The 72,089-nt window shown below is 44.2% G+C and overlaps 2 protein-coding genes, 2 long non-coding RNA genes and 1 pseudogene across 8 annotated transcripts; 2 read left to right on the top strand and 3 right to left on the bottom strand.

Annotated features, from left to right (window-relative positions):
* Positions 1–25,223: 25,223 nt before the first annotated feature.
* On the bottom strand, positions 25,224–28,294 carry LOC120689037 (putative F-box/LRR-repeat protein At5g02700). The gene is made up of 2 exons (XM_039971383.1): positions 27,472–28,294; positions 25,224–25,285 (listed from the first exon to the last, which is right to left on the bottom strand). Exons 1-2 carry the CDS (start codon positions 28,292–28,294, stop codon positions 25,224–25,226), a joined length of 885 nt encoding a protein of 294 aa, XP_039827317.1.
* A 7,108-nt stretch (positions 28,295–35,402) lies between these two features.
* Positions 35,403–37,811, top strand: LOC120692472. Its single transcript, XR_005682642.1, has 4 exons — positions 35,403–35,611; positions 36,144–36,441; positions 36,641–36,752; positions 36,838–37,811. It is a non-coding gene; the product is annotated as an uncharacterized LOC120692472 (long non-coding RNA).
* An 8,692-nt stretch (positions 37,812–46,503) lies between these two features.
* On the top strand, positions 46,504–50,997 carry LOC120689036 (the record flags this gene model as incomplete). The annotated part of the gene is made up of 3 exons (XM_039971382.1): positions 46,504–47,616; positions 49,014–50,446; positions 50,541–50,997. A coding segment is annotated over one exon (732 nt), but the record flags the coding sequence as incomplete, so codon positions are not given.
* A 5,027-nt stretch (positions 50,998–56,024) lies between these two features.
* On the bottom strand, positions 56,025–56,872 carry LOC120689035 (annotated as a pseudogene).
* A 34-nt stretch (positions 56,873–56,906) lies between these two features.
* LOC120692465 lies at positions 56,907–67,075 on the bottom strand. Of its 5 annotated transcripts, XR_005682639.1 has the most exons (8): positions 66,981–67,075; positions 66,687–66,751; positions 66,510–66,573; positions 66,170–66,397; positions 65,661–65,750; positions 65,445–65,520; positions 64,718–64,809; positions 56,907–57,184 (listed from the first exon to the last, which is right to left on the bottom strand). It is a non-coding gene; the product is annotated as an uncharacterized LOC120692465 (long non-coding RNA). The 5 variants fall into 5 exon arrangements; XR_005682637.1 differs by having other exon boundaries at positions 66,510–66,751; XR_005682636.1 differs by lacking the exon at positions 66,170–66,397.
* Between the last annotated feature and the right edge of the window lie 5,014 nt (positions 67,076–72,089).

Here is a 72,089-nt window from a genome sequence, read left to right as displayed (position 1 = left end):
CAGACTTGTGCCTCATTAAGTAGATATAGCCATATCTACTAAAGTCATCAGTGAAAGTAATGAAGTACTGAAAACCACCTCTGGCTATTGAGCTCATTGGTCCACATACATCGGTATGTACAAGTCCCAACAAGTCACTCGCCCTCTCACTATGACCAACGAAAGGCGCTTTGGTCATCTTTCCAAGCAAACAAGACTCACATGTGTCAAATGATTCAAAATCAAATGAGCTTAACAATCCATCTTTATGGAGTTGTTCAATGCGCTTCTCATTTATATGACCTAAGCGACAATGCCAAACAAAAGTGGGATTCAAATCATTTGGTCTAAGCCTCTTAGTATTAATGTTACAGACAGATTTATCCTCAAGATTAAGAACATATAATCCATTCACTAATGGACAATGAGCATAAAAAATACCATTGCAAAAAATAGAACAACGTTTGTTCTCTATTACAATCTTAAAATCACCAACTTCTTCCAAACATGAAGAAGAAATAATGTTCTTGCTCAAAGCAGGAATGCAATAACAATTATTTAATTCCAAAACTAATCCGGAGGGTAGAGACAAATGGTAAGTGCCGACCGCCAATACCGCAACCTTTGCGCCATTGCCGACACGAACGTCCAACTCGCCTCTTGCAAATCTTCTAGTCTCACTTAGACCCTGCAACGATTTGCAAGTGTGAATCATCGATCCAGTATCAAATACCCATGATTCACTAGAAGATAATGCAATATTTATTTCTATAACATTTATACCTGAAGTGGAAGTCTCACTTCCCTTCTTCTTCTTCTTTTCTTCCAAGTACTTCTTGCAGTTCGTAGACTAATGTCCCTTTTCATGACAGTGGAAGCATTCATCCTCAGAAGTAGGGCCAGATTTGGCCTTAGGTGCTGGCTTTAGCTTAGAGCCCGAGGACTCACCACTGGAACTCTTTTCCTTGCCTTTACCTTTGGGATTAGGAGGCGTCCAACGCTTCCTCTTTTTGTTCCCCTTCTGAATCATCATCACATGATTGGGATTCTTCTTAATGCTCTCCTCTGCTGTCTTTAGCATCCCATGCAACTCACTCAATGTTTTATCCAAGCCATTCATCTGAAAGTTCATGATAAAAGGCTCATAGCTCGCCGGGAGCGACTGGAGAATAACATCAGTAGCCATGTCTTGGTGAAGTTCAGAACCAAGTCTGTCCAAAGTCTCAATGTAACCAATCATTTTGATCACATGAGGACTGACTGCGCTACCTTCTTGCAGCTTGCACGCAAACAAGGACTTTGAGATATTGAACCTCTCAGTCCTGGCTTGGTTCTGAAACATCCCACGCAGCCCCTCGATCATGGTACGAGCATCCGCATGCTCATACTGCTTCTGCAGATCAGGGGACATGGTGGCGAGCATCAGACAGCTGACATCAAGTGAGTCATTGCAGTGCTTCTCATAAGCTCTGCGATCAGCAGCAGTTGCATTGTCAGGGAGATCATCAGGATATGGCTGCTCAAGAACATACTCCTTTTTCTCTTGCCTGAGAACAATTCTCAGGTTGCGGTACCAATCAATAAAGTTTGTTCCATTCAACTTTTCTTTCTCAAGAACAGAACGCAAATTGAAAGCAGAATTGTTACTGGCAGACATGATCTACAATATTAAAGTAAAGCAAGATTTCAGCACTAAGTTTATGTAAAGACTTTCATTAACTGATTTAACAAAAGACAACCTACTATATCAATGTCATCTTCCCTCTAATGACATATAGTGGTTCAAGATCCATAATCACTAAAATTCTAGTGAGCTTTAGCATCACGGCTAGAAAAGTAGTGATATAGGTAAGTAACAAATTACTAATCACATCTCTATGCGACTCTTATTTGTTGGGTGGCATCCAATGCCCCGGCCCCAACCCTATGCCTTAAAGCCCAAAACTGTTTTGATAGCTTTGCTGAGTAAACCAATACTATGCTTGTGAATGTCCGACATCCACCCTATACAAAAGTGATAGCTGAGGGTACTCTACTTTGGTAAACCTACCACACAACGATCAAAATTTATAGGTGCAGCTATTGGTAAAAGGCATAAAAAACTCAACCTTTTCTGGGGGAAGCTATTCTATCATGATTAAAGCATCCACCATATGTAAAAGCATGAAAGAATAGTATGACAGGAAAATAAACATCACAGGCATATAATCATATTATATTGTGAATAGTATGGCCTCTTGCATCACAATGGGCTCCATCGCCATGGCTCCAAGGTGACCTCCATTGCCATCCGTCCTGTCTTGTGGTGATCATCATCGCCATCATGATTGAAGCCTCCATGAAAAGATACTAAGCTACTACATCTAATAGCTAGTGAAATAATTACATGAGGATTCAAACATCACAAGTCGACACGCAGGTCGTTATACAATAATGGTGCAACCTCAACCCGGTTGTGTTAACTTGCGACACGCAGGCCGCACAAATCATCACATACATCATCACATGACATTGAGGCCATACCATTCACATCACACCCTGCAAAAACAAGTTAGGCGTATGACGTGTTCTACCAAAGTAGCGCTTAGGAAGCCGCTACAGCGAGAAAGCAACGGCGGTCCAAGATACTTGCGAGTAGAAGATCATAGATCGTTACCACTAGACGCGCAGCGCAGCGGAAGAAGTCGCGCGTCGATGTAGAGAAGGTAGTCGATCACGTCCCATGAACCGAGCTCCTCGTACTTGATCCCAGCAGCCGATCAGCGCAGCAGTCGCAGCAGCGCCTCCACGGAGTCCACACGTACGGGGATGAAACGCCGGGCGTCGGTGTGCTAGCACCGCACGCACGACAAGGGCGGCGGCCGAGAGAGAGAGAGGGAGGGGCGGCAGCTAGGAGGTGGTGCGGCTCACCGGGGTATCGCCCCCCTAGCCCCTCCCTCGTATATATAGGGCGTACTAATGGGCTTCTATCTCATAGGCCCATTAGTAACCCTAATTCCTCTTGGATCAATATCCTCTTGGGCCTTTAAACCGTATTGTGATGATGGGCTCTTGGGCATATCACCAACAAGCCACACTGTTAGGTTCGCACCAAGAAATAACCTCTGCCATATCTTCCCTAGCTTAGCAACATCACTTGATGACAACGGCCTCTTTGCAAAGATCCTTCTCCTCTTGCTATCGCGTTCCTCTCTCCACCATGCTTCCCTTGTCTACAAGGGATGACACCATCTCATCTCTGACCCTAGCTTCCACCGACGTTTCCACAAAAAGCCACAAGAAGCCTCCTCTCTTAGGGGTTTTCTCCACATTCTATTTGCTCTGGCAACATATATTATGCTCCTACACAACTGATTCGCAGGACCGTCCTCCCATCATGGCACACCTCACTCACACTTTGCCTTGGTATCAGTAGCAAAATACTCGGCTGCCACCACAGATGTGTGTTCTCGCCAGCAACTAGGCTGGGTTCCACTTCCTCGCATCTCCTTCATGAGTCCCACCTCCAGAAGATCGTCATTTATGAGTCCATCGAGGATCTCATCAAACATCTCCGGAGGAACGACCCTTGGAGCGTCATCTCCGGCCGGCTCCACAATCGGCTCCACTGTAGTAGCTTCCCCCGAAGAAACTACTCGGTAGCCCTCAGCGTTTGTAAGGATCACCGGTGTGTCCGACCCTAGAGGGGGAGGGGGTGAATAGGATCGCTAATTCGTTTTCTAACCTAGGACTCAATCTACTTGCATAAGATAAACCTAACACGTCCTACACATGCTAGTTATGACTAAGATTTATCTATGCTACTCTCTACTTACCCCAAAAGACTTGCAACCTATAGCCAATTCTAATCAAACTAACTAGGAAAGTAAAGGCACGCAAGATAGAGTAAATGCGGAAACATAATACGGTAAGTAAAGAGGTAAGGGAGAGAATATGCAAACTCCCGTGAACACACCAAGACACACGATTTAACGTGGTTCGGTTAGGACACCAAGTCCCTTCCTACGTCCACGGCCACTTGTCCACCAAGAACAAGTGTGAGGCCGAGTCTCTTCGCTTGATCACCGTCTTGCATTCGCCACCAAGGCTTCCGGCAAGCAAAGGCTAAGTGACGCCAAGTCACCAAGACAAAGACCACCGCCACCATCTCTCTCGAAGCGTCACCAATGGCAACGTCTTCACTATCGGAGCTTCTCACCAAGAGGGGTCTCCTTCCCCGCATAAAATGTCATTGCCTCTCCACACCAAGTCGGAGGGTCACATGACGAGTACACGGTTGCTTGCCGCAGCAAGACTTTCCTCAAGGTTGATCTCGCAAGATCAAGTCCTCCCAAGCACTAAGCTTCTTAAGCTCACACTTGCACTAAGCTATTCTAAGCTTGAATGTGGCACTAAGCTCAATATGGTGGATGGAGTTGATGTTGATCTTCAATAGAACTTCCAGAGTCTCCAACCTCTTCAAATGACCCGGCCTTGGGGGTATATATAGTCACATACCCCAAAAGAGCCGTTGGAGGAAAGCTGACAGAAAAGGTACGTAACGCCGGTTAAACCGACGCTCCTCCAATAGCCATCATCGGTTCAACCGGTGAATGTAAACTGCCCACTGAAAAACTATCCGTTACTTGTACGGGCAATCAACCGATGTATCATCGGTTTAACCGGTGAATGTAACTGTCCCCTGATTCCCGAAAAACCAACTCTCTGGACAATTACACCGACGTTCACTTTTCCTTCATCACCGGTTCAACCGGTGTCCCTCTGTGTCTGACTTCACTTCAGTCATTGCACCGACGTATGTCTTTTCTTTATCGTCGGTTTAACCGACGCAAAACCCTAGCCTCAGCTTCTGGGTCCATTGCACTGGTGAGTGCAATTTGCTCATCATCGGTCTAACCGGTGATAGCAAATTGTCTCTGTCTTGTTTGTTTTGACTTGATTTCTTCACGGTTTCTTCAATTCTTATCCTTCGGGCCTAGCTTCGCCTTCCTTCTATTTGTCATCACTTGAACCTAAAAGCCTGAGGATATCATCTAAACAATCGCATTAGTCCAAGTGTTGTGTTGTCTATATCAATCACCAAAACATTATATTGAAAAGTGGCATAAGAGGTCATTTTCCCTACAGCGTTAGCATCCACGGTATGCACCTCCGCCGTGCCCTTGGTTGCAGGAAGCAGAGAATGGACCGGGACTTCGGCATCTTCAGCAGAGCCCGATCCAACCACTCCTACGACTGGATCGGGAGAAGGCTCCTTCACTAGCGTGGACCCTTCGTGAGGGACCGAAACCGGCGACCAGAGGGGGGGTGAATGGGAGCCGATCAAAATTTCTTTCGAAATCGATCTGTCGGCTTATATCCCAGAAATCACCGCAAACCCTCAACCTAAGGTATGTGAGAATAGCTATGGACTAGCTATCTCACAGCAACACACCCTAGGAAACTTCGCGGAAGCAAAACGAGACAAATCGCAGAACTGTCTGCCTGGACCAGTCTGACCGGTACAACGGACCGGTCTGACCGGTCGTGGCCTGAATAGGTCTAGACCGGTCTGACCGGTCTTCCCGTCCGGTCTGACCGGTGTCACCCAGAAAAAACCCGTGAACAAGACATCAAAAGAAGAATCTCGAGCAAACGAAGTCCAAATCCAGCGAAACTTGGAGGACACCTCCGCAACTAACCTGCGAACATATCCCCAAGAGATCTTTCCCAAAAGATCAATGAAACTTGAGAATTTGAGGGAAGATCAAGAAGGATTGGGGTTTTCTCAAGAACTCAAAAACTTCAATTCGTAGGAACTCGTGATTCCAGAGGGTTTGGCACGAGGCTAGGGGCACGGGAATCACTACAAAGAACTCTATGAACCGTCGCGATCATGTGCATCAAAAACGAAATGAAAATCCATCACAAAAGAGCACAAGAGGGACGGGATTGGATTGATTCAAAAGCCCAGAGGGCACAAGGAGGATGGGGCCTCCTTTCCCAAGGAAATCCAATACAAAGTCTCACAAATCCATAATCAAATCCTACTCTAAAGAGAAGAACGGAGAGAGAGAGACAGGGGCGGCGGCCTGGGAGGAGCAGAACAATCCACGGACGGAATACAAAAGCCACACAAACCTAATACAAGTGAAGGAGTATTTATACCCGCGGAGACCGGTCAGACCGGTTCCATGGACCGGTCAGACCGGTTGGTCTGCAGCATCCCCCTGTACACGATCTCATCTGACGGCTGAGGTTCTTTCTTCGGAACGAAGTCTTCTCCATGATGCCGCCATCTTGATGAAGATCTGGTCTATGGTTTTGGAAGGTCCGTGAAACCTGGGTAGATGGCCGGTTTTGAGAAAACCGCCAAAACTCCACGCACGGGAAGATTCCCGCCTCCACGCCGTGGCCCTAGACGCCGTTCCCGCCTCAGCCTCCTGACGGCCCTAGACGCCGCCCGACGCCCGTCACCTCCTCGCCCGCAGTGAGGCCCTAGACGCCGTCGATGCCCGTCGCCTTCGCCAGTCCCGAGACCGACGCCCGTGCCTCCACGACTTGGCGTCTTCAACCGCCGTCCGCCTGCTTGGTTTTGTGGCGCAAACCAAGAAACCCGCCTTCCGTCGCTGCTTGCGCCCTCGATCCAGGAGTGGACGCCACAGCTACCGCCCGGCCTGAGCTCTGGCCCCGGCTGCCCTTCACCGCCGTCCACCGCACGGTCCATCGGCCACAGCACCTCCACGGCAGCTCTCCATCGACACTTGACGCCCGTGTACCTGCAATCCAAAGACCAAGCACACGATCACACCGCACAGTTGACAATTCAATCATCACAGGCAGGATAGAGTACTCAACATTCCTCACTTCATCCCTCGCCTCCTCCTGACCCACCACCTCCTTACCGGTCGGATCAGGAGGAACGATAGTCGAGGTCCCTAAAAATCAACAACTGGTACAGATGACGACGCTATGGCTAGCTTATCCACTCGACCACTCGCTGAAGCAGTCGACGCGGAAGGTCTCACCCTATGCGCTGACAAGTTCAAATCGGCAACACCTCTACAAAAGCTAGGGGAACAGAAAAATCAAGTCAGAAACATATTCAAGACTTACCAAGTTAGCCACTTACATCTTTACCCTTTTCACAACAAGCTTCTTCGGCGCTTTCAACCCCATCACGAGAGCCCAGAGGTAATGACGGGGGTGACTGGGCTAGTAGCGGTAGCATCAGCCGAAGTCAGGACAGTAGACCAGTCCGAAGTACTCGAACTAATCTTCATTGCCAAACTCCTGCCCAGCGGCCGTACCAAACGACCCTAAGCCAGCAGAAGATCTGCACCACGGAAAATCAAGTCAAAAGCCATTGTGACAAAGAAACAACAGAGAGAGCATGACACGAAGCCTTCCTCCGGTCGTCATTCTTTCTCTTCTGACCCTTCCCTACAGCTGAGAGCTCACCAGAGGATGTCAGGCAGCTTTCTTTCTAAACAGCAGAAGGCTTAGGCACGCAGCCAGGGGGTAAGCATGAAAATCATTCCGCCCAGTCGGTCCCACAGAGCCTGGGGGCGGAGGATCACTCTTATACACCTTCACATCAGCCTACGAGGAACAAACCCAAGAATAACATGTCAACAAGCAGAAATAATAATCAACTCTACAAAAAGCAGTTGGACAAGAAAGAAACTTTACCTCTGCAGGAGGGTTAGATGCTTTGAAGACCGTGGGCACGTATGGAACCTTGAGCTGATCCGGAAAAATACTGCTGATCACCCTAAGCCCGACTTCACGGTCAATCGGCTCTGCAGATAACCGATCAACATCTTCAGTGCCTTGGTAATCGAAAGCAAAATGGACGCGCCTCTGTAACGGCTCAATCTGGCGCTGAGTGTAATTCCAAACAACCGAAGCAGCCGTCACACCCATCCTCCATAAGCGGATGGTGCGCTCCAAGGGTTCATCAACTTGTGCAGGCCGCCCAGTAATGGATCCAATATACCAGCCGAGTAACCACTAGGCCGGCTCAGTGCTAAATTGGAGAAGACCACTCGAAGGATTCCTAATATAAAACCAGTCGTGTGGCCAATGGGAGCTCAAAGCAATCCTAGGGAAATCTAAGTACTTCCTGACTACTTTTTCCTACAGCTCTAGGTGCGCACACCCCACCCTACCCATCCTCTGATAAAAGGGGAGTGGTACTAGTTTGTAAAGGGAACAAAAGAACTGAAAATGAGGTTCAATGCCAAGGAAAGCCTCACATAAGTGAACAAACAAGGAAATATGTAGCACTGACTGCGGAGTAAGATGATGAAGTTGGATCTTATAATAATAGAGAAGACCTTCCAGAAAACTACTCACAGGCATTGAGAGCCCCAGCTCAAGGAAAGAGGAAAATAAAACAATCTCAGAATCCCTGGGGGCGGGAAAATCCTCACCCTCGGCGCTTCGTCAAGGGCAGTCCCCTTCTGACCGCAACAAGAACCGGTGTTCCAAGATTTCCAAATCTTTGGAAGAATACTTACTCCGCAGCCACGGAGCATTTTCTGTTGATTCGCCCTCGCATTCTCCCTTCCCCTTCCTGCCGGAGTTCGTGGGCTTCTCCATCTCGACCTTCTCGAGTCTTTGGCGCTTGGGGGCTACAGATTCAGAAGTGGGCTCGCAATTTCGCAAGAAAGATTGGGAAGCAGGAGGGCGGCGGCGGAAAAATAGCAACAAAGGCTAAGGTAAAAACCAAGAGCCGCCAGATTGGGATTTATAAAACCCGATAGTGGCAATACCATAAATACTGGGAACGGCGAAAGGGTGGACCCCTATTTGGACGCAAATTAGGTCACGAATTTTCAGAGTCCCAACCCTAAACCGTTACCTAAAAACATCCCGATGCCCGGGAACCGTCTTTCCAAAATTTGGAACAGGGTAAACGGGCCCGGGGGATAAAAATCGTCAAAATTAAATTCAAAACAATTTATTCGGGATTACATTCTGAACAAAAGAGTGGAAACCCATATTAGGGTATACAACATTTTGACCCTGATAAACAGGATAAGTCCTACGAAATACATCGGTTACTAGCCGTTACAAAGCTTTAAAGCTTGTTATTCCCATACTGGGAATAAGAGTACTCATATCCAGGATGGAAAAATATCAAACGCAAGGAGGAAAATTACAGTAAGAGCCTAGCAAGTCCTCTTCTTGCATCCTGACAAGGAATCTTCCCATCCCCCCTGGACATGTTGCAAGAAGATTTAGTCCCTTTACCGGACATGCCATTTCTTGGGAACCTCCTCTTTGGAATACCCAAGAATATGACACAACCAGATCACTGAACTCCTTGAAGTTTCTTCCACCCTTGTCCCTATAGGTACAAGATGCCCAAGACAACAGTGTTTGAAGCTGCAAGAGTAGAAATCTGGATAAAGGAAACTATCCTTATTGCTCGCAAGTCTTCTTCTAGCACCAGTTGCTGCGGAAAAACCACTCGTATCGGGTGGACGGGAGCTACTCAAAGTGGTGCACCAATGAAGAGCCATGCTCTCCACTGGAGAATGATAGTTCGAGAGCCCAATCAACCTATTTATAGAGGCTGCAAGACTAACAGAACCCAGCTCATGACACTAACGACAAAAGGGTCACAAGCACACATGAGTAGATTATCCTTAACAGTAAAAGACATGTGACTCAACATGAGCATTAAAAAACAACCGCAGACTTACTTTGAGGAGGAGTTTTCAGGTCTGGTTGATGTGGCGTATCTATCTGAGTCACTTTTTCAGGGAAGCTTTCCCAAAATAAGAAATCACCGAGGTACCGGATTCGACCTACTTGTTTATGCCATCAAAGTGAGGCAAATGCCACGGATTGAGATATTTAATTCCAAATCATGGATTTGGAGTCAAGTCTCGGGGGCTGCGGGGTACATGTCATAAATGATTTACTTTTATAAATCCTCTAAAGGATAAGATTTAAGATTAAAACTTGACCATCAGCCTGATTCTTCGATTCAAACTAAGGCTCGGGGGCTACTCCATGTGGAGTGCAACTACTTGTCACACCCATATTTATAGACTTTTGAAGATCTTGAGACCACTCGGCAAAGAGCACCTCGCAGCATTAGTACAACTCTCAAGGCACTTGAAGGAAGTGACCCACGCGAAGCTCAAGAAGCACTTGGTGGATCAGAAGTACTCGAAGACCTGCGACTACTTGGTTATGAAGAGCTCGGGGGCTTATCCGACCCGGGGCCATAGGGTATCTCATGTGGCACGGTCCTGTGCGAGATATAGGGTAGAAGATATCATGTATAACATGAAACTACCCGAGCGTACCTTTTACTAGTAGAATTAGATAGAATCTATTCGGAAACTACTCGGGATAAGCTCTACGAGATAAGCCGACCTAGAACCTTCCTTGTAACCCTGCCCCACCCCCCCCGGCCTATATAATGGCGGGCAGGGACTCCTTCATTCATATCGACATAATCCTCGCACATATCGTTACCTCCGAAGCAATACAAGCCACATAGGACGTAGGGTAATACACGATATCTGCGGCCCGAACCTGTCTAAAACTTGTATTGCTTGTACCATCATCTCCTTGATCTCGGCGACTCCCTACGATCATCTCTCCGCCTAAGGGTATCCCCATCCCATCCCCATCCGCCGGTGCTGCCATCCCCATCTGTCGGCGCTGCCACATCTGCCCGGCGCCCCGACCCAGACTGCCCGGCGCCCGCCCGCTCGCCGCTCCAACAGTCCAACACCAGCTTCTCAGGGTGACAGATGAAGAGAAGGCGCGCTGCATCCTCAAATTCCCCAACCACTCTTCTTCCACTCACATGAGATTGCTCTGATGGAAGCTCTTTCTTCTGATCTCTCACGGTTGGACTTCAACCCTGGTTGTTTATTTGAATCAAAGGTACGATCTAGACTTCGATCTTCGGTGACTTCGCCATTTCCTGATGACGGCACGAACTTCTAGCTGGTTGCATCTTTTAGTCGTTCTAAGTTCCACCTGAATCCTGAGTTTGTCGCACATCTTTTGCAATCGGTGATTGGTGGTACTGCCAAGCATTTTGCGGTGGTTGAGCTTGATCATTGGGTTTTCAAGTTTTCAGTTAAATCTCATCAAGTTGGTTTAATGATCTATGGCCTGAAGTCTTTTGCTTCGCCGGATTTCAAAATCCTTTTTAATCTCTGGAACCCTCGTGGGCTTTAATGTGCTATAGAAGCTGTAACAGCTGACCACTCTCCAGACCAGAAGTGGGTTCATGTGCAATCTAAAAGTTCTAAAAGGCTTCAGCAGAATTTAGTGAATTCTTCTCAGCTTAAGAAAGTCCCTCTTTCTGGAGCTAATTTGGTGCCTGTTGCAAATGTTTTCAAAACATTAAAGAACAAGTTTGGGCCTCTGCAAGGTTTTCCTCCCAAGGAATCAATGTTTTCAAGATTAAATTTCGAGAGTGTTCCTGATGATCAGTTAATTTCATCGACTGAGACTCAGTTCAATTCAAATTCGAATTCTCCAGTTCATCCAAGGCCGTCGGTATTCTCCAGGTTGAGCTTTAATGACAATCATAAGTTTGATTGGTTTAACTTTGGCAAAAGTGCACCCGGCACTGTACACAAGAAAAGGAATTTATTTGGGCCCTCCCCCGAGACTAGGCAGGCAACGGCTCAGAAGGGAAAGGAAAAGGAAATGGATTTGAATTTAAACTTGGGAGGTATATCTTCCAAGCCTAGCCGGAATTCAATGGGCCTGGCCCAAGATCAATGTTTTAGATGCCTCTCCAAGACCCATAAAAGGGCTGAATGCAAGTGGCCCATCAAGTGTCACGCCTGCTTGGAATTTAGCCATGTTAAAGCCCATTGTTCTACGGCGCCTTGGTTCTTGTGCTCTTCAAAGCCAGCCCCCTTCACTGCGATTGATGGAGATAAATGGCATCTCTACCCTCCATCGTCCTGGTTTAAGTCTCCACCTGGTCCCAGTGGCAGTGACCCTGTGTACTTTGATTCATTTGGGGATTTCGCATCTCGCTCACTGGGCATCAATGTTATTAATGAGTCTACCACCGTCACTTGGAATTCCACCTCCTCCCTCATATCACCAGCTTGCCAAGTGATCCGAGAAAATGCTTTGCATCCAATCTACAACCTTGACTTGCATCATCGCTCTTCCCCACTAGAACAATCTAGCAACATCCCTAACCTTTCACCAGATTCCATCCACTCTGAAAATCCCGCTTTCAATACAGTTCCTACTTCGACCGACGGGGCTGATCATTCCGACGAAAACTACAGTAAGCTTGACATGGCCTACCGCTTTGTTGATCCAAGGCCCTTCATGCCAAGAGGGGCACAACGGGTCATGGTTCCTGGAAGGAAGCACATGAGAAGAGTACTCATTGGGAGGCCGCATAGCAAGAACAACGACCAGGCGATTGTCACTATCGACCCTCTCCCTCAGGCGCAGGTATCTTTCCAGAACATCAGGGGGGTCATTGCAGATTTTCTTGCTGATCAAGCCAGGGTTGGCTACAATACAATTCAGCCATGCCCTTATGGACAGGCATATGTGCGCTTTAATTTCTTCCATGATAGAGATTTTTTGATTCTGAACAGTCCACATCAGTTTGGGGATATTAGGATCTCTTTCACTGAACATAATAAGGGATCGAATAATAGAAGGTTGGAAATGAACTATGAAGTCTGGTTAATGCTCTTGGGCCATAATGTCGATTATTGGTCTTAGGCTCATGTTGAAAAAGTTCTTGATGATTGTGGACATGTCATTGCCTGGGAAGAGGACCAAAATCACTTGTCTAGAATTCTGGTTAAAGCTCGAGTTGTTGATCTTGCTGAAATTCCCTGGTTTGCCGTGTATTCAGAGGGACTTGATTTTAATGGGGAATCTTGGTCTGTTCAAATAGAAATTCTGTCATCTAAATTGCTTGGTGCTGGTCCACAAGAGGAGGATAATCCACTTGATGATGATAACTTTAATCCCAATGAGTTCCAGTTCTTTGGCTTTGGTCAGCCAGGTCAGGGTCCCCCTAACAATCCACCTGTTAACCCTCAGGTTGGCCCTAATGTTGAGGGATGGGGTCTTTGGCCAGAAAATCAGAATGCTGATGCAGGTAATCAGAATGCTGGTGAAGATAATCAGCAAGGAGAAAATCTTGCTCACAATCCTGATGGGGCTTTCATGGAACTGAATAACGAAAACAATGGCAATGCTGATAATAACTTAGTTGATTGGCTGGATTTTGATCTTAACTTGCCGGCAGTAGATGATCTTGGTGTCATTGATGATGCTATCCCAGACAATGATGTCCCTATGCCAGATGCATAAGCCGAACCAGTCCAGGTCATTAATATGGAATCTGATGAATCTGAAGGTATGCCTGTTATACCTGACTTGAATGAGCAAGTACATGTAGAGGTTTTTATTCCACAGATTGAGGAGGCACCAATGGATATTCCAGTTGAGGCATTGGTTGGGGAGCCTCCATTTGACATTGATCACTTGGAAGATCCCAATAATTAGCATCCTATAGTCAATCAGGAGATGCATTTGGGCAGGGTAGAAGTTTTCCAACCTCCAGTTGATTTGAGTATGGGCTTTGTCAGCTCTTCTTCAGAATATTGCAGCAACAAGATACTGTTCAATGAGGGTCCTCAGCCTCAATACTTTGTACCTGGTCTTACTTCTACTGCAGTAGAGGTTCCTGATATTTGGGGGCCATTTTTCATGGGCATGCTTATGAATCCTACCAACTTTGAATGGGCTAAAAAGTTCCTCAATTCAAAGGCTATCCAGATGTTCAATAACTCACTGCATAGTAAGATTCATATTTCTATTCCTTCTTCATGCCCTGCTCCATCTGTTTCATCTTGTATGGTTAAGAATATCTCACTTGACCATTATGATGATTTGGTGGAACATCTTGACATGGACCCTAATTGTATAGATACAGCTCCAGAAAAGATAGGAACAGAAGCTGAAGATTTGAAATTGAAAGAGCATACCACTGATCTTCCACATAGTGGCACCTGGTCCTCATCTATCATGGATCAGGCTGGTAAGCTCATCTTATCTGATAACAGCCCAGATCTAAGAAGAAGCTTAAGAGTTAAAGAAAAAAAATAAGGGTTTCATGATGTCAACTTGCTCTGATAAATCTTGTTTTGCATGCAACATTAACCCTCCAACCATTTCCCCATCAGTTATCAAGAACTTGGGGACTCAATTCTGCAAGATTGATGCTGGGGTGCTGACAGAAGACAAGCTTCTGAAGAAAAAGAATAGCTCTTTGGGTGGAGGGAAGAAGGTGATTTCAAAAGAGAACCCAAAAGAGAAGGAAGGCCCAGCTGATGGCAAGCCCACCAGCAATAAGAAGGCCAAGAAATGAAGCCCTTCACCTGGCATCATTAGCCCTTTTTTGATTTATCCATCTGGAACGATTATGTGGCTTAGTACTTTGATTGGGAAGATGTTAGTTGGGAAAAGGATGTTTGTGAACAGTCATTTTGCTTGCCCTGCTTTTGTGGTCCGAAGGGCTTAAATCTATCTAGTTCTTTAATTTGCTGGGTTGTCAGTTCTTTTCTTCCAATTGTTTCCAATGATTTGTAAAGACTGGAATATTTTGTGCTAGAATGTTAGGGGGATCAACTCTGATAAAAAGTGGAACGCAATCAGAGATAAGGTTGTCGAATCCAACTGTGATATCATCTGTCTACAGGAAACCAAAAGGGAGCATTGTGATTTAAAATTTATCAAACAATTTTGTCCTGTTAGCTTTGACAAGTTTGAATTTCTCCCCTCCATGGGAGCATCAGGAGGTATCATTACTATCTGGAAGTCCAAACTCTTTGAGGGTAACTTGGCATTTAGCAATCCCTTCTCCTTGTCAGTAGAATTCAGATCAAAGCACAACAATGAAGAGTGGATTCTGACAAATGTGTATGCACCATGTACACCAGATGGAAAGAGGATATTCACAGATTGGATGAAGCAAATTCAGATGCCAGAAGATCAAAATTGGATCATTTTGGGTGATTTCAATCTCATGAGAGATCCTAGCAATAGGAACAAACCCAGAGCTGATCTTAATGAAATTTTCATGTTTAATGAGGCCATCAGTTCTCTTGGTCTGGTTGAAATTAATTTGGATGATAGACTTTATACTTGGTCGAATAAGCAGGTATGCCCCCTCATGGAAAATTAGATTGGTGCTTTACTTTTCAGGCATGGACACTTAGTTATCCCAAGACATCAATTAAATCTCTTGTTCATGAGACTTCAGACCATCTGCCATTATTTATCTCTGTTGGTACTAGCATCCCAAGGAGCAACGTCTTTAGGTTTGAAAATTACTGGATGGAGCATGAACATTTTTGGGAAATTGTGCAACATGGATGGTCTGTACCTACATTCCAAACAGATAAAGCCAAAGTTATTACTGCCAAATTTAAGAACCTGAGAAGAGTGCTAAGAGCTTGGCAGTCCAATATTTCCAGCCTCAAGTCTAACATAGATAATGTCAAACTGGTGCTGCATATGTTACTGCTCCTGCAGGAAATGAGGGACCTTTCAGTGCAAGAATGGAATTTTTTGTGCATTCTTGAAGATAAGCTTATAAGTCTTCTCAAACAACAAAGAATCTACTAGAAACAGAGAGCTACTATCAGATGGGTCAAGGAAGGAGATGCAGGTACTAAGTTCATTCATGCTAATGCAACAATTAAACACAGAGCCAATCTAATCAACTCTCTCCAAGATGATGATGGGAATGTGGTTCTCAATCACAATGACAAAGCCAGAATCTTATGGGAAGCATTTAAGGAAGATTGGGTAGAGTGGAATTCCAAGACATGGAGTTTGATCTTCAGGAATTATTACAACAACATGAACACCTAGATGTCCTTGAAACTCCTTTCACTAGAGAAGAAATTGACCAGGTGGTGTGTAGTCTACCTTCAGACAAGTCTCCTGGTCCTGATGGGTTCAACACGGACTTCATGAAAAGATGCTGGCCAATTATTAAAGAGGATTTCTATGAGCTATGCTTGGCATTTCAGAGGGGTGAGATATGTTTGGACAGCATCAATGGATCATATATCACACTAATTCCTAAGATGGAGAATCCCATGGGGCATTCGGATTTCAGGCCTATTTCCCTTCTCAATACTTCTCTAAAGCTGATAACCAAAATCTTGGCTAACAAACTTCAGGCAGTGATTCAGGAAGTCATTCACAGGAACCAATATGGCTTTATCAAGACAAGAACCATTCAAGATTGTCTAGCTTGGGCACTAGAATATCTCCACCTTTGTCACACATCGAAGAAGAAGATTATTATTCTAAAGCTAGACTTTGAAAAGGCTTTTGACAAAATAGAGCATAAGGCAATCATTGAAATCATGAGGCATAAAGGATTTGGTAACATCTGGCTCCAATGGATAAACAGTATATTCATCTCTGGAACTTCAAGCATCCTTCTTAATGGCGTGCCCGGGAAGACCATTCACTGTAGAAGGGGTGTTAGACAGGGAGACCCACTCTCTCCACTTTTATTTGTGCTTGCCTCCAATCTCCTTCAGTCTGTGATAAATGATGCAACTAGGGCGGGACATCTCAAACTTCCAATTCCCCTGAGCTACTCTAATGATTTTCCTATCCTACAATATGCGGATGACACTCTCATTTTTATGGAAGGGGGTATTAATCAGATTTTAGCCCAAAAAAATCTTCTGCATAAGTTCTCATGCTCTACAGGCCTGAAAATTGACTTCGCTAAATCCATGATTGTCGCTACTAACATGGAGCAAGGAGATGCAGATCAGATATCCACAGCCTTGGGATGCAGTGTGGGTACATTACCCTTTACATATTTGGGCCTGCCACTTCATAATCTAAGCCAGGTGTCCAGGAATTTTGGCCCATTGTCTCTAAATGTGAAAAGAGACTTATATGTACTTCCCAGTTCCTCTCTTTAGCGGGTAGATTCGAACTGGTCAACTCTGTGTTCTCTGCTCTCCCTACATTTTACATGTGCACATTCAAGCTGCATAAAACGATCATTGAGCAGATTGACAAATATAGAAAACATTGCCTTTGGAGAGGATCGGACATTAATGCTAAAAATCCTTCGAAGGCGGCATGGGAAATGGTTTGTACATCAAAACAACAAGGAGGGCTGGGAATTCTGAAGATAGAAACACAGAACATAGCATTACTGCTTAAAAGTCTGCATAAGTCCGCAGTCACGCCGTGCCGCCGGAGCTCCATCCACCCCGCACCTCCACCTCGCCTCCCCCGCGAGGCTCGCCGCCGGTCACCTTCGCCTCGCAGCGCCGCGCCGCTCGAGCTCCGCGGGGAGGATGGGGTCCTCCTTGTCGTCTTCAGCAGCCGCGGTGCCCTCCTCCTCCCTTCCTCCGCCTGTTCGCCATGAGAAGCCGTCGCCGCACGCCTGCTGCGCTCCACCGCCGCCCAAGCCCCGCCGCACGCGCGCCGCTGCTGCCTGGTCGCGGCCCGGCCTCCGCGTGCCGCGGCTCCGCCCTGCCGCGCGCCACGGAATGGAGCACGGGCACCACGGGGGCTTGCCGGCGGCGCAGGGACTCGCCGGCGGCGAGGAGGCCCGGCCGCCGGATCTGGGCCCGCAATCGAGAGAGGGAAGGGAGCGGGGGATGGGGGATGGGGGCACGAAAGAGGAGAAGGGAGGAGAGAGAGGGGGGAAGGGCCACGGGTGTAGGGGAGAAGGGTGGGTGGGGATAAAAAAATAAACAGTGTATGACATGTGGGTCCTGTGTACTGGTGGTTGATATAGAGGATGGAAATAGAGTATGAACGGGTGCGAAGAACTGGGTATGGAGGAAAGAATCTTAATGACCAGACAGGAAATCTTAATGACCAGACAGGAATATTCTTTTTAGAGGATAGATTTAGAGGACGACGAGTGCAGACAGCCTGAGGCGGTCCTCGCCGCGAAGCTTCCTAGGGCTGAGGAGCCCGTATCATCTGCGTCTGGTTATTATCAAGTAAGCCAGTTACGAAACCTTCGCACGAGCCTACTTCCAATTTTGTTTATGAATGATATAGTTAAACAGTATGTTACCTGTTTGCTAGTCATATGTTTGCCACTTAGACTAATAGTTCAAATATTTGGTGAGAGCACTTATGCCTTTTGATGTGCGTAATAAGCAAGGTTCTAAATAGCTGGCTATAGCCACCGCTATAGCCTGCTATAGCCTTTTGGAGAGGAGAAATCTAGGACATCCGTCTCTTAGCTTTAAAAGGCTAAATCCGCTAATAGCGGGCTATATCCTGCTATAGCTACTAAATTAAGTATTATTTAGCCTGCTAAATCATATAATTAGTCATTATTTCTTGTTAATTTAGTATTGAACTTTGTCATTTGTAAAATTTAGTATTTTAGTCAATGATGTAACAAGGGTATGAAGACAAAGATGTACTTCAGTTCATAAAGTTTTCTGGATTTCATGTTTATATGCAAAATTACTCAGAGATTTATGTATGATGTTGAAGTAGAAATGCATAATTGTGACAAGCTTCTAAAAGATTAGAGAATATACATGAACTATGGTCACCATGCTTCTTGGTGAAATTTGGAATACTCTAAAAATTAGATATTTATATGGTTAGATAAGTATGAAGAAAATTTTAGAGTTAGACATTTGTAAAGAAGTGGGCAGAAGATGGACATATGGATAAACCATATGAGCCATGGTGTCCTATAAATAGGGGTACTGCCCTCCCCTCTTGTCATACCATGGCATAAGAGGTCTCAAGTAGGAGATGACAAGGTTGTCATGTAGTGTAGTGGTGTCATGGTACAGTAGCCACATAAAGAGTACAAGTGTGTTGTACTAAGTTATGGTGAATAAAGAGTTGAGTTTTCATATAGTGTTGTTCTTTCATATTAGTGTTTAGGTGAAGATCTTCTTGGCGTAATGTGAGTATAGGATCCACGGAAGAAGCGGTATCAAACTACATAGATACAATTTCTTGTAAGTCAGTGTCAAGGTTATGGGCACCGATTTCTCAACACATGGTATTAGCAAAAATACTAAATGGATTAGCTAGGCTATAGCCTGCTAGCCTTTCTTAGCCCCTACAAACACCAGAGGCTAAATGCCTTAGCCCGCTATTTTAAACACTAGTAATAAGTTTGTGATTGCGCCATAGGTAACATAGTTTATGCGAACAATATATGCATCGGCGAATTGTTATAATCTTGTTTGATTGAATCTAAGTTAATGGATAAACAATGCAATCTTGGCTGCCAAAAATTTTGATCAACGTGAAACAAGCACTTATGTGCATGATGGATATTACAAAATGCAATGACTGCTCCTTACCATTTACCATGTAGCATATATATATATATATATATATATATATATATATATATATATATATATATATATATAGCAATAATAAGATTAGCACTGTTTGGTGAGTGGAAGCAAGAAGAGGCAACAGTTCTTTTTTTATGTTATTCTGTTGTTACAGTAAAAATGGATCCATTTCAATGCTTAAGATTGTGCTCATATGCTTTCTTAAGTAAAAGTTACTCTGTCCCATTGTCCTTTCATATCAATCTTCCACAGTGGACAACCGATTGTTTGGAGAACATTGGCTGCATCTTATTCGACAAATTGCATAATGAACAATTACCCAATAGCCTTCCCATTCTTTCCAATATCATACATAATATTTTGTATCCCACTGTTATGTTCATGCTAATTTACCATGTTTAATAGAATGTGCATGATTTGATCCACATCATGCAATCAGATGTAACTAAATACAGGGGATGAGATCGAGGTATTAATGAGGAATTGTTCCCATGACAAGCCAAACAGCGTCAAGGTAATCCTCAATTTTAAGGAATGATTCAACTTTAGTGCTTTTGTGAACACCCTTAAAAACGAATACATCTTTTACCTTGGCATGAGATCGTGACTCGTCTTTGGGTTTAAGCATATTAGTCATAATTAAAATACTTGGTAAAAGCACTGAAGCCTTTTGATAGGCATACAAAGTTGGTGATTGTACTGCGCATAACATGTTTTATGCGTACAGTATATATATATGCATCACTTGTGAATTTTAATATTACCCTTACACAAGCTATAATTATTATGCTTACTAGATAGGACAAAATATGATGCCTGCTTGTTTCCATTTGTCACATATAGCATATACCAATAATAAGACCATCACAGTTGAAGCATGAAGAAGATGCACAAGTTCTTTTTAGAAGATGTTCTATTGTGATGAGACACACCAGTAGATGTGTTCATTCCAGTGCTTCATTTTGCTCATATGTTTTCTGAAGTAAATGCTACTCTGTTCCAGTCCCCTACCATGTTGAACTTTCACAGCAAACATATGACTATTTGGGGATACCTGGCCCCATCTTATTCAGTGTATTGCAGAAGAACAACGACCCGATATATGCTTCCCGTTTTTCTAGGAATCCTGATAATAGATTTTAATTATGTATGCTACTTGTGTTTGTACTAATTTATCATGCTTAAAAGAATATGCACGGTTTGATCCACTTGATGCACCACATGACCCTAAACCCAGAGGAAGAGTTACTATTCAGGAACTATTTCAATGCTAAGTTCCACAGCCTTAATGTGATTTTCAGTTTTAAGCAAGGATTCAATTTTAATGCTTTCATTAACATCCTCTAAAGTGAACAAATCTTTCACCTCAGCAGTTTATATTTGTTGTCTTTTTGGTTTTAAGGTTCCTGATATCACATACTACTTGGAGAACAATGATAGCTTTGCTGAGTGGTGCAGCATTCTCAAGATTGTGTACAACAGGATTGGTCCCCATAAAGAACTTATGAAATTCCTGATAAAAGAAGTATGAGTTTCGTTTTCTATTTAAGCCTGATACAGTGGTTGTTCTAATTCCGAAAGTGAAAAAACCCAGAGAAATTGAAGGATCTAAGGCCCATCAGTTTGTGCAATGTGGTGTACAAAATAACTTCGAAAGTAATTGCCAATCGCCTGAAATATATTCTTCCAGAAGTTATATCTCTGAATCAAAGTGCTTTCGTCTCAGGGAGGCTCATTACGGACAATGTTTTGCTTGCCTATGAATTAACTCGCTTCATGCAGAACAAGAGAAGTGGCGCTGACAGTTATGCTGCGCTGAAGCTTGATATGAGGAGGAACTGAACCTGCCACCCACCCCCTCTCCCGCCTCCCCACACCTCCATTGAGCACGTGCATCCCCATGTTGTGGGCCTCACCCCCCGCGCCCTTAGAAAGCGTGTCAAGCTTTTCAATCTAAAGAAAAAGCTCATAATTTTCAAATCAGGTGTCCAAATCAAATTCCGATTGACCACTGTGATCCTCATATGAGATCTTCAAAACAAGACCACACGCGTATATATTTAGAAAATTTTCTGTATGGAACATTTTTTACCTAAAGAAAGAACAATTTATTATGAAAAGCTGGAATATTATTCCAGGTTAAAGAAAAGTTATTCCAATATCTAAAAATTTTGTTCTAGAAAAAATTCGTCCAAATATGTTCAAATGTCGTCTTATTTCAAAGATCTCACCATGAGAAATATAATGACACAATCAAAATTTAATTTGGATACATAATTAAAAAATTATATTTTCTTTTTTATCATGTTAGGCTTTTTGCTACTGGACTTATAGGGCCATATACAACAGCAAACAACACACATGCATGCAAGGGACAAATGGGCCACGGTCGCCGGCGGGAGCCCAGGCGTGCTTTTTATGTGGGTGGAAGGGGTGGTTTGGCAGGTGGCTCTGCCACCTGGGTGGCACGGAAGAAAACTGGCCCCGACCTGCATAGATCCGCCGCCGCCAGCCCAGATCTGGAGGACTCGTTGTCACTGCGACCTCTGCTGCCAACTCCGTCATTGTAGTATTGCGCAACCCACTGCCATTGTCTTCGTCATTGGGCGGTCCCCGTGATGCTGCACTGAGCCCTGGACGGCTGGACAAGCCACGTGTCACCGCCATGTGCATGCAGTGACTGCCGTGGGCCACCATCACTGTGCTCCGGCCGCGCCCGTCGGGGTGGGGGCGTGCTGTAGCACCCTCGCGCGTAGCATCCGCTGCCAAATGGTGCTGCAAACGGCCCTAGTCGAAGCTGTTGGTGCTCCGCACATCCGGCAGGAGATAGACGGGTCAGAGGTTGGTGGCGGATGTGGCGATGCCACCCCCAAAGCAGAGGGAGAGTGAATGGTCGAGGGAGAGGGTAAGAGGGAGAGCAATAGCGGGCGGATGGGGGAGGGGGGAGAGCGACTGCGTGCGGACGTGGGATGGGGCATGATTAAACTCTGATCTGGTGGCCCTCCAATCTTATATGGCGGAGGTAGACAGATCCGCTTGGGCCGGATGGACCTAAAGGCCAGATGGGCTACGGCTCGAGTTTAGAAAGGCCCACGGCGAAACTGCATCTCAAATATATGCTTTGGAGAACTAAACTTTTGACTAAATCTCAAATTTTCCTATAGTTTAGGGGATGTACATTATTATGGCATAATATTCTGTAAAATTCAGATAACTTATTTCCATATTATTTTGAATATCACAAACTTATTTTGCAATGTTATGGTAATAGAGGTTTCTTTTACAGAAATAAGATTCAATTTTTTATTATATAATTTTGAGCTTACATTTATTTAGTGCACTATTCAGTGGACTCTTAGAAAACACGTCAACAAAAATACTAGGTTATAGATTGCCAAGAATAAAATAAAAAGCTTATCAGCTGATATGACATAATACATGCGTACAAAAGTTTAATGTTATTTTCTTTCAAAATTACCCAACTGCCCTAATTCTAAAAAAATACAATTTCCCATAACTTTGAGGCCTGCCAATTGCTCTAAATTGGACTCATTCCAAATTTTCGCTATGGTCTAGCAATCTATTATGCTATTACTAGGAATATTGTAAATTAAGTTATAAAGCATTTTTTTAGCGTGCAAATTAATTTTGGCAATGGTTTAGGTATCTATTTTGCTTTTCTTCTTAATATCATAGAATTATTCACAATGCATTTTAAATGTTCTATAAAATCCCACTAAAATATCTTTGCTATATATTATTATCTGTCTCACAACAAGCGTCTAGGTAAAATCAGGGGCCCGTACGAAACTGGGTCACGGGCGTGTTTCAATATTTTTCTAATCGGCTTTTTTCATTGTAGAAAAAACATCCAATTTGTTATCACTGACTTTGCAAATCACAATTAGTTACACAGGTACAATTAAGTGGACATCCTAGAAAACATGACAACAAGAATATTAAATTTATTGCCAAATTTCATGCTTCAAGGTCGAATACTCCTCACCCGGTAATTATATTATGCTTTCGGCTACTTATACTTTTGGCTCCTTAATAAATAGTCTTATCCCTTCTTCATCCACAACAATATATAGTCAAAAGTATGTTGCCGTTGATTCTAGAAAAACACAATTTTGCCATAACTTTGAGGTGTGGCAATTTCTCCGAATTGGGCTCATTCCCAATTTTCACTATGGTTTAGAAATCCATTTTACTATTGTTCTATATATCATAAAATTATTTACAGTGCATTTTTACTGTGTTCGCAAATAATTTTTGCTACGGTTTATGAATCTATTTTGCTATTGTATGTTCTGAATATTATAATCTTATTTCCGGTGCATTTTAAGTGTTCAACAAAATCTCACTAAAATGTCTAGGCCATATATATATATATTCTTATCTAACCGATAATAATTAGGCCACCATTACAATTTCTAACCAAGGGTTCAACTACGACAAAATAAATGGCCAAAACATGGTCCTAAGCGGCAACACCGCGTGGTATTTCTAGTTGAGAACTAAATCAATACTTAGATAGACTACCATTTAAGGTTTTTTTTCAAAATTACCCTCAACCGTTCATACTACCTTAACATGCTAGCAGCCATACTAGTATTACTGGATTGGCCAAATATTTTGGAAAGAAGAGAGTACAAGGCATTATCTGTGAAAAAGCGTTACTGGATTGACCAATTTTGGCCCTGTTTAGATCATTTTGCATTTTGCATTTTTGTAAGAGAATCGTCAACATTTGAAGTATTAAATGTAGACTAATTAGAAAACTAATTACATATCTCGTCTGTAAACTACGAGACGAATCTAATGAGCCTAATTAATCCATCATTAGAGTATGTTTACTGTAGCAATTTAGTGTCTGCTCACGTCCTAATTAGGCTCATTAAATTCGTCTCGCGATTTACAATCCATTTATGTAATGCGATTTATTTTTCGATTACATTTAGTACACTAAGCAAGCGATTTACAAAAATTTTGCATTTTGCGTTTTGGGATCCAAACAGGGCCTTTGTGACAGTTTGACGGCAAACCATGGTTCAGAACCACAGTGGAGCTGGAGCCTATGACGTGAGGACAAAATTACCAACCCTGCCAAAGGCACGTACTACCTCCGTCCCAAAATATAAGCATTTGTTGATTTCTGCTGATTATGTTCGACCATTCGTCTTGTTCAAAAAATTTGTAAAAAAATATTATTTATTTGGTTATGACATGTTTTATCATCATATATATTTGAAGTATATCTTAATTATTTTTATTTTTTAAATTTTTTTTGAATAAGACAAATGGTGAAACATGATCAGTAGAAGTCAACAAATACTTATATTTTGGGACGGAGGTAGTAGATATCAGCTAGATTCTGCTTGACCAAACAGATAATTCTGAGGATCATAGGCACAGAGAGATTCCCTATGACTTATGAGACTTGAATATAGTTCACTTTCTGCCAATCGTTGTCGATAACCATTCACAAGCTCATCCGCATGTACTCCGGGGGTACTGAAGCTCAAGTAAATAACGAGAATCTAAGAATGAATGCGGACCTGGGCGAGGTCCATATCAAGAAGGCAATAATATATGGATTACTCAATCTTCAGAGGAGAAAATTTTCATGGTCAGGGATGGAGAAAAGCATGTTTTTTAAATGTAAATGGAGAAAAGCAAGTTCAAATAGGTCCCACACAATAAAACATTCAGCAAAGACTGAGATGCCCACACAAATACGTTTATGAAACAAAAATGCGAAGGGTTCCGCTTCATGTTGCAATATCTAAACTATACTTATGATGGATCATCCTGGTATGAGGCTTCAACATGCAAAAGACGGCAGTGCAGTTTTCTCAACATAAATTTCCCAAGTAGGGCATACCATATCTACCACCAGTAGTCACTATCTGAATCCACGTTCTCGTCGTCCTCGTCGGGACCATACGACGCTGTAGAAAAAAATAAAACACAATAAATATCAGAGCCAGTCAGATATAAGTAGATGGCTAAGAATTACTTGGTAACTGGACCGTGCATGCACAATTGGATTTCTTCTAGGCAAACCTAGAATGGTGTGCTTTATAATTTAATGTGAACATAATTGGGTGTTAAGTTTCATTTGAACCATTCTTCTGATCGGAGGGCATGGCCATTTCTAAAATGAAGTCAGCAAAGTACGCATCTCATGTATTACTATCATAATAATAATGTATATGTGAAGAAGATCATCCTTCACATGGATCTTCTCATTAATAATATAAACAGTTGGGAGCCCGTTTTTACGGCATCGTTCACTTTGTAAGCCGCACGAGAAAATGGTCTAACCTCCATCCCAAATTCTGTCCAATGAGTCCAAGAAGTTTAAGGCCCACTGGGTTCAAATGCAGTGAAAAAGAAAACAGAAAAGGGGCCTAACTTCCTGACATTATCTTGCCAATCCAAAGCTAATTAAGCATGCACTACTGCAGCTCTCACCCCCAGCAGATGAGCAGAACATTGCAAAATCAATAAGGTTTCTGTTTATTTGTGCCATTTTCACTCATATATGCCGATAAGAGAGCAGCATTATTGACCTGTTATGGTCAGCCTATATGTTGCTTTCTGCCATTTTAACATCTCATAGGATGTAAAAGTTGTGCTGAAAGTGATATAAATGTAGTACAGCAGTACCTGGATGGGATGTAACATAATTTGTCCTAGGCCATGCCTTGTTTTGTTTCCAAACTAATACGAATTTCGAAATGTACTCTGTTTAAATATTAAATATATATGGACTCATGCAAACTATGGATTGATTAGATTGAGGAGTGATAAATAACTTACTTTCAGGAGGATCGAACTTTTCGATGCTAATTTGCTCGCGAGGCACTCCGTAGGTCTTCAGAATCTTTATAATTTTCTTCAGAATCTTTATAATTTTTTTAACCATCTTTTTTTCCGTGTGCCATTTTATTTTGAATGTCCTGAGTTGCTTTGGTAAAGAGAAATGTTCTGTTGGTGTGTACTTCTCATCAGCTATAACCACATTCTTTTCTATCTGAGATAACAAAATATTTGACCGTAATCAAAAAACAATAATGGGTGAGTTCAGCAGGATGCAGGAACAAGATTGCCATAGTTGGACAGTGTGTATCTACCACTCGACAGAGGTCCTCAATCTGGATGGTGAGCTTCTCCAGGTTTGGTGAGTTCCGAAGAAAGTAATATAGAGCACCAGAGTCAGGTTTCATACACCATTCATTGAGCACCAATGTTTTGAGCTTGCTGAATATAGTGCAGAACTTGAAATCCCTTCTGAAGATAAACTAAATGGAGCACAACAGCATAAGTGTAGTTGAAATTGGACGATAATAATGAATCATTGAGAAGAAGCTTTGTAGAGGCGACTAAAAGACAGAACTAATCATGAGAATGCTGAGGGACATTTCGTGAAACCCGTGTACTAAAATTTTACTGTAGAACAAATAGAATTTTTAAGCTACAAGGAATCTCTAACACTTTCGACCTTATGATGATATATATCAGAAGTTCAACATTCCAGGCAATAGTATAAATAATTAAATAATATAACATATGCAATATTAGTGAATTCCATCGTTAATACACAAAAAAATTATTTAAAACAAATATTTAAGGCGGCACAAAAATCCAAATTTCTCTGTGGTAAGCTATCAGCCATTTTGTTTATTTATTGTGATTTGTAAGAAAGTATTTCACAGTGGTGGACGGTGGTGGTGTTCCAGATAGCATTAAAGAAGTGATTCAGTGCTAATAGCAGATAACTGGAACCAGTCAGTCAATAATCTAGGTATGTTCTAATATAAGTCAAACTTTTTTAAGTTTGATCAGATTTTTAGAGAAGATTAACATTTATGATATCGATGAAGTAAACTATAAAAATATATTTAATGAAATATCTAACGATACTCATTCGGATATCATAAATAACTTTTGGTTTTTCATGTAAGCTTTAAAACTTGGGAATTTTAAAGCATAAGAAGATATATAGATCGAGGACGGATGCATACCACGGTAGGATCACTTGCCAGCTCCAACTCGGAAGCGCCTGAAATTCCTTCAAGAACCACGCTGCTGCTTCCATCGCAGCTGCTGCCATAACAACCCTTACACTTACCGTAACCACAATCCCCATTGCTACTTTTACGCTGACAGATATCGTGGCACATATGCAGATCGTCCAGGAACCTGACACTTGCTGCCTCCAGCAGCGGCATCTTCTCAAGAACAGGAGCCCTGCCAGAATTCACAGACAGCTGCAACGAGATGACCCGAGGAGTCGAGATCCGGGTGCGGTTCTCGCCATGGAAATCGCATCCACGGACGGTGAGACGCCTCAGCGACGGGGACAGGATCCTGTCGACTTCGACCTTGCAGCGCATGAGCTCCAGGGACTCCAGCGCCGGGCACCGCGAGAAGTCCAGGGAGCGGAACGTGAGCTTGGCGTAAGCGAGCTCCACCGTGCTGAGCACGCTCGAGGCGAAGAGCACGTCGGCGATCCGGAGGCGCTGCTTCCAGGAGTGGACGGAGAGCCTGAGCGCCCGGGCCTGGCAGAAGGAGAGGGCGTGGCGGATCCATGGCGCGGCGAAGCGGGACAGCTCGGCATTGCGCCTATCCCTCACGCTGTAGGGCTCGTCGTCGCCGCTGTGCTCGTCGTACTCGCCGCCGGAGATCTCGCCGCAGCGGATCTCGAACTCGTCCAGTGGCGCGCCGCCGCGGAGGAGAAGGAAGGTGTTGACGAAGCTGTTGAGCGACCACGGCGTCCAGTCGGCCCGCCGCCTTCTCCGGGCGGCGAGGCGCAGGGCGCGCGTGGACCTCCAGAGGTGGCGCCAGCGCCGGGCGAGCACGGAGGTCCGGACCGCGTCGTCGGACGGCAGGAAGGAGACGATGTGGTTCAGGACGTCGTCCGGGAGCGCGCTGAGGCGGTCCACGCCGTCCATCGCGGGGATCCGCGTTGTCTCCGCCGCCATTTTAGTAGCAGTCGTTGGAGATCGAGCGGACAGACGGTCGGGTGTCAGGGTGAGGTTGTGAAGAACGGCGGCGGAAGTTGGATTGGTGTGTTGAGGCCTTGAGGGCAAGGCGTGTATATATCAGGTCGTGGAGAAAAATAAGGAAGTGTGAGCTGCAGGATCGGGGAGTTGCCTTTTCTCGTGGAGAAAATCAAGGAACGACGGCTGTTTATTTTGTGCGTCCAGGTGGAAATCAAGGATCGCTCGCGCGGGAAACTGCCGGGGACGAGGCCGTCTCCCTCCGCGCGCGCCTCGCCCACGCCGCCACGCTGAAGGAGGAGCACCTAGGTCGGTGATCCGATCCGCTCGCCTAGATCGATCGACGACGAGAGCAATCTGCTCAGGACGGTGTTCGTGGGGAACCTGCCGCTGCGGACCAAACGCCAGGTGAGTTCGCGGCGTTCGGAGAGATCGAGTCCGTCTCCGTGCCACTGGTTGACGTCAGTACAATGCCATGGCCATCGAATTCCTTGTTATAGTATAGATTTGATTTGAGGTGGAAACATCCCAATGTCTTGTGATTGTTCTTCCTGCAGACCAAGCTTACGGGGAAAGGGGCCGTTTTATTTACAGGGGAAGGTCAATGAATTGTTTGACAAGTGAGTGCCATTTCCTTGTGAATTGTTCTTCCTTATCTAATTAGTTAACTTAGTTATGTACTGCGACAAAACAATGATTAAAAAAAGCACATGACCTTCACAATTGGTTTCCTTATTAAAGACATATTTGCTTATTCTTTCCAGTGTGCATGCCTATATTGTCTTCAAGATGAGCAGTCTGCACGCACTGCTTTGTCCCATAACATGGCACTGGTGGAAACATTGATTATTTCATAACTGGTACTAGATTAAAAATTTCTGTGTTGTGATTGGTAAGTCTGTGTTCTTTCTCAATCTTGTAACCTTTTAGTTTGGTGGCAATCACATCCGTGTTGATATGGCATGCCCCCCCTCGTAAAAAGCTTCGAGGAGAAGGGCCTCTTTATGCCATGCCCCCCTGTATAAAATTTGTTAGGTTATTTCTTGTGTCTCCTGTTCAAAGTGGCAGATGAATTCTTTGTTTCCCCATGCCACCAACTACAAAGCTGGAGATCTTGACATTTTTTTACTTAACTATATCTGGTGCTTAATGTATATAGTCCCAACCTCTGTAGAAAACAATGTGTATAGGTGTTGATTTATATTTACATGAGTCGAGCAATTCAGCCATTGCAACGCCAATTCAACAACAAAGTTAAGTGTATCTAATCTTTCGTTGTTTCCATGGGAATCAGTTGTTAAGCGTATCTAATCTTTCGTTGTTTAAATTATTTTCATACTTCGCAAGCATTTTCTTGTTCAAGAGGAATATAGATTTGACTCCTACAGGCTACAGTTGCATGTGATCCAGATTCAATTCGCACTGTAAGTGAAACTAAGTTGATTTATGGACTACTTGTATGGGTTTTGTTTTTTCGTCTTAGTATGATCTGATGCCATCTTTTCTTTATTAGATGGAGATAACCAATGTTATGAGTTTTTTTTTCTGTCATAGAAGTTAAATGATAACTGGAATCCGTCTCCCAATGAGAGATGGTTTTTTAGAGAACATTGAAATGGCAGAAGCATCACTGGTGAGACATTCTACACTGGTGAGAGATGGTTTTTTAGAGAACATTGAAGTGGCAGAAGCATCACTGGTGAGATGGTTGTTTACCTCAAAGTAGCCAACCTGGAAACCAGTCCCATTCATGAATTCTGCTAATCCGGTCATGTCACTGGTGAGACATTCTACACTATGTGTTGCTACAGAGTTATGCATTGCTATGTCAAATTTTCCATAGTATATCTGAATGCATTTATACTTGTCCTCGCTGGCCTTTTATATCGTCTTCAGTGATGCACATATACATCTATACTACAAATTTTGGATTTCATTGACTGACATATTTTTTAATCAAACCCTTACTATCTCAGAGAAAAATTATTTGTGAACTTTTTAGATTGTACATTCTGTTGTCAACCATGATTCTGGAGTTGCTAATACATGTTCAATGCTGTATATGACTTTAGAAATTTCTTCAGTTGGGGACTAGACAGTTTATTGCAGTTTGTTTGATTGATCACTGATCAGGCATCAAAAGCTGTTAAAAAGACATAATTTTGTTGGAAAGCTGGGTCCTTATTATAGATGTGTCAAACGTCAATCTGCTGTAGAGAGATATATCTCTGGTCTTACTATTCAGAGATGTTTTGCAGGTTGCATTTTTTGCATTTTTGGCCACCTTTGCTCGTGCATGCCGCCGCCCGTCGACGAGCCGACCAGTACGTGAGCGCCTGCTTTCCAATACATGTAGATGCAATACCAGTACGTATGCTTGCTAAGTGATGGCAAAACACTTAAGTTTGCTGAATTTGCATTCCACCTATCACTGGTCTCACAACTAACAATTGTAGGCAAAGTAGAGCATTCCACCTATCGCTGAATTTCCATTCCAACTATCTAATTTGATTTCTCCTATTTTTCAAAGAAAAATTAAATTAATGTCTCCTGATCCGTCGGGGGCAGCGCCCTCCTCCACGGCGAGCCCATCTAGTCCGCCGCCGTACCGCGTCAAGCAGCAGCAGATCGAGCATACCTCGCCATCCGCCATGGAAGCCATCGCCGATGACCCCGTCCCGCGCTGCTGTGGTGACAGTCGCGGTCTCCCCGCGTTCTTCCCTGTGCTGCCATGGTGGCAGCAGGGACTCCCGCGTGGTGCTTTGCCCGTCGTCGATTCGCTCCTTGGCGGAACCTCTGCTTCACCCCGTCGACCTCATCGCTCGGATCCCGCATCGTGCAGCCCACCCCAGCGGGATTCATCACCGGCGGGTTGCATGGCGGCGCCACCGGCTCCGCTCTCCTCTCCATCGCCACCCGCCCTGGCGGGATCCGCCGTTGGCCGCCGCCGCCTCTGGGCGGGATCCGCCACCGCTCCACGGATCCAGGCGGGGATCCACCTGATCTGGTAGGATCCGCGGCCGGCTGGGGGATCCGCTTGTGGTAGCCCTCCACCACCGCCGGTCCGAGCTCGCCGCTCGATCCGGTGGGATCCGCTGCTTCGCCCCCCCCCCCCTCCCGTCCACGCCGCCGCCGGATTGCTCCCTCGCCCCTCTATTTTTTTTCTCGCTTGTGCTCTGCTGCGGGCTGCGGGTAGACAGGACAGAGAGATAAGGGTGAGGGCATCCCTTCCTACTACAGGCACCCCAGAGGTGCTACCAGAGAAGCTGCTGCACTGTTTTTCTTTTGCTCGATCACTGATCGAGATTGCGTCGCCCACCGCTCGTCGACCTCGTGCCTCTACTTCGACGTCGGCATCGACTTCACTGGCCTCTTCTTCCTCTCCGACCCTGCAGCATGGCGAGATGGCTGGCACCCAAGGGGGCGCTCGTTTGTGCCGCCGCCTCGTCCGCACGTCGACCTTCGCCGGCTCGTCATCGCCTTCACCGATCGGGACGCCTTCTCCGACTTCGTCCACCGTCATCTTGCCTCACCCTACTCAGTCTGATCAGCCGATGTGCGTGATCCTCCCGGCTCCCTGATGTCCGTCCTCGTCGAGCGCGCCCTTCACCGAGCACGGAGGGCTGTTGCTGCGTCGCCTCTTCGGGCAGCAGTGGCGTCACCCCGTGGTCTTCTCCATCGTTGCTTCCTCACCGCCGTCGACCACGTCCCCAACCTCATCGTCGACTCGTCGCTGCGAACCCCGCGCATGGTCTTCGTCAAGCTGTACGATTTCTTCGCCGTCTCTTTCGAGCGCCGCCGCCGCATCATCCGGATCATTCGGCCTTGTGCTGGAAAATCTGGGTTCCCCTCGCTTCGTCTAGCACAACCACATCGCCAGCGTTGGCATCTCGTCCCCGACTACTTCGTCTACTCCAGCAACAGCAGGCGTTGGCATCTTCTACCTCGCCTTTTTCTGCGCCTGCGACCGCCATGGAGGCCTTCTTTGCTGGTCCCCCTCGGCGACGGCGTCTGGTTGTGCATCCTCCCTTGCACGTTCGGTATTGGCAACACCGATGCGTGTCATCGTCCCCGAGGCGTTTCCGGGCTTGGCAAACCCGGGAATGTCTCGCCCGTCGGCTCCTGACTGCATCGACCCTCTCTTCGACTGCCTCGACGCGTCGCCGTCTTCGTCTTCGGCGTCTTCTCGCCTTCATCATGGCGCCTCCTCGTGCGCCCGCGGCTTCATGTGCGGCTCCTTACCCTCGGCAACCTTGACAACTCCACATCGACCACGGCTACCCTACGCACGGCATCTTCGACCACGGCTACTCGTCCTCATGCTCGGCTACCTCGACATCGGCACAAAGGGCTACCATCCGCATGAGTTACTTGCCGGTTTTCTCTCCAGTCGCAGCGTCCGCACCACACCGACGTTATGACTACGGGGGGATGTTAGTCTGTTGGCTACTGCTTTCGGCTTTTTCTCCAGTCTCACCGTTTGTGGTGCTCCCGCTGTGACTGCGGGGAGTATTAGAGTATATTTGGTAGTTATAGATATATGTATCGTAGATTGCCATATGTATCCCGGAGAGCCTTGCCCCCCAAGTCTTGTACTCTCATATATACCGGCCGAGGCCTCAATGCAATCCAATCCACAACATTACATGCATCTATTCTTTCTACAGTGACAATGCTGAATCTCTAGATCTTGTTTAATCTGTCAGATTTTCATTCCACTTTGTTGAATAAAAAATCCACTAATAATCATGTTGGTGACTCTGATAATAGGTGTAGCAATTGTTCGGACAAGGTGAAACTATAGAGAGTGCAATAACTATTTTTCTCCTTATATTTTTTTCCTCTACTATCTCTGTTGTCCTTCTCAAATTTGGATTAGGCCTTCTACCTTGTAATTAAATCCATGCTATGAGTTTGTGGTGTCTGCATTCATCTTATCATCTTATCATTTGCAACTGATGGATTTTCAAAAAACATTTGCAGGCTTGGTAACCTGCTGCCAATTCAGTTAATTTGAGAAACTGACAATAAGTACATTCAGGCCAATTATCAAAACGTAATATTTTTTCAGAACCTTTTCAGGCAGCCTGTGCAGATCTGAGAAGCAGCAAGTTATTCATGAAGTTGCTAGATGCAGTTCTGAAGACTGGGAACCGCAAGAACTAATCGAGGCGAAGCCATGGCCTTCAAACTTGACTCTCTTCTAAAGCTTGCAGACATCAAGTCGACAGACGGCAAAACAGCAGGTTAGTACAGGAAAAATACAATACTGTGAGTTGTTACACAATAGCAGGTTTTTTTCTAAGAATATCATTTCAGAAATCATTAATGCAAACAACTTTCATAAAATTTATTGCTAATTCGGCAACTTTTTACCCTTATTTTGTCAGGTAAGCCATCATCCTCCAATTGGTGTTGCTCATTGTGAGAACGAGCATTTTACTTATGACATCACGTCTAAGTTGAAGATCAAATTCTTGGGAAATTCAATGGAAGTTTACCCAGTTGGAAGGTGAGTTGTTAGAATTGCATTTGTTTCTTGGAGATCTGTATGTCTTGAAACGCGTTAATAATCAGCAAACTTTTGAAGATTGTGTTGGAACCAGTTACTGAAATCACCAAATCTAACGCCTGTTATATACTTTGTATCATAGGACTAGGGTGACACTTAAAGAATCTGGCATTCCACCGCCAACAAAGGTTAACAACCTGATACTTGGCCGCACTTGGGTTGATTCACCTGGAGAGATGGTCTTGACAAACCTGACAACTGGAGACAAAGTTCTGCTATATTTCCAGCCATGTGGTTGGTTTGGGTATGATATTGACCATCAATTTCTTGTTGCATTTGTAGTTGAGTGACTCTTGATGTTGCCAATTATTTAATTTTAGTATTATAGTACACCCCGTTTCATTTACCATTGATTGTGAGGGTGGGGGGCAGTTCATTCAATTCTGTTTTGCCGAGGGATTGTCTCAATATGCTGACATACTTTACATTCCAGGGCTGGTCGATATGAGGTGGATGGGTGTGTGTACAGTGCAGAGGAAGAACCCAAAATAATGATTACAGAGAAATGGAATAAAATGTTTGGGTCCAGGCATCAAGTGTGCAAAGGAAGGGTAAAATGTTGTTTTACCATTGTCCGGGAACTGGCTCATGGAGATGACAGAGCAACAGAGCAAGAAGAAAGAAAATTTAAACAAAAAGAGGCCAAAGGTAATACAATACACATGAGTTGCATAAAACTACCGCAAAAGATCTATACATAGCGAAGCACCATTATATTTGGTAAATCTATCTTGTGAGCAGAAATACTTGGGGGTTCTTTTGTGTACCAGTATTGGCCTTTGACCTCCTGATAATGAAATGCTATAAGCAAGGTGGTCCACTTGGTTTATTTTTTGAATGCATTTTTCTTAATGTAGCTATTTGAAAAAAAATTGATTACAGAAAGATAACAAGTATGCTGAGTATGTAGGACCAATAGATACTTCAATGCTTGAACATTAAAATTCTTTAGCCATCTATTTCTCAGGTAAAATTTGCATTTGTGTGCTGCTATTTGATTCATTGCTTATTTCTTGTGCCCAGCTTCATCATGTTCACTTCAGTTCAAGAGAGTATTCTCTCTTTTTTTAATAATCCTCCTCTTTCTTGTAGTACTGAACAACATAAATGAGTTTTGCTGAAATGAGTTCTGTTCTCCCAGTAGAAAGCTGGGACAACAATAAGCTATAATATGAATCAAAATTAATAAAGACTTTCATTATAGTCAAACACTATTCCTGGCTTCTCCGAAATGCTAATCCCCACAATCCAATCTTCAATGTGGGTACTGGATGCATACCTCAATATATAATTTAAAACATTAAGGTTTGGATGCAATAAACTATTGCTTAGCTATCTTGCATCTGTATGCACTGTTGTGCCATCAAGTCTTGATATTGTTACATGCATGCATAAGGCCATGATCATTCCATTCATATTCTGAAGCTTACTTGTTTTTAATCATTTCTAAGCTGACCTTAAACTATGTTATTGGTGGTCCACAGATTGTTGTTTGGCAGTATCTCCACATTCCAGATGGCCCAGATGTACTGACCACAAAAACGGCACTGGTCTGGGTTGTCTTGGTGCAATACATTCCAAGGTTGCTTCGAATATTCCCTGTGACCACGGATTTGAAAAGAACAGCTGGTGTTTTTATTGGAACTGCTTGGGCTGGTGCTGCTTATTATCTTCTATGGTTTATGCTGGCTGGTCGTGTAAGCTATGCTTTGTTATGTTATGTGCTATCAAGTATAATTTCCATTTTTTGCTCATTGGAACATGTAATGGTAATGAAGTTTTTCTCTGGCTACATTATCAGTGAGATCTTACCCCAGATTTTTCTTATATTCTGAATAACTGATTATATTTTAAATTTTGGTAAAAAATTGTGTTACATACTCCAGTAGAAACCGTTTGACTCCTCAGCTATGATGTTAGTTTTTAAGATGTAAAATGAGATCTGTGTTCATATATTTTAGACATCAACATCTTCATATAATTGATTTTTAACTATTGTTTGAAAATCTTTTGTAGAAGAAATACTCACTGTTAACACTGTCCATCAAAGACTTTTTTCCCCATAAATTTATGTCTGCAATCATGTTCCACATGAATAATGCTGGACCTTTATACATGTTATCTGCTGTCATCATTCGTTCATTGAAACTGCCTCTTCTAATTTTCTGTAGCTTTTTACATATTCCCCATGACTTGTACTGTAGTTTTTATATGTATTATTTACTACAGAATGTAGGTGCTTTGTGGTACTTTTTAACCATACAACGTGAAGATAGCTGCTGGCATCAGTATTGTGATCCCGATGGTGGATGCCATAGCAGCTACTTGCATTGCAATAATAATCGGCCTGATGACTACGATAAATGGCTTAGTAGTACCCAAGTATTCAACCTGTGCAATGGTACCCAACCTGATCCTTTCAACTTTGGCATTACCAGCAAGCACTACTTGTCTCTGGAATAGTTGGTCCAGGAAATTTCATCTCAAAATTGTGTTATCCCTTCTGATAGGGATTGCAAAATCTAAGGTACTTCATTGCTGTTATTTACGAGATTTCTCACAATGCAGAATTTAAATTTGTTTGGATAATTCTGAAGCTGAACAATGCCCAGAAAATGAGCCCAGCTTGCTCGAAATACAAACTCCTTTTAGATCTGGTATTAGGAGCTGTTCTATTTTAGAGCCTATCTTTTCCTGCTATCTTAATTTCCATTTCCATTGAACAGCACCCTTGGTCAAGGGCTTTCAACAAGCATATACCCTGGAGAAGTGCTATTCTCTATTTTTATATGTGTGCTCGTACTAATCCTCTCCACTCTTCTCATTGGTAACATGCAGGTAGAGTGATTTTTTAGTTTATGTATTCTGCTTTCCAGCCTTTTTTTCTTAGCTTGACAGTTGACACTGATTAAATATTTTCCAGTCTTATCTGCAATCAGTTTCTATACGTCTCGAAGAGATGCGCCACCATTTACTTCCACCGGATATCAGACAAAGAGTGAGGCATTATGAACGATATAGGTGTTTGGAGACCAGAGGAGTATTGAAGAAAGTTTGGTTCAAACACCTTTCGAAAGATCTTAGGAGGGATATCAAACGACATCTCTGTTTGGATCATGTCGTTGGATAGTTTATATTACTATTGGTTAGAAGATAAAGTTGTCTTTTGAAAGTTTTAATTTTAATCTCTATTAAAGTTATGTGATGGATAAGGCACTGGTTGGTTGGACGAGCCCCACATGGTAACCGCACCCATCCCGTCGATCTCGGACGCATTAGATCTTCTTTATGCTTTGTTCGGTTTAGAGGGGATTGAAAGAGTTTGAAGAGGGTTGGAATGTATTAAATCCCCAACAAATCAAAACCCCTACTCAATCCTCTCCAATCCCTTCCAATCCATTGTGGAGGGGATTAACTGAACAAACCCATATAAGTAATTACTTTAATTTGTGAAATTCCAGCAATAGCGTAATTACTTTAGTTTGTGAAATTCCGGCGAATGGCTTTAGAATGCCAGCGGCTAGGCTAGAATTTCGATGTTCTAATTACTTTACTTTATGAATAGTGCTTGATCTATGATCGATGCATGGGTCGTTGGATTAATCATATCCATCGCCTGAAATTATGATGACTATTTTCATGTACCAGCCGATCGAAAAACAGCATCATCATTCATCCTTGTTTATTCGACCTGCAGGGGACTCGCAACAGTGTAGATTTCCACAATTGGGGACAGCGGCAAGCAACTCCTATGGTGCCACCACCAAACAACAATGTCATCAAGTCAGCAGAAGAACGCGTCTCCCATAAAATGAACGCACTAGACCATGTCTTGGAGAAGCGTGGAAAGATGATAAATGAAGTACTTGAAAATGTCAAGCGACCGAACATGATACGTGCCAGGTCGGTACATATATACTGCTTCACTCTGAATTTTGTTCTCTCCTCGATCTGTTGCCTCCACTAAATATAATATAAGTATTTTTAGAATTGACCAACTAATAAGTTTACTGAAATTAAAGACAAAAAGAAACTACGATGTCAAATTATTATTATTGGCGTAATAAAAAATGTTGTTGTTGATATGACACTTCTATATAAACTTGGTCCAATCTAATATAGTTTGACGATTAAAAATAAAACTAGAAATTCTTATAATTTTTGGACAAATAAAACGGACTAGCTAGCTAGCGTTATACATACTGATGGATTATATATGGATGCATATGAATATATAATGCTTGGTTATAATCCTTAATTTGTTTGCAGGTTTAGGCTAGCCCTTTTTGGCGTTTCAACACTGGGTGCCGCCATTTACATCAAGAAACATTTCTTTGCTGGGAGCCAAGATCAGGCCGGGGAAACCAACCCTCCCTGTCACCCGCATCATCAGCTTGATAATACTTCACTTAATTAGAACATTTTTTTTATCTCACTCAAGTAGAACATTCCCTTTGCCAAAAAGCTTAATGGCCATCTCTTGTGTGTTGCTATATGAAGTTTGGTCGGATTTCCAAATTAGTTACTGATACAGGATACATACACAAGCTGAACTGTATTTTGATACCCAATTTCTTGCTTGGTTAGAAATGATTTGATGCTTAAATTACCAGGAGTTGTAATTATAAAGAAAATTTGGCTCCATAGAGCACAAAGATCATCTGGTAATATGATATTACCATTGAATTGTTTTGCTCAGCCTTAACTGCTGTAATCCATGCCTCTAGAGTGTGTCAAGCATTTAGAGGGGCAGCAAACAGTTCAAAATGGTTGGATGGTTCAAACTAATTCCAGGGCATCCATGCACGTTATTTGTGACATCAGGAGTACCGGAATGGAGCATGCCTGGCTTCTGTGGATGAGTTGAGTAGATGAACCATCGGTCCCAAATGTGAAGACCACTAAAGATTAAAAGAGAACGTGCAATTTATCAGTACTAATCTATTACTAAATGTTATTTAGGATTTTTAATTGTTTTACTTTCGGTTGTACGAAATCCTACATTCCAAACACTATGTTTTCCCACTTCTCTATTTTACGAGTACATTTCTATCAATTCTCTGAATTTTATCAAATTTGCCTATTTTCAATTTCTTCGTTCCAAACATGCCATGTCTTGTTTTGGCGGATCACGATCTCGCTGATCCTGCGTCTGAATAATAAAGTGAGCAACAGGATTAAAATAGTTTTTTAGATACGATTAAAAAAATAGCTGAGGGACTGAGTAGTGGACCCCACTAGTTTGATCCCTGGCTGACATGATGGTGCCCGCAGTAAATATGAGTTGCGCAGCAAGTCATGCTGCAGGCGGGGCGGGTTGCGGCCTGCCACAAACCCTCACAGCTGGTCGCAACTATTTTTTGCGGGTTTGAGGCTACCCACAAGATTTTTTGAATGAACCACACAAGATAGTACGCGTTTCATTGATATAGCAGAAAAGTACAAAGCTACAACCCTGGAAGGTCATAGCCAGGAAAAAAGAAAAACAAAAACAAAAAACAAAAAAACTCACCCGGTTGGATTGGGACGTCAACACGGGAAACTCAACTACTCAAACTCACCCGGTGATTGGGACGTCAACACGGGGAACTCAACTACTCAAAGCGAAGGAAACACACGACACAGACAGAAAGAGACCGAGCCGTCGCGACCAACCACCAAACTACACATGTAGTCGCCAAGGAGACACAAACCCGCGCCGAAAGGGAGAAGAGGGAAACAGACGACACCATACCGAGCAGCCACCGCCATGCGGGACCTGTCGCTGTAGCACCGCTACAAACGCCACACACCATCCGATAGAGTGGAACCGCCGAATCCAGACCTCACACCAGCTGCCTCGCAGTCGCCACCGCGAAAACACAATGCGCGGGGGCCTCGCCACACCCGCCGTTGGACTCCTCCTCGCTATCGTCGCCACGTCGAAGACACCGCACGCGGAGGCCTCGCCACATCTGCCTCAGTCTCCGTGTCTTGGATTCGTATATAAAATCGCCATTAGGATGATGCATCATGTTGCCCTGTTTCCAAAGACTCCATCAAACGACCGAGCCGCGCCCATCAAGCGACATCATCTCGTTGCCCCACTCGTGCGAGCAGCCTCCATCGCCATGCCAACAAGCCATGTTGTCCCTTGCGCCGTCTTCCGATGATGGACCGCACCGGAGTAGCCACAGTGTAGCTGGACCGCCCGCCACAATCCGCTGCAAGTCAAGTCGTCCCACCTTGTCGTTGCCGCAAGCGCTGCCCTCCGACGTTGTCCCACGCCGCACTGACAGTTGCAAAGCAGTGCCAGCCGCTGCAGTCCGCTGCAAGCAGCCAACCCGACAAACATGAGGCAACCCCCGATCGCCAGCACGACGTTGGTCGCCGCCCCATGAGCTCGACAACCCCCATTAAGCTCGCCACTTGCACCGAGCCGCCCCGCCCCGCTAGTGGCAGTCCTTCCGCCGCCTGGCCAAGAAGTGTCTCCACCAACAACGCCTTCAACAAGGTAGCGACGCCAAAGGCGCCGCCGTCGCTTGTCCAACAAGTGGACAGGGTTTTCACCCGAAGAAACTCGCGCAGAAGAAATGGGCTCCAAAATGACACCCCCAGGGAGAACGACGCCCACAGACGCCGATGTCATCACCACCAGCAGGAAGCCGGCAAGGCTTTCGCCCGGAGAATCCCATCCTAACTGCACGTCCACAGCCCGGCAAGCAGCCCGTCAAGGCAAGAAGTCTCCCGCGGCGGGCGGCGCAGCCGTGCCACCGCATGCCATGGTCAACTCGCACCTTCAGTCGCAGTGCCACTCACCGCCGCACAGGCCACACGCCCCGCACCGTCGCCGGACACCACGCCCTGCACAGACTTGTTTACCCACAAGGTTTAGCACGTGGGCAATAAGCGGTTTGTGGGTTTTGTGGCAGAAACTCTAAGCCCGCATGTCCCGCATGGACAGACAGCTAGCTCGCTTGCTTGAACAGGCAGCTAGCGCTTGCTTGCCCAGTACTAGTCCATTTAATCAACCAATAAGTTTCATCTATATTTTATGAAAATTAATATAAAATAGTGAATGGAAACAAAAGCTAAAAAAGGCGCTAATAATTAGAACAACAGTGTCGTTCTATCATCAATCAGATTAGGATTAGATTACATCATCAAAAATAAACAAGAATTATTAGCTCATTAACCAAACTAGTACTTTTTTCAGCACGTGCTATTCATCAATCTGAGAAGAACCACATCTCATTAGCTTCTTTCAGCAAGAGAACACCATACCTCACAAGGACTTTTAAATAAAAAAGGGAGTAGCTGCCAAGCTTCTTCTTCCTTCAAGCAGATCATAGACCCTTTCTTCAAATCTGGGAGCACCTCATAGTTAAAACAAAATTTTTGATAAGACTGGATGTGAAATCTTAACTATACCAACAAAGAAAGCATACTGGATACTACTGCTGACATCTGAAGATGCAAGAGTGCAAGACCATTTTTATGCAGTGAAGGCGATTAGAGATCACCTTGTAGTGTTTTTTCATGTTGTAGTACTTTTTTCATCAGACAAGACAGTTCCACGCCTCTCTGTAGCTCTGTTCAGAGCTCTGTTTTCACACCAATAGTAAACAAAATGATAGTGGTTCACACCAATAGTAAACAAAAATGGCAAACCAGACATTATATACAAGCTTTGCATAGAACTCGTAATTGCAAACAACATGATAGTGTTGTCAACACACTACAAGCACAACTGGATACAAGCAACATTGGAAGAGTACTTATTCTGAGTACCAGTTTGGATAAGGGTTTCAGATCCAAAAACAATTAAACATGTATTTTTAGCAGGATCACTACTGCTTACACAAGACTAAATTCTAATTCCAATTACAGAAAACAATTGAACAGGTTAAGCAAGGTACCTATTATTTAGTATTAAGGCCTACTGTTATCAACAAACAATTGAGTTAAACATTGTTTGTTGATGAAACAAACCTGTAAGCTAAACTATTTGCAAAACATACCTTGTGCTTAGCCTAACAAAAGAAACTTATTGGGTAGTTCTACTGACACGAGCATGCTGTACTAGCTAGAGACTAGCACTGTAGCAGGGAGCCAGAAGAAAAGGTAAATGACAAGAGTGTTAACTAGAGATAGACAATATTGATGTGTGTCCACTCTTTGAAATTAGATAACATTGAAACTGGTGTAGGTGATTGAGCCCTGCAATTGCACATTTTTATAAATTAATGGATTGTATCAATGAGATAGAATCATATTACGGGGGAGAGGGAGACCAAGGTTTACCTGAATGAAATCTTCTCATGATGGCAGACAATTGCAATGAAAAGAAAAATATGTTTGGAGCAGCTCTTGCAAGGCGGAGGCGACATGGAGCGTAGTGGGGATGTCACTGGCCTCAAGCGCGGCCAGCGCGGCACGGAGGCGGCGCAGGGAGAGGGCGAGGTGGTCGGCGCAGGGCTTTCCGTATGTGGCCGGCGACGGGTGCGCCGCGACGGGCACGACGAATCCCGGTGGAAACCCTAGCCTAGGTTTTGCGGCGGAGCACGGGATTGAGGCGGAATTGGAGCCGCTGAAGTGGTTCTTGCGGCGGCCGGGCAGTGCGTGGTGGCGTGGTGGAGTGGTGCAGCGCATAGTGGGCGGCGGCCTGCAAGCGGCGGCGGGTGTCGTCGGCAGGCCGCAGGCGGCTGAGCACGGGATTGGGGCGGAAGGAGAAGCACCAGGTATTTGCGGGTCTTGCGGGCTTCTGCTCTGGTCCACGGGCTTGGTAGGCTAGCCAATATTGGGCCACTAAAACCTTGCAGCTGAGCCGCATAGATCGCCCCGGCTATTGGGAAGGTTGGTGCGGTTCGCTGGTTGTAGCGCCCACCGCCCGCGTTCGACTCTGCTCGACGTGGGTTTTCCCATCCGGGAACAGTATTCCCTTTATTAAAATCTCCAGTCTCTCTCGCGTGGTGCCACAATGGAAAAACGACGTGCCCGTCGTCTACGAAACCATGGATGACTTCGGTAATCTCAAGAAGGACGCGATGTTTGGTTCTGAGTGTAGTTGTAGGTTGTTTGTATATGTGTGGGGTGTGAGTGTGGTGTGTGTGCGTAGAGTGGGTGTGAGTACACATGTACGAATAGATTCTACAGCTGTACCCAGATGAGAAGCTTCAAAAAAAAAGATCGCCACGGCTTCAAAAAAATAGATTCTACAGCCGTGGCGATCTTTTTTGGCCCTGTTTGGTTTCTTCTTTTCTCTTCTATTCTGTTCTATTCTACAAAAAAATCTAACATACATGAAGTACTAAGTGAAGTCTATTTGTAAAACTTTTTTAGAGATGAGTGTAACTTTTCGTGACGAATTTAATGATGGTAATTGATCGAGGATTTGCTGCAGTGATGCTACAGTACCATCCTCTAATCACGCAGTCAAAAATCTCATTTGATTCGTCAGGGATCCTAGGGCAGGGGTTCTAGAGTTGGTTTTGTAAACTGACTTTGTTCGACACTCTAAAGCATTGGTCAAAATTTATTCTAGAATCGGGTTTCTTAAAGATAGGTGCCTCCTCGGCGCTTGAGAGCATTTCACGGATACGGCATGTACGACAGCTTCTTCACAGTGCGCCACGTCATGGCTCTGCTGCACGCGCGGACGTTGTTGTTGTACGCCAAAAAAAGCAACTTGGGCCATGTTGTGTTTAGCTCGAACCCAAAAAAATTTCGATGGAATCTTACTAATTTGAAATAAAAAATGAAGTCTATTTATAAAAAATTTTCCACAGACGGGTTGTAAATCGCGAGACGAATTTAATGATGCTAATTAATCCATAATTAATTAATAATTAACGGATGGTACTGTAGCATCACTGTTTCAAATTATGGATTAAGTAGGCTTATTAGATTCGTCTCGCGATTTACAGCCCATTCATATAAAAAGTTTTATAAATAGACTTCATTTAGTACTCTATGCATGTGTTAAAACATTCGATATGATGTTTTTTTTATGTTTACGAGATTTGTGGGGTGGGTTGGCTACATCAAGCTTGTGCAGGTCTTGGGCCGAATTTGGCCCCACATGCAGCGATAAGGCTGCTCCTGGCTGGAGAAAAAACTCCACATCTTCCTCATTCGTCTCTCTTTCCTCTCCTCTCTCTCCCTCCTGCCACCGCTGGTCGCCGCGTGCATCTCTCGCTGACTCCCCACCCCACCCAGGCACAACACCACCATCACTCCTTGTATTCTTGTCGAGCGGCATTCCGGTGTTGCGGTAACAGAAAGTGGAGCACAAGCTGCGGCGACAGTGAGCTCGATTGGATCTAGTGCCGCGGGGGCTGCATATGGTCCGCCAGTCGGCCAATGGCTGAAGCTCAAGGCCTGTGAGGTGTGGCGGCTGGACCAGACCTCCCCGCCACAAGCTCCACCCGATCTGCTCGCCACCGACAACGCTCCCGTGAACAAGCGGCTGCCTAATCCCTCTAGATCCAGTCAACGCGGCGCTGCCTGCTGGAGATCTAGCACCCTCAAGCAGCGGCTCGTCTGCAACTGAACACGACGAGCTCCCTCCTAGCCTCCTCCGGCAGCATCTGTGGTGGTTCCTGAGGTAGGGAGAGGCAGCTATGCAGTGCTGGCGACCACGATGCGTAGCGGCGGCCTCCCTCCCTCCTTGCAATGAGCGATGGCCAGAGTTCCTTCACAGTCTCATACGAGGCATCCCCTCGGAGCCAGTGAGAGCAGGTCTGCATCTGAGGATGCCCCGTGCTCCCAGCCAGCTCCTCCCAGCAGGCCATGTGCAATCGGCTGCTGGCGTTCAAGGGGCAGGACACTTCGGCTGCGTCTGGGAGCGGCACCAGCGCGATGGGCGCGACGCGCTAGAACTCATCCCCACGGACAGGCGGACAGCATGCCCAGGCAAGTCGACGAGCGTAGCTAGCTACTTTGATGATTTTTTTTACCACTGTTTGTGTGCTAGAGTGTTGCATGTGTTCATGCCTGCGTCGCCTATGTTGCACAGGCCGTGGTAATCAATTTGACAACTGGTAATTCAAGTAAATTCCCCTAAAGAAAAGACACCTTCTGTGATATGATGGAATATCTATCTTTGTTGTGTATGAGTTTTTCATTCCGATTTATCCACCCTGAGGCATAATTAGCTAGCTTCTCGTTTGTTTTTTCTTTGTGTTGTGGGCCAACTGTAGAAGACAAATTTGTTTCCTGTCTTAAAAAAACAGCTTTTGACATACTTTCATTTTTTTACCTTTTGTTTGTAAGAACCACAATGGTTGTTGATGCTGTGGTTACAAAGCTGAAAGGCATGGCACCAATTATTGTTTCTCAACTTGGCATTTGAAGCTCGAGAGCTTATCTGAAATATGAATGTAGTTTTGTGCAGTTGTTCTAAATTGCATATGATTTTCCTGCAAATGTGGGAGTTTGGCAAATGATGAGTATATTATTTCCAATTAATGTTTATGCCTGGTACGACTGGTGAAGCATGCTAGATGTTCTAGGTTTTTCCTTGCACCATTTTACTTGCTGCCTAGATCCTCATACTTCGTTGTACATGTTTCTGGTAAGTTTTACCTTTACATTTGCATTGCAAGCAAGGATGCATTCATGCACATACTTTTTGGGTTGTGGCACGGGAATTACTGCAGACTGGCCGATTGCATTCACCATTCCGTACTGAACATGATCTTCCTTCTGAAAGTAAATCAGCTTCTAGATCCTTCTACGTTATTTGTTTCTGATCTCTCTACTCCTTCACGATATGTCCTGGTTTCAGATGGTTAAAAACATTAAAGTGTAGCCATGGCACTTTCTGATGGATGGCATCATTGGCTAATATCCACGAATGATTTCATACAGAATCTCATTAGAATGATTTCACACATAAACTCCATACTATTGTCAAAAAGAAAGCTCCTTCTGCTTTCCTTTTTTTTCATACTGACTTCTTTTCTATTACTTCTATCTAAGTGTATAAATTGCCCTTACAGACTCTGCAGACCAACAATATTTTCCTACACTGGATGGCAATTTAGATCTGAAATATCTTGGTGCTTGTCTATGGGACAAGAAGATGCGATGAAGTTTTTCCCATTTGTAACAATGATGATGTGTTTAATGACGAAGTCATTATACTATCTAATTAAATCAGAGCATTTTACTTGAGATGCCAATATATGAACTCAAACGAGTTCAATTAATGCATTCTGCTGTTTTTATGAGCAGATTAATAAATGCATTCTGTTGTTTTTACGAGCAGATTAATAAGTTTGAATTCAGTAGCTCACGCAATAGTAGGTTGTGTGGTTTTGTGCATAGCATCATGCTAAATATTATGTTCAATCATGTTACAAAGTTACATAATTCTATTTGATGCGTATGATGTTGGGTAGATATAATTTTTTATAATTTCTGTTATTTTGATCATGATAGAGCGCGCAAGGCGTTTTATTTTCTAGTTTTCCTAAAATGAACCAAACAGGGCCGATGGAAAGCACGGCCCAACAAACTGGCCCAAGAACTCCAATTCCACTGCCGCAGCATCCTGCAAACCCTCCCTCCGTCCCTCCCCCACATGGCTCATCGCCGCCGCCGGTGATGCAGCTCACCTGCGGCGCCTCCACGGGCGCTGGAAGACGACGACCTCCTCGCAGATATCCTCCTCCGCCTCCCGCCCCAGCCTTCAACCCTGCCCCGCGCCGCCTCTGTCTGCACGACCTGGCGCCGCCTCGTCTCCGACCCCGGCTTCCTCGGTCGCTTCCGCGCGCGTCATCGGAGGCCCCCACTCCTCGGCGTCTTCATGAATTTCTCCGGCCACCCAGTCTTCCGCATGGACCCTCCCGACGACATCCCGTACCATCGCTTCCCCTTGGGGCACAAGGAGGGTGACTGCTGGGACCTGCTCGGCGTCCGCCACGGGCGCGTCCTCATCTTCAACCGCACACGTCACGAGTTCCTCGTGTGGGATCTCGCCACAGGAGACCGGCATTGCGTCGCCGCCCCACCGGAGTTCAATGTCAAGGGGAAGTTCGTCTGCAACGGCGCGGTGCTTTGCGCTGCCGGCGAGCAAGGCCACGCGCAGCACGGCGAGTGCCACTCGGGCCCCTTCCAACTGGTCCTGATAGGCATCGGCCAAGATGAGGGACGAGCGTTCGCCTGCGTTTACTCGTCGCAGACCCGCGAATGGGGTAATCCCAGCTCAACAGCTCTTCCGTATATGTATGATAATAACGCGGACAGCACCAGTACCCTTATTGGGGATTCACTCTACTGGTTGCTTCAGGACGTTGAAAGTGGCATCCTTGTGTTTGATTTGGCTAACGGAGCCTAGATAGACTTGGCGTTCCGCCGGACATGGATACTTATTGCGGCAACTATCAAATCATCCTGGCAGAGAGTGGTGGTTTAGGCATTGCTGCTTTGAGAAGCCTTAGTTTCGACATGTGGGAGAGGAAGGTTGGTAATGATGGTGTTTCTAGTTGGGTGCCGTGGAAGATTGTTAAGCTGGAAGAGATCACTGGGCTGTCTAGAGACGGGAGAGGGCACATGATAATTCATGGGTATGATGAAGAAGATAATGTGATCTTCCTCAGGACGGATGTTGGTTGCTTCATAGTCGAGCTTGAGTCGATGAAGTTCAGGAACCTTGGAAAATGGAATTTCATCACCACCTGTGCCTATCATCCCTACAGAAGTTTATATACAAGCAAAGGTAGATTCATGTCTCTGTCCAGTTACTTTAAGAGATCAATGAACCCTGATAGAATAGTAGAATACCTTCATAGCTCTACTGATGTGTTTGCTATAACATCTTAAATGTTGATGCCATTTTTCTTCTCTCTTTGTTAGATGAATCATGGCTGTGCTCTGTGTTATCCTCGAACTGTGTGCATCACTAGTGGTTATGGCTGGGCGTTCGGGTTACCCGAAAATTTCGGGTCGGGTTTTTCGGGTTTTCAAAATTTCGGGTTCTGAAAACTGCAACCCGAAATTCGCTAGAAATAATCAAAACCCGAAAATTCGGGTACCCGACATTTCGGGTTCGGGTTCGGGTTTACCCGGACAACCCGAATTGCGGAGAAGAGGAGTGGGTGCGGGCGGAAGCACGCAGAGGAAGGCGTCGGCGATGGTGTGCCGTGTGCGGGTGAGGCGGCGCGAGAGGAAGGCGAGGCATGGGAGGTGCGTGGAAAGGAGCGCGTATAGGGCGTCGCCGGTGTTGAGCTCCACGGCGAGGGGAGGTGTGGATGGGGCGGTGGGCGGTGGCCTCGTCCTCTCCCCCGTCCCCGCCCAGATCTCGCCTCCTCCCCTCCCCATCCTCCGCCGCCACCGTGCTCGCTCTCCTGGCCTCCCGTGACATCGCCGCGAGCACCGGTGCCGGGCTGCCGGCCGGGCCTCGCCTCGTCGGCGCGATGGATGGCGGCGGGGAGCCGCTGCTCGTGCCATTGGGCATGGGGCGGCGGGCGATGGCGCGGTGGGCGGCTGGGGCTGGCGACCTGGCGTGGCCGCGTGGGGGGCGACGATGCCGACGCGGGGTCCTGGTGGCGTCGGTCTGGGGGCTGCGGCGGCGCGGGGTCTGGTGGCGGCGGCGCGGGAGTGGGGGGCGCGGCGGGGGGTGGTGTCTGGCGGTCTGCTGCCTAGGGTTAGATAGGGGGCTTGGTTTTGAACTGTTGGTGGGCTGGGCTGAATACAATGAAGCTAATGGGCTTATCTATTTTTCGGGTAGATCGGGTATTTCGGGTACCGTGGCCCAAAACCCGAATTACCCGAACTAATTTCGGGTACCGTGGGCTGAAACCCGGATTTGGGTTCGGGTTTTTCAGGCTCGGGTTTTTCGGGTTCGGGCTCGGGTTTTTCGGGTTCGGGCTTCGGGTATCGGGTTTTTTGCCCAGCCATACTAGTGGTAGAACTTGTAATGGTTATTAGAGTTGAGAAACTTTGTTCAATGAAAGATAAAAATAGATGTAAAGTTATTTCCTTCTGTTTAAACATCTTGTAATGGTTCATTTGTGAAACTCTTGTTGTATAGCAGTTACCGCACACCCTTAGTGATTACTGTGCTAAATAGTAAAAAGATGAAGCTGAGATCTAATGTCTCCCATTGATTGGCAGGATTCCCCCTAGACTATCAAATGAATTGGAATGACTGCATTGCAGCTTTTGAAGAACGAAAGCTAGTCCTGCTGGAGGTCTTAAAGAGTGCAGATTGTAAGATTTCATTGACTGCTGACATGGATGAAACTATGGGATATATGTGTGTCGCATGCCACTTTATCAACACTGATTGGAAACTGCAAAGGAGGATAATTAAGTTTGTTGTTGTAGAGCCACCACATAATGGTGAGGAAATTTTCAATGCTATTCTCAGATGCATTCAGGATTGGAATATTGAACAAAAATTATTTGGGGTTACAATAGCTGATTCTGCTGCTAATGAAACAATGGTGCACATGCTGAAGCAGGACTTGGTGGTCAAGAAGGTCCTATCTGTTGAAGGGAAGTTGCTGCACAACCAATGTGCATCACATATAATAAATCTCCTAGTTAGTGATGCGCTAAAGTTTGTAGAATCAATTTGTGACAAGATACGTGAGAGTGTAAAGTATATCCAATCATCAAAATCCAGAGAGCAAATCTTTGAGAAAATTGTTGCGCAAGAAGGCATTTCATATGATGAGTGGCTGTCTCTGGATACGCCCACATGTTGGGACTCAACATATTGTTTGCTTAATATGGCTGTGACGTTCAAAAAGGCATTTGATTCATTGGCATTACAGGATACAAAGTACACACATGCACCCTTTTTTGAAGAGTGGGAAAGGCTGTGAGTAGTGTACAGATTGTTGGAGGTTTGCTATGATGCCATTACGGCAATTTCCTGCTCATCATGCCCCACATCGAACCTCTATTTTCATGAGATATGGAAAATCAAGTTAACCTTGGATAGAGAAGCTTCTGAAGTGGATAATGATGTTCAGAAGATGATAAAAGGGATGAAAAGGAAGATTAAAAAATATTGGAAAAAGTCATACATATCAATATCCATCCCTATTATTTTTTATCCAAGGTTCAAGTACATGTTTGTTGAGTTCCGTTTCAAGCAAGCCTTTGGGGCTGCTGCAGGCAAAAGTCTTCGGAGTGCAGAAAGTATTAAGAGAGCTGTATGATGAATACTCTTCTCAGTTGAATGATTGTAATGTTGACTGCACGGAGGAGATGTCTATGGAAGATAATAGACCATTTACTGACTGGTGTCAGCATCTAAGTAGCAATGTGGAAGTGTTAACAGAACTAGATAGATACTTAAATGAGAGGCCAATTGACCTATCTGAGGACTTTAATATATTAAATTGGTGGATGGTTTACACACCTGTTTATCCTACCCTTGCTCGCATAGCACGAGATGTGCTGGCGGTGCCTGCATGTACAGTTGCATCGGAGTCAGTTTTCAATACAGGAGAGAGTTACCAGTGACTTCCATTGCAGATTCACTACAAAGACTGTTGAGTCACTCATTTGCCTGCGGGATTGGTGTCAAGACTCGGGTAAATATTGTATTTATCTTATACATGGTTTTTTTCTTACTCTAATTTCAATTTTTCAACACTAATTTATATTTACTTTTCAATTGTAAACTAGGTTATCATCCGAGCATGAGATTGGCCACTGATTTCAGCGACCTTTTGTTTGGTAGCCGCTTTTGGTGAGCTTGATGATCTTTGAATTTACATGCTATGTTTAGACAAAGGTAAAACCTAGCTTCTATTCGACAACATGCTTGATGTTTAAGTCATAACACATGTGCACTAGGGAAATATTGTTTTCCAGATTATGTCAAATGATTACTAAGTAGTATATCGTTCAACTTCCTCAAAAGATAGTATTTGAAGTCTCCATTTTGAAAATCTTTGTTCTCCACTGTCGTTTTTGTAAAAGAAAACTTTATGGTTACAATAATGGAATAGCTCTATGGATGTATTTGTTCCTCTAACAGATAATAGTTTCCCAAAAGTGTTCCTCTGAAGAATTACTTATTGTACCCCAGTACGTGAACCCGCAACCTTATGTGATTACGGAAAAGTCAATGAACTAATGAAAGGACAGCAGAAAGCATTGCAATTTTTTTTTGGCGGGAAGCAATACCACGTTTTCTGTTGCATGATTACTGATGATAATCCTATCGCGGCTGCGTAGATTACACGGGAAGAAGGAAGGAGGGTGAGGCTTGGGCAGCTGGCGGCGTACAGGTGCCGTCGCTGCAGATGGCGGCGGCAGTGGCGGTGGGTTTGGCGTGTGCGCAGGGAAGGAGGAAAGGTTGGGGCGGCCCCTTGCCAGCAAAGATTAATGCCTTGCTTAATTCATTCCAAACTGGTCTAGGGATATATATATCCCTTTCCCTAACAAATCCGACTACCTTATGGAAATAATAACGACTTATCCAAGGAAACAAATCCTAGCCACTCGAGCGTGCGGCTGCTGCGCCAGCTCTGGCGCCTAGGCCGGCTGGGCCCTAACAACTGATTCTGTAACACAAAGCAAAATAACCTTTTTTTAGGGATAAGCAAAATAACCTTGATTTGCTATGTATAGAGCAGACTTAGCAAACCCAAATATATTTCACCTGTTTGTTGTGTGTAATAACTTTTAGCATTGCTTATATCTGAAAAGAAAATGACCTTGAGCTCTTTTCACCGAATGAGAACCAAGTTTGTTCCATTAATCATGTTCACCTTTTTGTTCTATTCAAAATTGAAAGAAACACTTTCTTTGTGCTCTACATACGAGCTGATTGCCTTTTTGTGTCCACTTGCATGGTATGATTGTCGCGTGGTTCGTCAGACAGGGTGTCTGGACATTGTTGATGCTACAATATTGGCATTTGTGTGGTAATCATCTAGTTCACCTGAGTGAAGGCCTGGTTTCTTGCTTGGATGAATTGAATATTTGTATTGCATCGCTGTATGATGCGAGGAACAAACACTGTCATTTTGGACTCGTGGCATGAATGCCATGTTCAGAATTCTCAGCTTGTAGGATGCAGGTGTATTTTGCGTGTTCGGAATGTACTTATGATCATTCAGGTGTGTCATGTTGTTTCGTTTTATGCAATATTGCGTAAACGTGTGTTGCTCTGATCAACCTTTTGACGCCTGGGACATGTATGCATGCACTATTCACCCATATTGGCTCCAGTGCTATCTTCCAATGCGGTTGGATACAATAACACGGCTATTAGGCTATTAGGGGCACGTTTGGTTTGCATCCGTCCATAGTGTCACGCTTTTCTCAAACCATGCTCAATAAGATGTGGCTAGTATAAGAGACTAATATTGGCAGGTAGGATGCTAGGCTGAGGGGGAACAGGAACTAAACTGGTCATACTTTTCCTAACCACGAAGAGACAGTGGATTGCATATCCATGAATCCCTCCATCCAGATTTGGATCGATTTCTTCTCTTTTGTGCATCTAGTGTGCGATTTTATTATGTTAACGCCAGCATTAGGTGTTGCCTCGGGAACTATCAGAAGCAGCAGCCAGTAGTGGCACAAGTTTTACTTGCGAGGGACAATACAGTCGACGAGTTTCTTTACCTTTTTTTCCCCCTGATGGCTTACCCATATCGATGCTGTTTTATGGAGGGTATTTCCGTGGTTTCTGTGTTAGATCAAAGCCCCTTGCCAGAGCGTTGGTGTGTGCGCGTTTTACCGCATGGTACTCCAGCTGCTGTTCTGCTAATGGTTTGGAAACCGCAGCTGTACGAACAAGCTGGCATGCACACAAATGTATTGGGTCCGCGTACGAACAAGCTGGCATGCACAGGAATCGCAACGCAATAACATTTATTATATGACATGCAAAGCGAACGGCTGCTGCCGTGCTGTCGCCGCCGCAGCCGCTGCTATTGACGGTAAGTGCGATGGAGATGATATAGGATCCACAAGTAAACCATCCTAGATCAGATCTCGAACTACTCTAATGTGGATCCCAACCTAACCATCCCACTAGACATTGTGCCCAGTTACTACCAAATTAGATCTGTCCAAAGGAAAAAAAATCAGACTACATCGGTTTTGGCCCAAACCATTAGCAGCTTGACATGGTACTCGTAATGTGCCCAGTTACTACCAAATTAGGTCGGTCCAAATAAAAAAAAAATCAGACAACATATATTGGTTTTGGCCCAAACCATTAGCAGTTTGACATGGTACTCGTAATGAAAGCCGCAAGCAATGGATTGAATGTAACAGGATTCATGGGGCTGTGTAAAAACCTTCATATGCGTATGTGAAGAATTTGCATTAGCATGATATGCATCTAAATTATTCGGTTCACAATTTCCAATGCTCGTTAGTACGAAGGTATGCCAGTCCGATGTCTTGGATACATCTACACTACTACAAAAATGATTTATAGGAACATCCCATTTTTTATAAGGACGGGTCAAAAGGTAACCACTCATACAAAAAGGAGCGGAACTACTGTAGTAGTTGATCCGTCCGAGCGGATGATGGCATCACCCGTTCTTGGAAATGGCCTCTATTTTTAGGATGGGTGACGACGTCACACACTTCTAAACATATATTTTTATTTTGTTAGCCCACGTGCTGCAACAACTTATTACCAGTGCCGCTGCTGAAGGTGTTTTTGAGCATCTAATAAATCCTGGTGCCCTTTGCCGTGTCCTACAATATGCTGATGACACGTTAATTATTCTTAAAGCTGATGAGCACCACTCCTTGCTCTGACAGAGACCCTTCATTCTTTCTTGGCGGCTACTGGTCTTTATATTAATTTTGACAGAAGCACCTTCCTGCCTATCTGTGTTCGATCAGGATCGTGCTATCTCCCTTCAATCCCACAACCCTATATGTAAGAACCGCCCTATTTTTTCCCTCCCACAGCCCTACTTGTAAGAACCGCCCAATTTGATACAATTTTAGGCAAACCGTCGATCATTATCATAAAAATGAGAGCTAACACACACTCGCCCGAGAGCATACCACGTGTTAACCCACATCTCAAGACATGAGCAACCAACACGTCATTAGCCCAAAATAATATTAAATCCGGTAGTCCCGGCATGTGCTCCACCGCATTCCCAAAATTATGCACACATACCGCTTACAAAGGATACATCACCAATGAACCATAAAGAGCAATTTTAAACACTTTACAAGTTCAACAACAAATTATTACAAGTTAAAAATAGGAGGGTCCAAATCTAAAAATAAAATGATTCATCAATTCCATATAAGCTTTGAGCTCACGAATGACATAAATGAGACACGAAATTAAAGTTTAGTGTTTCATCATACTCTCCAAAAGACGAGTACGCAACGGATAAATTATTAAACGTAAAACAATAGCGTCTTGCTCAAAGGCACCATTGCGACCACAAGGACCTACTCCTCCGCACCGGGATCGGCGGGATAGAAGTGGCCAAACATAACTTCCGGCTCACCTGCAACTTAGTTTTAATAGAAAAACAAGCTGAGTACAAAAGTTACTTGGAAGACTTCCACAATTATATAAACAAGGAGTATGTAAGAGGGCTCAAATGAGCCTTTAAGTTTAAGTTTTTATTGCATAAGCATGAGCTATCTAGCCAAATTAATTAATCTTGCCCAACCCAACATAAATTTTAGTTGATTATGACAAGAATAAAATAATTCAACATAAAAGTGTCATTAATCATTTCCAACATAAACATAACTTTCTACGAAGAATTCGGTGGACAAAGAGCGTGCTCATATCCGAGAGCGCAGCAATTCGAATTGTTTTAAACCTTGCAAGGGTGTACTGCTTTACCCACATGGCGCAAGGACCATGCGGCTCACCCAACCGGCCAAGTTGGATAAGGGGTACTCGCATCAACCGTTCCCAACAAGGCTCAACCCATGAACATCACACCTAGCTTACGCGGAGAGCCACCTTGGTGTCTACGTATGCGACTTCTTGCACATCATGACTCCATATAGGAAGCTTACTACGGAGGACCTGAGAGTACAAACCGTTCACTAGTACATTTTTCTAATTATACTAACGCGACGAAATTAATATATCAGTCTTTTTTTCCTAAATAATAGATGTGTCGAATCACGGATGAAGTTTATTCTACCGATCGGATCAACGCCGTGTGCGAGCAGCTCGCCGGATTCATTTTGAACGAGATCCTGGATCCTAGAGGCGAGTTCTACCATGATGGTCACATCCATAGAGGATTTCCATCGATGTCCTGAGGGGCCCAATAGTTGGACTATAAACATGACTTGTATATTTGTAAATATTTCTAAACGTAATGCCTTGTTGTTTGTATATTTGTAATATATTAGTTTAGCTAATTAGCTTAATTATATGCTTGCATTTGACTTTTAGTTAGTTTCAAATATTTTGTGAAATCGAACATGACCAATAAACGTATAGTACTGTAGAGCTCGGGTACACTTAGCAATTATAAAAGATTAAACAGTAATAAATAATACAAACAAAACTGGATTTGGATAAAATAGGGAAAACTCAATGGTACCGGTAACCGGTACCAAAGGGCTGCCAGCTTGCGTCAGCGTGGCAACCTCTTTGGTACCAGTTGGTCTTTCCAACCGGTACCAATGAGTGCCTAAGGCACCGAGTGAAAAACCCGGTGTCTTAAGGCGAGGTCATTGGTCTCGGTTTGGAAGAACCAGTTAGAAAATCGGTTTCTAAGGCCGTTCCCACCAGTTCCCATGGCACATTTTCTAATAGTAAAGCTAAATCAAAAAACACATGCTAATTTCACCGAACAAATCTCAGAAAATTACCACAGATACTGGACATTAAAATGAAGCTAACAGATCCCTCTCAATCGTGGCCACGGATCGCGGCCCCCGACACGATCTCACTGATTCCTCCCCTCCCCCACTCACCACACTCATCCCTTCCCGTCCCGTTGGATCCAACGGAGGAGTTCCTCGCGTCAATCCCTCGACCTATGCCGCACCGCTTAGTGGCCACCTCCATCACGCCTTCCAAGGTCATTATTATTTACTAGATTTTTTGAAAACACGTGCTGACTCTACTAGTAAATAGTCCTTGTTGTAGAATCAGTAATAATTAGAAAACGCGTACAAGTTCTGGTGAGTATTTTCAAGAAAATGACCGTCCGGGACATTTATTTAGGTGCAATATAATGCAACAAGGTGGATATGGTTCGAATCAGGAATTGCATCGAGACTACAGCAGGCTCTTGCAGCATCCTTTGTTTGTTCAGAAGAGACTAAATGACTAAATAATACGGCACCAATCAATTCCATCAGGCAAATGAGAGGCCAGACCCTCGGAGCTTCTCCTTGATGATGCGGCGCCGCGCCATGTCCGGCGTCATGTGGTTGGCCCAGTCCCCGGGCTCCCCTTTCCTGAAGTACCAGTCGTTCCCGTAGTGGGCAGCTGCCGCCGGCCTGTTGATCTCCATGCTCCTGAGCGTGTCGAAGCTGCACAGCCTCGCGACGTCGGTGGCAGCCCCGGCCTCCTCCTCGGCCGGCGAGAACGGCTGCCCGACGAACCGTGCCAGCTTCCTGACGCCCTTGGCGGGTCGCGCAGCATCTCCTCGTACCTCAGGAACAGCACGGCCTCGGGGTTCGCCTTGCTCGCGTTCCAGTACCCGAGGAGATGGTCCCAGATCGGGCCGCAGATGCTGGTTACATCAGAAATACATATTGGTGACGGCTGAAAATACACATTAGTGACGGCTAAAATGCGCGTCACTAAATTTACATCACTGATGTGAACCACATCACCCGTCACTAATGACTCACAAAGGTGACAACTGTAGAATTCATGCGTCACTAATAACACGCAAAGGTGATGGCTATAGAATTCACGCGTCACTAATAACACACAAAGATGACGGCTGTAGAGTTCGCACATCACTAATAATATACAAAGGTGACAGCTATAGAATACAGCCGTCACTAATGACGGTTATTAGTGACATGCTTCAATTTTACCAGTCACCAATGTGAATTTACAAAATAAAAAAAATTAGAATAAAAATGCATTGTATTGGTCACAAATACCCGTGCATAAACATAACTGTAGCTTCTAGCTACTTCATTTGTTTTCACAAATATGAATATGGACACATAATGTAGCTTCTAGCTACTTCATTTCATGCCACAGCAATGACATAGATCACTCCTATTCAATATATACACATCAAAACCAAATCTGAGTATAATTCAAGTCAGTCTGTAGCAATACTTTTTGCTTGTCTAAGAATGGCCTTCTCTAGTTTCAGTCTTCCCACCTGAAATAAAACAATTTGTGGAAATCTTTAATGATTGTAAACATATTTGATGACCGGATTAGTGATCCAACTAGTCATGATACAAATTTTTGAAGCAATTCCTTAAATTGGTGTAAGAAGTGGCTGTTGGTGATATGCCCAAGAGCCCATCATCACAATACGGTTTAAAGGCCCAAGAGGATATTGATCCAAGAGGAATTAGGGTTACTAATGGGCCTATGAGATAGAAGCCCATTAGTACGCCCTATATATACGAGGGAGGGGCTAGGGGGGCGATAACCTGAGAGCTGCGCCACCTCCTAGCCGCCGCCCCTCCCTCTCTCTCGGCCGCCGCCCATGCCGTGCGTGCGGTGCTAGCACACCGACGCCCGGCGTTTCATCCCCGTACGTGTGGACTCCGTGGAGGCGCTGCTGCGACTGCTGCGCTGATCGGCTGCTGGGATCAAGTACGAGGAGTTCGGTTCGTGGGACGTGATCGACTACTTCCTCTACATCGACGCGCGACTTCTTCCGCTGCGCTGCGCGTCTAGTGGTAACGATCTATGATCTTCTACTTGCAAGTATCTTGGGTATATGCGGTAGTGATGCTAGCGTAGCCTACCCGATTCCCTACAGTGGTACCAGAGCCATCTTGCGTAGTTTTTGGTCTGGATCATTTGCATATAGGTGATATGTTGTTGTAGTAGATTGGATCTATTACTTTTGCACGGTTTGATTAGATTAATTGGTCATAAGGGGTTAAAACTGGAGCGAGTTGATTGCGCGGCATGTGACAAAAGATTAGTTTGTGTTCTTTCTCTGTTATGCATACGACATGTCCCTACCGGCTGGAATCACCATCGGGACTAACTGTGTGCATAAGTCAGCAGATTGGACCAACAGATCGAGGTCATGTGTTGATGCAGTCTTCTCAAGTGCAAAGTTTGCACGGTCAATGTGATTGACCTAGTGAAAATTGAGGCATTATGAATGGCTCGGATTTGAGGTGATGCGATCACTCTAGTGAGATTTTCATAGGGACCGCCGTTGCTTTCTCGCTGTAGCGGCTTCCTAAGCGCTATTTTGGTAGAATACGTCGTACGCCTAACTTGTTTTTGCAGGGTGTGATGTGAATGGTATGGCCTCAATGTCATGTGATGATGTATGTGATGATTTGTGCGGCCTGCGTGTCGCAAGTTAACACAACCGGGTTGAGGTTGCACCATTATTGTATAACGACCTGCGTGTCGACTTGTGATGTTTGAATCCTCATGTAATTATTTCACTAGCTATTAGATGTAGTAGATTAGTATCTTTTCATGGAGGCTTCAATCATGATGTCGATGATGATCACCACAATACAGGACGGATGGCAATGGAGGTCACCTTGGAGCCATGGCGATGGAGCCTATTGTGATGCAAGAGGCCATACTATTCACAATATAATATGATTATATGCCTGTGATATTTATTTTCCTGTCATACTATTCTTTCATGCTTTTACATATGGTGGATGTTTTAATCATGATAGAATAGCTTCCCTCAGAAAAGGTTGAGTATTTGATGCCTTTTACCAATAGCTGCACCTATAAATTTTGATCGTTGTGTGGTAGGTTTACCAAAATAGAGTACCCTCAGCTATCACTTTTGTATAGGGTGGATGTCGGACATTCACAAGCATAGTATTGGTTTACTTAGCAAAGCTATTAAAACAGTTTTGGGCTTTAAGGCATAGGGTTGGGGCCGGGGCATTGGATGCCACCCAACAAACAAGAGTCGCATAGAGATGTGATTAGTAATTTGTTACTTACCTGTATCACTATTTTTCTAGCCGTGATGCTAAAGCTCTCTAGAATTTTAGTGATTATGGATCTTGAACCACTATATGTCATTAGAGGGAAGATGACTTTGATATAGTAGGTTGTCTTTTGTTAAATTTGTTAATGAAAGTCTTTACATAAACTTAGTGCTGAAATCTTGCTTTACTTTAATATTGTAGATCATGTCTGCCAGTAACAATTCCGCTTTCAATTTACGTTCTGTTCTTGAGAAAGAAAAGTTGAATGGAACAAACTGTATTGATTGGTACCGCAACCTGAGAATTGTTCTCAGACAAGAGAAAAAGGAGTATGTTCTTGAGCAGCCATATCCTGATGATCTCCTTGACAATGCAACTGCTGCTGATCGCAGAGCTTATGAGAAGCACTGCAATGACTCACTTGATGTCAGCTGTCTGATGCTCGCCACAATGTCCCCTGATCTGCAGAAGCAGTATGAGCATGCGGATGCTCACACCATGATTGAGGGGCTGCGTGGGATGTTTCAGAACCAAGCCAGGACTGAGAGGTTCAATATCTCAAAGTCCTTGTTTGCGTGCAAGCTGTCAGAAGGTAGCCCAGTCAGTCCTCATGTGATCAAAATGATTAGTTACATTGAGACTCTGGACAGACTTGGTTCTGAACTTCACCAAGACTTGGCTACTGATGTTATTCTCCAATCGCTCCCAGTGAGCTATGAGCCTTTTATCATGAACTTTCAGATGAATGGCTTGGATAAAACATTGAGTGAGTTGCATGGGATGCTAAAGACAGCAGATGAGAGCATTAAGAAGAATCCCAATCATGTGATGATGATTCAGAAGGGGAACAAAAAGAGGAAGCGTTGGACGCCTCCTAATCCCAAAGGTAAAGGCAAGGAAAAGAGTTCCGGTGGTGAGTCCTCGGGCTCTAAGCTAAAGCCAGCACCTAAGGCCAAATCTGGCCCTACTTCTGAGGATGAATGCTTCCACTGTCATGAAAAGGGACATTGGTCTAGGAACTGCAAGAAGTATTTGGAAGAAAAGAAGAAGAAGAAGGGAAGTGAGACATCCACTTCAGGTATAAATGTTATAGAAATTAATATTGCATTATCTTCCAGTGAATCATGGGTATTTGACACTGGATCGATGATTCACACTTGCAAATCGTTGCAGGGTCTAAGTGAGACTAGAAGATTTACAAGAGGCGAGTTGGACGTTCGTGTCGGCAATAGCGCAAAGGTTGCGGTGTTGGCGGTCGGCACCTACCACTTGTCTCTACCCTCCGGATTAGTTTTGGAATTAAATAATTGTTATTGCATTCCTGCTTTGAGCAAGAACATTATTTCTTCTTCATATTTGGAAGAAGTTGGTGATTTTAAGATTGTAATAGAGAACAAATGTTGTTCTATCTTTTGCAATGGTATTTTTTATGCTCATTGTCCATTGGTGAATGGATTATATGTTCTTGATCTTGAGGATAAATCTGTCTGTAACATTAATACTAAGAGGCTTAGACCAAGTGATTTGAATCCCACTTTTATTTGGCATTGTCGCTTAGGTCATATAAATGAGAAGCGCATTGAACAACTCCATAAAAATGGATTGTTAAGCTCATTTGATTTTGAATCATTTGACACATGTGAGTCTTGTTTGCTTGGAAAGATGACCAAAGCGCCTTTCACTGGTCAGAGTGAGAGGGCGAGTGACCTGTTGGGACTTGTACATACCGATGTATGTGGACCAATGAGCTCAATAGCCAGAGGTGGTTTTCAGTACTTCATTACTTTTCACTGATGACTTTAGTAGATATGGCTATATCTACTTAATGAGGCACAAGTCTGAATCGTTTGAAAAGTTCAAAGAATTTCAGAATGAAGTACAAAATCAATTAGGCAAGACAATTAAATTTCTGCGATCTGATCGTGGAGGAGAATATTTGAGCCTTGAATTTGGTGATCATTTGAAGCAATGTGGAATTATTCCGCAGCTAACTCCGCCCGGAACGCCTCAATGGAATGGGGTATCCGAACGGAGGAACCAAACCTTGTTGGACATGGTTAGGTCCATGATGAGCCAAGCTGATCTTCCATTGTCATTTTGGGTTATGCTCTTGAAACTGCTGCGTTCACACTGAATAGGGTTCCAAGTAAGTCTGTTGAGAAGACACCATATGAGATATGGACCGGGAAACGTCCCGGATTATCTTTTCTCAAAGTTTGGGGATGTGAGGCTTATGTCAAACGTTTGTTGTCAGATAAGCTCACTCCAAAGTCAGACAAATGCTTCTTTGTGGGGTATCCTAGGGAAACCAAAGGATATTATTTTTACAATAAGGCGGAAGGCAAAGTGTTTGTCGCTCGCAATGATGTTTTCTTAGAAAAGGAGTTTCTCTCAAAAGGATTTAGTGGGAGCAAGGTGCAACTTGAAGAAATTCAGGAAACACCCGAAACTGTTTCAGCACCCACTGAAGATCCACGGGATGTGCAAGATGTTGCACAATCCGTAGTTGAGGCACCAGCCCCACGAAGGTCTATAAGGGCACGTCGCGCTACTGACAAGCTCAACCTCCTTATTACGGAGGAGCGCCACGTATTATTGATGGAAAATGATGAGCCCTTGACCTACAAAGAAGCAATGATGGGACCCGACTCCGACAAATGGCTTGAAGCCATGGAATCCGAGTTAAAATCCATGCATGATAACCAAGTTTGGAACTTGGTCGATCAAATTGACAGTGTAAGACCTGTCGACTGTAAGTGGATTTTTAAGAAAAAATTAGACATGGATGGAAATGTTCACATCTATAAGGCACGATTGGTGGCGAAAGGTTTCCGACAAATTCAAGGTGTTGACTATGAGGAAACCTTTTCGCCCGTCGCAATGCTAAAGTCTGTTCGGATTCTCCTAGCAATTGCCGCATATTATGACTATGAGATATGGCAAATGGATGTCAAAACCGCTTTCCTTAATGGACATCTAAGTGAGGATGTGTATATGACACAGCCTGAAGGTTTTGTCGATCCTAAAAATGCTGGGAAAATATGTAAGCTTCAGAGGTCCATCTATGGATTGAAGCAAGCATCTCGGAGTTGGAATATTCGTTTTGATGAAGTAGTCAAAGGGTTTGGCTTCATCAAGAATGAAGATGAGCCTTGTGTTTACAAAAAGGCTAGTGGGAGCGCACTTGTGTTTCTGGTCCTATATGTGGATGGCATATTACTGATCGGAAATGATATTCCAATGCTTAAAGCCGTTAAAACCTCATTGAAAAAGAGTTTTTCGATGAAGGATTTAGGAGAGGCGGCTTATATTCTGGGTATTAGGATCTATAGAGATAGATCAAAAAGGCTAATTGGATTAAGCCAAGACATGTACATTGACAAGATATTGAATCGGTTCAATATGCAAGATTCCAAGAAAGGTTTCTTGCCAATGTCACATGGCATTACTCTAAGCAAGAGTCAGTGTGCTACGACACCTGATGAGCAAAAGAGGATGAGTATGATTCCTTAGGCTTCAGCCATAGGGTCGATCATGTATGCTATGCTTTGCAAGCGCCCAGATGTTTCCTTTGCTCTAAGTGTTACGAGCAGGTATCAGTCATATTTCGGTGAAGCTCACTGTACAATTGTAAAGAGTATCCTTAAGTACTTAAGAAGAACTAAGGATATGTTTCTAATATTTGGAGGCGAAGATGAGCTCCTTGTAAAGGGTTACACCAATGCTAGTTTTTAAACAGACAAAGATGACTCCAAATCGCAATCCGGTTTTGTTTTCTGCCTCAATGGTGGGGCAGTGAGCTGGAAAAGTTCCAAGTAAGATACGGTGGCTGATTCGACGACAGAGGCCGAGTATATTGCAGCTTCTGAAGCTGCAAAAGAAGCTGTTTGGATCAAAAAGTTTGTTTCTGACTTGGGTGTTGTTCCTAGTGCGTCCAGTCCAGTGGACCTCTATTGTGACAATAGTGGTGCCGTTGCACTAGCAAAGGAGCCTAGAACAACTAAAAAGTCCAGACATATACTGCGGAAGTATCACCTCATCCGTAACTTTGTTGAGAGAGGTGATGTGAAGGTTTGCAAGGTGCACACGGATTCAAACGTTGCAGATCCGTTGACGAAGCCTCTCCCACAACCAAAGCATGAGGCGCACATGAGATCTATGGGTATTAGATACTTACATCAGTGATTTTAGTGTGCGTGGGAGATTTTTTGTGTCATGAGTATGTTTATGTAATGATAAATAATTATTATTTGTTCCATGGATGATTATTTTTTACATTGATTATCAAGTATGTGACTTGTTCGTGAAACTCTTTGTTGACAATGATATGATTCTAAATTATCCCTAGTTTATGTCGTTGTGTGGGACAACAACGACGTTGAGACTAGCACATGCATTAATTGATGATCATGTTTCACGGATCATGGATATGGAGATATCGGATTAATGATGTGGACACATGTTGGTGAACATGGTGTTGGATTGACCCACTCCAAGACAATGTTGGGATTGTTATTTTGTATGTGCCATCAGTTGTTCTTGAGTGTTATACCTACTGGATCCTTAGACCTGAGATCGCCATTGTTTCTCACTGTGTGTAGTGGTGCATCTTGGGGCTGCTAAACGCTACTCCATGACTGGGTAGTTACAAAAGTAGCTTACAGGTGTGTCATGAAACATGGAATGGGATGTGAGCGGATCAAGATGGAGTTTGCCCCTCCTAGATAACAGGAGAGATATCTCTGGCCCCCCTCGAGATAGTTGGATTTGAAAGTGCATGGCCATGCCAAAGTGATTAAAGAGTTAATCATGATGACTAAAGGTTAGTTATGAATAGAATCCACTATTAGACCGAGAGAATGGTCGAGCTATCACAAAGGTGGCACGCATCTCGCTTTGAGCTTGACTGGTATCGTGTGGCAAATGGATCGGTGTATGAGTATATCTAAGGTTCGGCCGATATGATCTTTATGTGTATTTGTGAGTCACTATGCCCTGCTAGGTGCCGCTATTGACTTGTGATTCGGAAATGATTTCCGATCACGACCACCTACACATGAACCTAACGGGTCACACACTTAAGGGGTTTGGAATGTTGGAAAGCTTGCCTGTATGATTGTCTCTAGTGCAAGTGGGAGATTGTTGGTGATATGCCCAAGAACCCATCATCACAATACGGTTTAAAGGCCAAGAGGATATTGATCCAAGAGGGATTAAGGTTACTAATGGGCCTATGAGATAGAAGCCCATTAGTACGCCCTATATATACGAGGGAGGGGCTAGGGGGGCGATAACCTGAGAGCTGCGCCACCTCCTAGCCGCCGCCCCTCCCTCTCTCTCTCGGCCGCCGCCCATGCCGTGCGTGCGGTGCTAGCACACCGACGCCCGACGTTTCATCCCCGTACGTGTGGACTCCGTGGAGGCGCTGCTGCGACTGTTGCGCTGATCTGCTGCTGGGATCAAGTACAAGGAGCTCGGTTCGTGGGACGTGATCGACTACTTCCTCTACATCGACGCGCGACTTCTTCTGCTGCGCTGCGCGTCTAGTGGTAACGATCTATGATCTTCTACTCGCAAGTATTTTGGGTATATGCGGTAGTGATGCTAGCGTAGCCTACCCGATTCCCTACAGTGGCAGCAAGGTAGCACATTTGTTATTGTGGTGTATATTTCTTAAAGTTGTCCGAACGATGCACTTTATAGATGAGGAGCGGCACATCAGCCCCTAAAGCTGAATGGTCAGAGGAAGAACATACCTTTCGATCTTTGGAGAAGCATATATGCCTTGCACAATCTACGTGCACTGGCAGCAGTAGATGGAGCAGAAAGGTGAGTGAATCCCGTGGCGCTGAAATATAAGAGAAATAGTATCAAGCTGGGAGACCACACAACAAATCAACAATTATAGCACCGAATAAAAAGAACAAAACAGGAACCAACTTAACTACATAGGCACATTTTTTTTACCAAACTTATATAGGAAATTTAGGCTCATTTGCTTACAATCAATTTCAGCCCAAGGTACAGATATATTCAGATTAGCCCAAGGGAAAAATGGGAGATGCAGGCCTATCATACTAGCACACAACCTCCAGTAACCCAAGGACCGAGGGACTGAATCAGTCCTCTCTTCAACAAACAATTTCTGAATCCAGAACTCCCAAGGACTGAATCAAACAAAAAAAAAAGCATTCAGACAGGGCAGTCATGCTAATAGCTCACTGGAAAAACAATCTAGTTAAATCAGATATTCTAGTGTAGTTTGCAAATGTCAAGAGTATTTTCGACTAGAGGAATGTCTATTTTCAAGTGTCAGGAGTACTAGTATTTTTTTCAAATGTCTGAATCTACAGAAGTCACCATTGACAATGATAACTTATGCTCAGTTCAGTAATCCAGAAATAAATCTTATCCTAATTCTGCAAGGAGACATAAACAGCAGACAGGAAGATAAATAAATCGCCACGCTTCTAGAATATGTACCTCATCAATTAGTCCCTTCTCGAATTCTGACCATGTCGTTGGATGTTTGCTTTCTAGTAGTTCCTTCATGGACATTCTGCAAAAAGGGAAGTCTGAGAATGTGATAATGAACAATTGAACACCAGCTCAATGAGGCACAAGAAAAAATAAATAAATAGTTGGGAACACTTAAATACTTATCACATTTTAACTAAGCTATTTCTGTGAATATCTTACTATTCGCTCCATGGCACACAATCCGGAATCTCATCAAACAATACAACCGAAATCGCAATCGGCGCATCACATCGGTGTGGATCTGTTAGACTGCATAAATGATGAATACATGAATGGTGGGAATGGCTAAAGCATTTCTGAGCTACTCCAAACATTACAGTTACAGCCAAACATTTTGTTCTCTTTCAGGATGGGAAGCATGCATTGTGATTAATCCTAGCCACCCAAGTGTACATATTCAAAAAGGATATATACAACTTTAATGCATCTATTATACACTTATACCTCCTGATTACTCTGACTCTAGCTACTAAACAGACCATACTCCAATGTGATACTGGACTTTTTCCCCACAGGAGCCACCATTTTAGCATAATTGTTGCATTACTCTTTCTTATATACATATACATAAGTTAAAGGAATTTGATAATTCTCTCATGCGATTCACTTTGGTGTAAAATCTGAAAATCTTGCTAGATCTACAATGTCTACCATACGTTTCTACTAACCTTGATTGATACTAGTACTTCATCTCATGCTTTCACAGTTTTGTAGAAAATTCAGCTACTTCGAATTCACATTTTTTGTCATTGATCAAGTTGGCACAATTTGAATATAATGGATAATAAGCATAAGTTGGCACAATTTGCAGCTTAGCATCCACTGTCATTTCTGTTTTGCTGGACAACAGCAGGAGCATTTTTTAGGCAGTAAAATCTCAGTTAGAATGCACCCTTCTGCATATGAAAAAAAACACCCATAAATACCTAAAACTCTTTGAATTACATATTTCTAGCATATCTAGTGGTCCAAAATAAAATATATGTCAACATAAAGCTAAGACCATACATAGAAATTGTAGCGCTCTGGTTCCCTCGTGCAAAAACAAGCATGACCTTGCTCTCTATCCAGTCTGTTCAAAAAACAAGGAAAACATCAATGCATATGACCATACATAGAATATTTTGTGACTAATTAATTTAAGATTGTGGCGAAATGAAGAAGAGCACAAAAGGGTGGGATAACCATGGTGGCTGCAGCAGGAATCATCAGCACATATATACACAACATGAATCAGAATTTTCTGCTATCTGAAACAGCAGAGGTGAAAGTAACAAAACTTCAGAGAGCATATTGTAAACTTAATTAAAGATCATAACAGAACCTATAGCAGTGCTTTGTCAATTACATTATGAAATCATTAAAAGGATGCGGCATTCATTCATTTAGACTGGGAAAATCGATGATGTTATCAAGATGCAGAGCATGTATGCAAACAATGTCTGGTTCTATGAAATGGATTGGCTGTGAAATACTTACATCGTCGACGACCTCGGCTTGGCCAGTTAGCCAACTCCCACGAGCCTTTCGAGAGCCACTGTCTTTGTCAAAGGAACGAGGCAACAAGCAAGTGGGGGATTAGCACCAGGGGCTCAAGTGGAACCCGTAGGTGGTCTCGGTGTGCGCGGAGGCAGCCTGTGGCGTGCCGGCCACGGTGAGCAGGGGCGGGCGGCGGGTGGACGTGGCGGCGGCGGCGCTCCGGCGGCTTTGGGTGGTGGAGGTCGGGTCGTCGAGCACCGGTGGGAGGTGGGGGAGCTCGTGGGCGAGTCTATTTGGGTCGAGGAGGGGCGGAGCAGGGGGTTCCGCGTGGACAGGGGAGGGGCGGCGGCAATGGCAGCGGCGGCGCCGTTCTGGGGGACGAGCAGGGCTTCGGCTCGGGTTTTCTTGGGAGCCAGAGGGGGAGAGGGAAGGGGCGAGGCTTCTCCACGAAGTGAAAGGGCCTGGGGCGAGGTGGGGCGAGGGCGCGGGGTAGTGGCCGGCCATCAATGCCGCGGTGAGCAGGGGCGAGGCGGCATCGAGTGCGTGTCTCCGAGCACTTGTCCGGCTCTTATGGCCTGTAGTGGCGTGCGGGGAGGCTCTCTTGGGCGGGCCGCGGTGCAGCAAGCGGCAGCAGGCGGGGCACAGCGACGATGCAGCAGCGGCAGCGGCAGCATTGCTGCTCTGCTATGCAGGCCGTGGCCAGGAGCAGGGGAAAGAGAGGGAGAGAGAAGGAAGAGAGAAAGAGGGCGAGGTTTGACCGAAGAAAACTCAAAAATTTTGAACTAAACTTGAAAAGTTTTGAATACCAAAGTTATTTCTCGTGTCAAAATCTACAACTTTGGTTTCAGACGTTTTCCCATTTGAGGCTCGGTTTGAAAGTTAAAATTTTGAGTTCAAGTTTAAATGAAAACCCCCTAAACCTACTGTTTTTCGGGTTTTTCTCCAAATTTCATGTTGTATCTTGAAAAACTTTGAACATGAAAGTTGTTTGTCATATAAAACTTTACAACTTTTGTTTTCGGCAAAAGTTTATTTAAGCAACGGTTTGAATTTTACCTTTTAGGCCTAATTAAAGAATTTTCAAAATCAATATATGTTATAAAACTTGAGTTGAAACAACTTGTCATTTCAAGTACAAAATTTTATTTTCTCCTCTTGAGTTCAACTAGACTTTGGTTCATTATGATTTTAGTGAGGTGCCTATGAAATTTCATAAGCAAACTTGCATCAGATTAAAAACTATTTAAAGTTTTCGACCTATGCACATATACACCTGGACACACAGACATTCAGGCATTTGTTTCAAAGTTTTCTGATTAATAACGCATGATTTGGCGCTAACAACCTTAGATTAGCTAATTAGAAACCTGGGCTGTCACAGCCTACCCCCCTTAAATAGAATCTCGTCCCGAGATTCGGGTGAGTAACATTAGAGGGGAACGTGCGTGTGCCTTGGAGTGTGATTGGGAAAACACGGTAATTTTGGTTTAGGTAACTTTCAGTGTCCCACGTGGCTTCGTCTTCGGTATGGTGACTCCTGAGGATCTTATATGTACATAATTGAATAGTTGCACTGGCACATACGTAGCATGGAAAACAACAAGATCAACTCTACTACTATTTGAGGCATTTTTAACCCGAGATCTTATTATGTGGCATAAGCAAGGTTTTCTCAAGACATTCTTGCTCAAAGTTGCTTTTATTTTAATGGAGTTGATATTTGTTTTGAGAAAAATAATGTATTATGGAAATGCCAACATGCCAGGAGATCGATGATACAATGCATGGATGCGATGACCTATGCATAAATGAAATTATGCACATGGCGTGTTGCATTGGTTATGATGTGCCGGTCATGATGCATGACTAATGGTGCACGTGTTGGAATGCATGTTAGCAACCGTGGGAGTCATGCAGGTACTCCTTATTATTTTTATTTTGACCCGAATTAGAACCCAAGTCATTAGATTATGCAGGTTGCGAAAAATAGTATGTCTCAGAGTTGCTATCACAGACTATGATACCAGCGCGCACCTAGTGACACAAGCGTATGGCTGTAGCGCATACGAGGCCCTAGGTTCCGTCGCGGCACCATATGTCAGTGACAAACACCACGACAAGATGAAAATATAGCAACCCAAATAATGTGCATGGCTAGGAAGGAAGATAGAGCCTGGTGAAAATCAGAAGTCCTTCCTAGATGCATATGATGTTAATGGAGACGGAGCCCAAAAAATGCAGGTGATTCGGCAATGGCAATGCCACAACCATGCATGTAATGATCCTACATGATATTCTCGTATTTGTATGCACCATTTTTAGTTTTCAACAGAATTATATGAGCAAGAAGAGCAACTGAGATTTCTTGTAACTCATCCGAGGGAAGCACCTTTACTCGTCTTCGAAATACTAACTAAGGAGCTAGGTGGGTTGGATAGGAGAACGTACCCTTCCTTTCTGGTGTACCTTCAGGAAGATCGGCAAGTGTGGTGACTTTGACCCTTCGTTGCAGAATAGTTTGTCTCATGTCCTTATTCTTGTTGCTCTGTATAGAATCTTGACCCTGTTTTGGTCGTCTGGGCTGGGAGTAGTCTCGAGCAAAGTGGTTAGGATTCCCACAATTGAAGCAACATTTCATCTTGCTTGAACCACCAGGCGGTTTGTTAACTAAGGATGTACTGGCAGGCACACCTACTGAACCTTTCAAGGTCCATCATTTCCCGGACAGGCGAGCGAGTTCTTGCTCTTAGGACGGTGTTGGCGTTAATAGTGTTGCTAGTCTGCCGTCTACCACGTGGAACGAATTCTATGCATGTAATTTCCCATCCAGCCAAGTCTATGTCGCTTGGGCCATGCTTGAGAGTCCGACACGTTAGTTGGTGATCCTTAAGCTTCATCGGAAGTCGTGATGGTGGCATTAGAGAGTCGGAGAAAACATCCTTTGTCTCCGTTATCTCCTCATTGAGCTCTTGATAGCCTACAACCTGAGGTTGGTGGACATTGTGCTCATCCGGTTGAAAGTGTTGTTGCAGCAGGAATTGACCAATCGCTACCTATCCCTGGACAAGCTGTCGAAGCAGAACAGTCTGGACATCCATGAATTCAGCCAGGTTGCACGGTGGTGGTGGCGGTGTGGGCTGTTCACTACCACTAGCACTTCCTAAGCCTTCAGGGGTATCGTGTATCCCTGGATCCATCTGCAATGTGCAAATTTTTCCTTTAATTTGGGATCCACAATAATTCCATGCTGAATAGGATAAGTGGGAAAAGATGTCGAACTCAAACGGTCACAGACACGCTGGGGGCAGAATACTAGTCTTTACTAGAAAATTCATATCTCCCGCTCTCTTCCCCAAAAATTCTCAAAATTCGCCCGAACATGCCTACGATAGTTGTGCACAACTTTGCTAGTCAACCCTTGGCTATATCAGACTCTAAGATGGTCATATCTTTAGGTTTTCCGGTGACTGTCCACCCAGAAATTCCAGCAAACAAAGAGCTAGTGAACTGATTGTGGTAAGCCAAAAATTACCAAATTTTAACAGTATCTAGATGAGTAAATTTGCTACAAGTTTGGTGTTGAACATTTCTGCAAAATACTTCTCTCAGATGGCCTAAAAATTCGTGCAACCGAAGTGCTCAAAATTGACAGAAAACAGGGTGTCAAAGTTTCTAGTGTACCCCTCGGTATACTTAGTCGAAAAATTCTCAAATTTTAACAACAGGTAGTAGAAAAATTTTGGAGTAAATTTCTCCTTGTGCACTTCAGCATATAAGGTCCTTGATATAACCAATAAGTCCCATCTCTCTAGATACGGCAGAAAAGACATATTTCTAGATAGACCTTGATCGAGAGAAAAGAATCGTGCTCAGATGCAAACCTTAATATTCCCATCTAATCCACATCCATTTCTATAGGCTTTTTGTTTATGATCAGGATGCATGCAGGTCCTATTCGTCCTCACAAGGAAAACAATTGCCAAATAGCTTTGGACTTACAGGGTTAGCACCGGTGGCATGGCACAATTCACGGCTCTCCCTATATATATCTAGTCGCATATCTAACCGTTTCTTAACTTACGTAATCGTGGTTAGTGTACCTGCAGAAAATTGACAGATATATATTCATTGAACCTTTCATGCCAGCACCCATGAAAGCGTTCCCATACATTACCGCTCACTATAGAAGCGGCATCCATGCGTCCAACACTGCATGGACAGTGCTCATACGCTACCGAGGCGACGTATTCACGGTTTCTTTTACTCCCAATATAATCGACTGATGGTCGGTATATTGGCAGCAGCTCAAGTAGGCCACTGCTTGAGCGCAGCGTTCGGTTCGCATCACCGATGGGAAGGTCAAGCTCTCTCAGTTGACTGAGGATCCTTACCATCTTACCTTCGCATAGGGGCGTCGTTACATAATGTAAAGTACTGAATTTAAAGTACAGAAATGAATATGCTGGAAGTTAGTTATAAATAAACCATAAGTTAGATAGCCACCTAGTAACTCCCATAATTTTCCCTAGGGCTTTACGTACTATGCGCGATCCTTAGCGAACCAACGTATTTTCCAAACGCGATTGTGTGGCTAAGTTTTAAGGAAAACTTTTGAAATCTTGTCGCACTCTCATGTGTGCACTTTGTTCGTCTCTGATACCAGCTGTGGCAGAACCGCCCGAATTAATCCGGCTCAAGTGCGCTAACCATCACCATAAAGGTAATCCCGGCTAACACGCACTTCAAACGGAGTAATCCAACAGTCCAGTCGGGTAAAGTCCCGATAAAACCACCTGAGCTGCATTCGAAACACAAAGCTTACATGCAACTCACACGAAGGTGAGTCCAGAGAGTACAGCATTTCACAAATATATTACATTACCGAGTCTTAACTTAATTATTACAAACCAAGTTCGAAATCTCAGAAAGGTACTTGAAGTTCAAATTGAAAGTAGTTCAGAGTTTAACTGCAGCGGAAATAAAGCGAGTTCTAAACAACGATACAAGATGTCATGATGAAACCCGTACATGACATCACTTGGCATTGCCATCGTTGGCCAGAGTCGTATCCCACTCCACTGACCAACCAGGAGGTAAAGTACACGTCCA

This window comes from Panicum virgatum, chromosome 9N (assembly GCF_016808335.1).
Source record: "Panicum virgatum strain AP13 chromosome 9N, P.virgatum_v5, whole genome shotgun sequence".
Lineage (NCBI taxonomy): Eukaryota > Viridiplantae > Streptophyta > Magnoliopsida > Poales > Poaceae > Panicum > Panicum virgatum.
This window is presented reverse-complemented; position numbering and strand designations above follow the sequence as displayed.

Coding starts and splice junctions, on each gene's coding strand:
- LOC120689037 (XM_039971383.1), bottom strand. CDS start 28,294: ATGGACGGCGTGGACCGCCTCAGCGCGCTCCCGGACGACGTCCTGAAC. Junction 25,286..27,471: donor CAATGGGGATTGTGGTTACG/GTAAGTGTAAGG, acceptor TTTTTTCTACAG/CGTCGTATGGTCCCGACGAG.